Source organism: Dermacentor andersoni, unplaced genomic scaffold (genome assembly GCF_023375885.2).
Source record: "Dermacentor andersoni unplaced genomic scaffold, qqDerAnde1_hic_scaffold ctg00000039.1, whole genome shotgun sequence".
Taxonomy (NCBI): Eukaryota; Metazoa; Arthropoda; class Arachnida; order Ixodida; family Ixodidae; genus Dermacentor; species Dermacentor andersoni.
Genome location: NW_027314752.1, coordinates 6,274,143 through 6,346,231, shown reverse-complemented (window position 1 = coordinate 6,346,231; position 72,089 = coordinate 6,274,143).

Genomic DNA, 72,089 nt, shown 5'->3' with positions numbered 1-72,089 from the left:
GTACCCTTTCTGAGTGAGACAGCCCTGATGTGGTATGAAAACTACGAACGCTCCCTAACAACGTGGAAGCGTTTCGTTGAGGAAATTAAGAAGTGTTTTCGCGACTCCTACGCCAAACAAAAACACGCCGAGAGAACACTAGCTCAAAGAGCTCAAGGTCCCGGAGAAACATGCACTATATACATAGAGGAAATCTTTGGGCTGTGCAAAAGCGCAAATTCGCAGATGTCTGAGGAAGACCGAGTCGGATATCTCCTCAAAAGAGTTGCAGAAGATGTATACAATTTCCTCATAAGCCGAGAACACGTTGATTCCATCTCAGATGTCGTGCGTCATTGCCGTACGTTTGAGATGTTGAAAACACGTCGCATTGTGCCTGAATTTGGACGCCTGGCGAATGTGACAACCGTTGCCAGCGTCGATGAGAGCCCGTCCGCCTATCTTCCGTCTACTATACGGCAGATCGTGCGTGAAGAACTGCTGCGGCACCAGGAACTTGCGCGCGACGTCATACGACAACCTGATGCTTATTAGCCGCAACACATGGCAGCTGCCGCACGCTGCGCTTCCTGGCAACCGGCGGTATGTGTCACAGACGTCAACCACAGAGGAGCTCCATGGCCACGTGAGGACACATTTATGCCCGAACACCGACCTGCAGAACACCTTCGCCCCAGCAGGTTTGCACGCAGACCGACCATTCCTCATGTGCAGCAGGCTCAGCCGCTTCGCTCTGTTACACGACACCCCCCCGTCTGAGCGCTTCGATGTGCAGTTCATCGATCGTTGTTTACCTGTGCGTTGCAGCTGTGGTGACTTGGGTCACATTGCCAGGTACTGCAATCGCCGCCAACCACCGAGGTTCGACCAATCGACGATATCTAGGCGGTACCGCGCTCCTCTGGGCGAAACATATTGGTCATCGCACACATATTTAGGAAGCCTGCCTCACCAGCACCTGGAGCCGCTGCGGAATCGTTCTCCAGCATCCGATCGCAGCTTGACACCACCACCCGCTCCTCGCGTAAGCCGATCGCCCTCTCCGTGGCGTCGATACCCGTCGCCACCTACAGAAAACTAGCCAGTGCGGCCGTTGGAGGTGATGTCGCTGGACAATGTTCGATGTCGACAGAAATACCTCCAACCATTTGTATGTTTAAGAAGAAGGTGTCTGTATTAATTGACGGGGTTTCATCCATGGCCTTAGTAGACACGGGAGCAACCATATCAGTGATGAGTCTTGCGTTCAAAAGCCTCCTAGGACGAAAAGTGATGTTTCGCTGCGACCATGCCGATACGTTTCGTGGAGTGAGTGGGGAGTTGTTTTATACTGTGGGCGTGTGTAATGTAGACGTTACCTTGGGTGGTCAAATATTCAACGTGGAGTTCGTTGTTCTACCTAATTCTACGCACGACGTAATCCTGGACTTTGATTTTTTTGAAACTGTGTGGCGCCACCGTCGACTGCAAAACGGTTGAAATCAGTGTAGGTACGAGCTCCTCTGCTGCGTTTATGGAAGGCCCACCGTATCGTGAAAGTGTGCTTTGTGTATCCCGGGATACAGTTGTGCCTCCGTTATCCGCAACGCGTGTCTCAGTTGCCCGTTTCCCTACCACCGACGGAACGTTTGACGCTACTGTGGAGCCCGTTTATCTGAGTTGCATCAAGAAAACTGTACTGATACCGTATTTCACGCTGTCAGTTCAGGGATGTACTAACTTATGGGCCGTGAACTGTTCGAGTGAACCTACAATAATACTACAGGGTATGAAACTTGCTGCCTACCATGAAGATCAAGTGCTATCGCTCGCCATTCTTACAGAGGCCCTTGATTCTGCGGATGAGCGCCATTTCGTTAACGCCTGCCCTGCGGCGCACTCCTCATTTCTGACTATGGTAAACAAGTCACTCAGCACTAAGCAGCGTCACGAAGTGGCGAATATTCTACTAAAACATGCCCGACTGTTTGACTTTTTCCCGCAAGGGGAGCCACCATTGTTTCCTCTTTCTCGTATATACCATCGCATAGATACGGGATCTGCCCAACTGTTGCGAAAGAAGCCATACAGAGTCTCACCATCGGAATGCAAGGTGATCAATGACCAACTACACGAAATCTTAAATAAGAATTTCATCCAAGAATCCTGCAGTCCGTGGGCAGCGCCAGTGATTCTGGTTAGAAAGAAAGATGGTACATGGCGATTTTATGCTGGCTACCGCCGCCTCAACACCATCACCAAGAAGCTTCTTTTGCGTATTAATGATGCTATGGACTGCCTCTCATCAGCGTTTTACTATTCGTCTGTTGACTTGAGGTCGGGGTAGTGGCAGGTGCCTATGCACAAGGCAGACAAGGAGAAAACGGCATTTGTAGCACCAGATGGACATTTTTAATTTATTGTGATGCCGTTCGGGCTCTGTAATGCGCCTGCAGCTTTCGAGCGCTTCATGGACAACATCAGTGGGAGGTATGTAAGTGCTATCTAGACGAAGTAGTGATTTTTGGGGCGCACTTTCAGTGAACACAGCACACGTCTCGATCTTGTGCTAGACTGCTTGGACAAAGCGAGTTTGGTGCTCAACTCGAACACGTGTCATTTTGGAGAGCGCCAAACACTCGTTCTGGGACGCCTAGTGGATAAGGACGGTATACGACCTGATCCAGCGAAGGCCTGCTACGGTGGAAGCCTTCAAGCAACCTCGCCATGTAAAAGAGCTACGCAGTTTCCTAAGGCTTTGCTCGTACTTCCGCCGGTTTATTCGTGGATTGGCCAAGATCGCGTATCCACTGACATGCCTCCTCCAGAAGGGCGTTCTCTTTGAATGGACTCCTGAATGTGAAGATAGTTTTCGTGAGTTAAAGTCTCGCCTGACGTGCCATCCCATTCTCCGACACTTCGACCATGCGGCTCCCACAGAAGTTGATACTGACGCTAGCAATATTGGCATTGGCGATGTCCTTATTCAACACGTCGACACCAAAGAACATATCGTCGCCTATGCGAGTCGCTCCTTAAGTAAGTCCGAGCGTAACTACACCGTTACAGAGCAAGAATGTCTTGCAGTTATTTTCGCAGTACAGCGCTTTCAGTCGTACCTGTGTGGGCACCCCTTCAATGTGGTGACAGACCATCATTCTCTCTGCTGGCTGGTTAATCTCCGCGATCTGTCGGGCCGGCTTGCGCGTTGGACACTTCGTTTGCAGGAATATAACTTTACCATTTCTTATATAAGCTGCTGCCGACACGCCGACACTGATTGCCTCTCGCGCATGCCACTTCCAACGACGGACTGCGACGCGGACAACATCGAATGCTATATCGCATCACAGGAGCCGGGATTCCCTGATATAAATACCTTCAAGGTCGAGCAACAAAAAGACAGAGCTTTAGAACCACTGCTCATTACTCCAAGGCAATCAGCACCATCCACTCTTTTCTGCGTTCGTGATGGGATTCTTTACAAAAAGAACTATTATGCTACAGGCCCACTATATCTTCTGGTGGTCCCGGAGAGTCGCTGTGCCTCCGTCTTGCGCGCTATGCAAGACGATCTAACATCTGGTCATTTAGGTTCTGCACGAACTCTCTACCGCCTTCAAAAAAGGTTCTACAGGCCTAAAATGCACCAGACAACCGCCCAGTATGTGTCCAGCTGCAGCGAGTGTCAACGTTACAAGCGTCCGACGAGTGCTCCTCCTAGTCAACTCCACCCAGTGCCACACCCCCGCACTCCCTTTGAGCAAGTTGGCTTCGACCTCCTCGGTCCTTTGCCGCGTTCATCCGACGGGAATTGCTGGATTATCGTGTGTGCGGATCACTTGACACGCTACTGTGAGACAGCTGCAATACCATCGGCTACTGAAACCGAAGTGTGTATTTTTTTGCTGCGTTTTGTCATTCTTCGACATGGACCTCCCAGAGTCATCATCAGTGATTGTCGGCGGCAGTTCACTGCAGACGTGGTCAAAAAGGTGCCTCATCTATGTGCTTCAAGGTTTCGACATTCCACCCCGTATCATTCCCAAAGTGGTCTTACGGAACTCACGAACAGAACTCTTACAAACATGATGTCCATGTATATCACGTCAGATCATAAGAACTGGTATTTCATTACGTACGCATTTAACACCTCAAAGCATGAAGTTATGGGCGACAGTCCTTCATTTCTTCTTTACGCTCGTCCACGTCGTTGTACACTAGACACTATCTTCCCGTTTTTCAGCCACGATAATCTTTGTATATCACAGACAGTCTGTTTTCCTGAAGAAGCCCGACGACTTGCTTCTTTACGCACTCTTGTTTCACAAGACCGCTCGAAGGCACGCTGCAACCGCCCACGACGACACGTCATATATGACCCTGGTGATTTAGTGTTGCTCTGCAAACCAACCACGAAACGTGGATTACGTGAAAAAAAAATGCTGACCCTCTATGTTGGCCCCTATGTTATTACTGAGCGTATCAGCGAATTAACCTACCGCATAGCACGTCTCACACCAAATGGCCGACTGTCAGCAAGGACTAAACTTTCGCATGTCGCCCATTTAAAGCCTGTTATTTCTCGACAGCCTGTTTGACTTGCACGGTGGGCTTCGTCTGCGCGGAGGAAAATGTGATGAACCCAATGTGAAAGTGAATGTGAACCCACTATGCGCTTACGTGGATAGTGGGTTCACGCCTCAACAAACAGTATGCGGGGGCACCGAAGACTGGTGAACGAAGAAGATGACGGGTGGCTGGCTGGCTGAATCTCAACAGACGCTCAGCCGATCAAGGGCATCGCATCTAACGCTGCCCGGCTTCAAAGTAACGTCATCTGTCGGCGTACCAATATATATATATATATATATATATATATATATATATATATATATATATATACATATGGGGGTTTCCTGTGCAAGCAGGGCTACGGAACAACCTTGGTGCAAATGCTACGGTCGCCAGCTCGCACTCTCTGCGCTGTCAAATTCCGCTGTCTTCTCTCCATAGTTCCCGACTCTCTTCGCAGCTACATTGGCTCGGTGGCGAAGATGAGCTATCCTGGGGGATTAACGTAATGGAAGCACCAGAGATTCGTCGTAGGGCTTCGGGTGATTCACGTGAACTGCTTGACAACCGTGGCAGCGTCTGTCGGTGGGAGATATCAGTCTCGACGATGTAGTTCATTGGGGACGCGCAATAAAGGATCAGGTAGGGACTGTGATATTTCGAGCAAGTTTGCTGGAGAGACCAGGGGTCTGGAATGGAATTAAATGCCACACGATCAAGTCAAGAGGGAAGGTAAGGCAGGTTTAGCAAGGTCAATGCGTTTTTGTTAGGGGGGGGGAGGGTGCTTGCGTCATGGATCTAAGGGAGCGTTGGCAAAAGGGAACACCAAGCGCCAAGTAGAACAGTTGGATGCAACGCAAATGGAGGGCATATAACCGAGTGTTCAGTTAAAGCTCTCCGTCAAGCCATTATTCTGCGGATGATAACTTTAGTGGTACGATGGGGCATTGCGCTCACTGAGAAGCTCTTTGACGCCTTGCGGAAGGAACACATGGCTTCGCAAACTAAGCAGCTCACGTGGCGCTCCATGGCGAAGAATGAAGCTGGTCAAGATGAACAACGCAATATCACGAGCCGGAGCTGCTGGAAGAGTGGTGGTTTCGGCTCCTTGAGTGAGATGGTCGAAAGCCACAGTAATTCACCGATCGCCTGCAGTGGTGTAAGCAAGGGGCCCATACGGGTATATGCCGATTCAATGAAACGGGCGAGCTGGACAAGGCAAAGGATACAATGAGCCAGGCGTGTGACAAGTTATTTTCCGGCATGGCACTTATTGCAGGAACGAATATACTTGCGGATGTATGTATAAATTCCACGCCAAAAGAATCACTGCCGAAATCTAGGATCAGTTTTGAAATCGCCAGCGTGTGCATTTTGTGAGTCTACGTCAAAGTGCGTGCACAGATCAGAGTACTAAGTGAGAGGTATAAAAAGTTGTTTTCGACCATCCAGCTGAAAGTTGCGGCGGTACATGTGGTGCCGAAGCACCTAGTGAGGGACTTGCTGGCGAAGGGCAGGAGAGATCCGTGAAAATGGTGTCGCTGAAGGCGTAGAGAGAACGTTGATCAGTGATGCTATGCAAAGGTCTTTGCGCGGATCTAAAGGCATGTCAGTGATATTGATGTTAGCGAAGGAAGTTGCGCCGAGGAAATGAGGTGCAACATAAAAAGGCTCGGGTGAGTGGAAGGTGTGTCGGCACTGGCGAGCTTTCGTCCTGAGCGGTAAATAACGCGAATAACAAATTCTTATACACGTACCAGCCAGAGCCGTAGTCTACCCAACGGATAATTCAATGAAGCCAGCGAAGACAGCGAACGGTGATTGGAGAGCCTTCGGGCGAGAGCTAAAAGGAGAGCCTACGGGCGACCTCCTCACACATGAATTGCTTGATCATAATCAACCGCTCGTTCTGCTTGCCCACAGTCAAGGCCGCGGCCGAGTCATCCTGTTCCAAATGGGGTAGTGTTTGGGCACGTTGCTTGCGCAAATAGGTAGAAACACTGGCACTAGGTGACAACCTCTGTGACGGCTTGTGGATGTTTGGCCAATAACATCTGAAATGCATCATCGGCTACTCCTTTAAAGATTAGATTGCTCTTATCGAACTCCTGTACTGACGGTTTTATACGCTTACGCTAGTCGTTGACCTCTTCAGTATGACTGTTGAAGGTCTCATGTGGTTGTGAAGCGCATTCACGAAGTCGCTGTTCTTCGTGAAGTTTTCGCACCATAGGGCGGCTGAACATTTCCGAAACAGTTGTCTTGAACGATGCCCTGTTATTAATACCCACTTTGTGATTGCGGAATCAGACACTGCCAACGCTGGTGAAGTAAAATATTACATTGGCCACCATAGTAACATCGTCCCATTTGTTGACTTAGTTCACCCCCTCGTAAGTTTGCCAACCAGTCTTCAATGTCTTGGCAGTATGTCCCGTTAAATAATGGTGGGTGACGCTGAGGCAGCAAACCGAAACAGACGGTGGTTTGAGTGTAAGATGGGCATTGTGTGGTTGTTTCTTCTGGCGTCGTAGACACTGGATGCAACGAGTAGCTTTGTAGTTCTAAGTTGGGAGACAGGGAGACTGCCCGGAGACATTCTGCCATACGATGAGTGGGTTTATTAGCAAGCAGGGCTGCGCAACAACAGCCTTGGCTTCTTCGTCTTCCGCTGGCTCCCGTATTTGTTACCACAATCACTCCCCGGCGGAAAAGGAATCATCTTGGCGACCTATGGAAAAGGCAGCAGTGGTGGGTCGTTGTTCGGCTTCAGTCAGTCGTCAAGAGCAGTTTCGCGTCCGCGACGCCTTTGTTCCACAGGTGCTCAATGACGTAGTTGGCTGTCTGTCGTAGAACCCGGTACGGGCCATCATATCTTAAACTGAACTTTGTAGAAAGGCCGGGAGTAATGAGGGAACATGAGGCCACAGCAGCATTCCAAAAGAATATGATGCAAAAGATAAGCTTGCGTCACCACCATGTTTCTAGCAGGCCTGGTCTTGCATGAAAAGTTAGCCTGCTATCTGACGACATTATTCGACATAAGCGGCCACGTCAGAAAGAGTCTGAAATTCAGAAGGGTAGAGGTGATACAAAAGAATAGTATCCACAAACGATGATGCTTCGTGATTATAAAGAAGGGAGAGAGTTCCATGGTAGATTGAGTTGCGTTATTTTAGGCATACGTAACAAAGGGAAGGATGCTGTCCCAGTTAGTGCACTTGGTCAGTGGAAACGTACATGGCGAGCATGTCACCGAGAGTACAATTCAAACGTTAAGTCATACCACTGGTTAGCGGGTGATTAGCGCTTGTAGCTTTATGGGCACGGTTGCATTTGCGAAGGAGACCTTCTACAGCTTCGTAGGGGAATGACTGACCACGGTCATTCAGTAGCTCGCTAGGCGCTCCGTGTCGAAAAACAAGGGTTGCGAAAGATGGACACGCCGACTTTACGTGCTTTGGCCGCAGGGAGCGCAGAAGTTTCTGCGTAGCCTGTTAGGTGTACCACGGCGTCTGCTTGGTACACCTAACACCTGCGGGGGTTTATGTAGGAGAGTCCGGGTAGAGATGGTATAGAACATGTGGGGATATCGGAAGATTGCGTAATGTGGCAAACGCGTCTTCGCAACCGGCAGGCTATGCCTAGATGCCTTTGTTTTTGGCAAGCAGGTTCACTAGGGGACGAATATGGACGCAAAATTACGCAAGAATCGGCGAAAGTACGAACACAGACTTATAAAGCTAAGGAGTTCTTTCAGCGTAGACGGCATGAAGAATTCGGCGATGGCGCGAAGCTTTACGCGGTCGTGAAGGACATCATCCTTGCTAACAACATTGCCTAAGATGGTGAGCTGGCTGGCGGCTAAGTAGCACTTTATTCAAATTAAGCTGCAGTCCAGCGTATGAAAGGCAAGTCAGGACGCTTGCGGGGCGGGTGAGAGGGAAGCCAAAGTTTTTGAAAAGACTACGACGTCGTCCAGATAGCAAAAGCACGGGCGCCATTTCAGGCCTCTAAGATTGTTGTCCACGAGACTTTCGAAGGCGGCAGGCACATTAAAAAGGCAGAAAGGAATTACGTTAAACTGATCTACACAATCTGGGTTTACAAACCCAGTCATGGAACCTTCAGTTTCATTCATAGGGATTTTCCAGTACCGAGACTGAAGGCCCAAGGAGAAAAATAACTCTGCTCCTTGCGAGCAGTCGAGAGCATCGTCACTTCTGTTCAGCGGATAATCATATTTTCCCGTAATCTTGTTAAGGCGCCTATAATCAACGAAAAATATGATGCTACCGTCCTTTTCGCTTCACCAAAAAAACAGGAGAGGCCCGTGGACTAGGTGAGGGCTGAATGATGCCACAGTCAAGCAGGTCGTTGACTTGCTCTTCAATGACACGGCGTATTTTAGGCCCCTCGAATTGCAAAAATAACCTGAATATATATGAGGCAAACCCGCACCACCAAGGTATAGCAGGTTTAAGCCAATCAAAATTAAATGAAGATGGGTAGAAACCCAAAATGTAATTTGAGGAAAAGCCAATTGTTGAAAAAAAAACGAGGTAAGCCGCACAAAAAATGTATATAATTAAAAGGAATGCAGGAATGACCATCGGAATACCTGTCTGAATTGGCATGGGGCGTGTGAGGCCTCGGGATTCATCCAATTATTTAATAAATCACCGAGCAGAAGGAAAAAGGAACAGAAAGCACAAAGAATTAGAACGGCAGAAGAGGGCAGGGCCAGAGGAGGCCTGCAGGTGCAGCAGGATGCCGGACGTCTGGAGCAGATCTTTGGGTAGGCCAGACTGCAGAAGCCTGGAGACGTACTGGCGTTTAGTACGGGCCTCGAGACTAAACGCAGTGCTATACTCTTGAAGGCTCGTGGGATGGCATGCTTCTTGTACATGTGACCGGAGGTCTCCGGTAGGTGTGACTTTACGTCAGGTATCAGAAGCAGAGCGCAGTCCGCTTGACTCCAGTTCGACTGAAGGTCTGCAAGAGACCTGAAAGTGTTGGTAAGCAGGTTCAGTATGTGTATCTTGGGCATTTAGCAATGGTTACAGACAGGGAATGGAGGAAACACAAAAGGGCCGAGTCAAGAAAGCAGCCATTCCATATATAGTGTCCCCGGAGACGAGCTCCACCTTAGTTGGCATAACTAAGGGCACTATAAAGCGAATGGCGAAGGGCAAGGTGTGAGGGATGTGGAAGGGAAACCGGGAAAAGGAGAGAGAAAGGAAGCTGATGAAGAAATAAGGGATGGCTGAAGAAAAATATTAGGAGTCCGGGAAAGTGAACGTAGAAATGACGCTATATAGACGAATGAGAAGTGCCCGCTTGCTTTGATCAGTAATGATGGAGAGGTAAAGATCAGGTGTTACAGTAGTGGGGTGATTATCTTTAAGGAGATTAGCAATGTGAGAAGTAAGAGGACAATAGTCGAAATAATGGAGCAACTCTGTGCAAGAATTGCCACAGGCACATTTACTGTGAGATAAAAGATGAAAGAGGAAATAGAAAGGGAAACGGCCATGAACAGTGATGAGTTGAACAATGAGTTTTTTCGGCGCGAAGAAAGGTGGAAGGCGAGAGACGTTTCTTATTCACTTAAAAAGTCCAGTGTCGCTGTTCTCTCGCGTCCAGTGAGCATTCCACTGGGCGGAGGAACAGGCACGTATCTTTGATTTTATGGATGAGTGAGTGCAAGGAGGAACCGAGAAGCACCATGGGTGGTGGGGGTTTTAGCGAGGAAGTCCGCCATCTTCTTGCCTTCGACGCCCTGGTGTGCCGGCACATGGAAAAGAGACACCCGTTGCCGGGTAGAAATGGAAAGAAGGAGATTATTGATGTCCCTGAGAGAGGTATTGGTTGTTGTGAAGGTGTTCAATGCAGTGAGCATGGACAAGCAATCGGTGTAAATGTGTAGAGGGGTGAAATAGGGCAAAGTCCGTACATAGGCTAGTGCCTCCAGTAAAGCGACTGTTTCGGTGGCATAAGAGGAAGTGGCACCAATATGTTTAAATTTTCCAACTTTATTGATGTGGCCTGTTGGACTATAAAGAATGAAAGCGGCTCCAGCAGAGTGGGAAGTGTAGGAGCCGTCGGTATACAGGTGGTAGGCCGGCCTAGTGGTAACAAGGAGTACTTCTTGAATTCGAAGGCGGTGACGGGAAAAACGAGATTTAAGGCTGGTATGACAGCCTTAATGTAAGAGCATAGTCTAGTCTAGTCTAGTCTAGTCGAGCATAGTCAATGTAAGAGAGAATAGTCTAGAGGAATTCGAAATCCCACAGGTAACGCCGGAAGAAGTAAAGAACGCCTTGGGAGCTATGCAAAGGGGGAAGGCAGCTGGGGAGGATCAGGTAACAGCAGATTTGTTGAAGGATGGTGGACAGATTGTTCTAGAGAAACTGGCTACCCTGTATACGCAATGCCTCATGACTTCGAGCGTACCGGAATCTTGGAAAAACGCTAACATAATCCTAATCCATAAGAAAGGGGACGCCAAGGACTTGAAAAATTATAGACCGATCAGCTTACTGTCCGTTGCCTACAAAGTATTTACTAAGGTAATTGCAAATAGAATCAGGAACACCTTAGACTTCCGTCAACCAAAGGACCAGGCCGGATTCCGTAAAGGCTACTCAACAATAGACCATATTCACACTATCAATCAGGTGATAGAAAAATGTGCGGAATATAACCAACCTTTATATATAGCTTTCATTGATTACGAGAAAGCGTTTGATTCAGTCGAAACCTCAGCAGTCATGGAGGCATTGCGGAATCAGGGTGTAGACGAGCCGTATGTAAAAATACTGAAAGATATCTATAGCCGCTCCACAGCCACTGTAGTCCTCCATAAAGAAAGCAATAAAATCCCAATAAAGAAAGGCGTCAGGCAGGGAGATACGATCTCTCCGATGCTATTCACAGCTTGCTTACAGGAGGTATTCAGAGACCTGGATTGGGAAGAATTGGGGATAAGAGTTAATGGAGAATACCTTAGTAACTTGCGATTCGCTGATGATATTGCCTTGCTTAGTAACTCAGGGGACCAACTGCAATGCATGCTCACTGACCTGGAGAGGCAAAGCCGAAGGGTGGGTCTAAAAATTAATCTGCAGAAAACTAAAGTAATGTTTAACAGTCTCGGAAGGGAACAGCAGTTTACGATAGGTAGTGAGGCACTGGAAGTGGTAAGGGAATACATCTACTTAGCACAGGTAGTGACTGCGAATCCGGATCATGAGACTGAAATAGTCAGAAGAATAAGAATGGGGTGGGGTGCGTTTGGCAGGCATTCTCAGATCATGAACAGCAGGTTGCCATTATCCCTCAAGAGAAAAGTTTATAACAGCTGTGTCTTACCAGTACTCACGTACGGGGCAGAAACCTGGAGGCTTACGAAAAGGGTTCTACTTAAATTGAGGACGACGCAACGAGCTATGGAAAGAAGAATGATAGGTGTAACGTTAAGGGATAAGAAAAGAGCAGATTGGGTGAGGGAACAAACGCGAGTCAAAGATATCTTAGTTGAAATCAAGAAAAAGAAATGGGCATGGGCAGGCCACGTAATGAGGAGGGAAGATAACCGATGGTCATTAAGAGTTACGGAATGGATTCCAAGGGAAGGGAAGCGTAGCAGAGGGCGGCAGAAAGTTAGGTGGGCGGATGAGATTAAGAAGTTCGCAGGGACAACATGGCCACAATTAGCACATGACCGGGGTAGTTGGAGAAGTATGGGAGAGGCCTTTGCCCTGCAGTGGGCGTAACCAGGCTGATGATGATGATGATGATGATGATGAAGCGACGAGGTACGCGTCGTACGAAAAGCACCGATGATTGAAAGGAGACGAGTACGTTGGATAGAGGAAATTTTGAGTTTAGACTGCGAAGTAGGAAAGGTTGGCCACCCGACAGGAAAAGCATATGTGATGGAAGGAAGCAGAACCAGATTATAGAGGAGACGGAGAGCGGATGGGGGCATCGAATAGTGCATTCGAAGGAACAGAAGAAGACGGGAAAAGAGAAGGTCTGCTTTAGTACGGAGATATGTTAAATGCGCGTTAAAGGGTAGATGGGTGTCAAAGATGACGCGAATCTTCAGTGGTATGCACAGCCCGCCTTGTCATTCAGGAAATTTATTACGTAGTCAAATTTGTCGTTTTATCACCATGTTCACCCGACGTTAGTTTGGGTTGGGACTTTCTTCTTACTAACCATGTCGTTGTTCACTGTGCGCTTGCCACACTTGAGTTGCCGCCGGCCTGTGATGCCTCATGTGACAAGCCACCGTCTTCTCGCGTGGTCGTTGCCACAGACACTGACATACCTCCTGTGGTTTCTGTCATTATGCCACTTTCTTGCGCCTATGCTCCCTCTAGTAGCGTTCACCATGAGAAACTCGGTATGGACGCTGGCGTAGGGATCCGTGGGTGCCTGTGACAATGAGGTGAACGATGGTGAATGTGTGGCCAAGGAAGATAGTTTATGATTGAAGGACATATAAAAGCGGTCATAGGGGCTCCAAGGGTTGGGTACGCTGAACAGGTGGGAGTTTGGAGTCAATTGAACGAAGGAAGATCTCTAAAGCTGATGAATTGGCGGCGGTAACGGGAGTAATGTTGTTGACGAGACTTGACATGTCATCAGGCAGTTGAGTAGGGTAGACGGAATGAATATTGTGAAGCCGACCTATACATTCACCACGGTATGAGGTGGCTGAGGAAGCTGACTGAATCGTGACGTAAATGGCACTGCATGTGTTTTTGTCTGCGAGAATTGCACTAGGGAGGAGGAAGTTTTTCCGAGACGTGAAGCCTACTGGGGGCGCAAACAGGGCGCCACAAGAGGGAGCATAGACGCAAGAAAGTGGCATAACAGCAGAATACAAAAGAGGTATGTCAGTGTCTGTGGCGACGACCACACGAGAAGACGGTGGCTTGTCAGATGAGGCGCCACAGCCCGGCGGCAACTCAAGTGCGGCAAGCGCACTGTCAACAACGACATGGTTAGTAAGAAGAAATTTCCAACCCAAAGTAACTTCGGGCGAACATGGTGAAAAAACGACTAATTCGACTACGTACAAAATGTGCTGAATAACAAGGCGAGCTGTGCACGCCGCTGAAGATTGCATGTGATGCACGGTTGTGGTACGCAGGGAGACGTCGCAAAGCGAAATCGCTATTCTCTTGAACGTGCGGCACAGTTCTCCACTGGGAAACAGACGCCGTGGCTCCAGTATCGACGATTGCTTCCACAGAAATATCTTCGATATTCACGGTTATTTTGTTCGCAGGTAGAAATTGAGGCCTTGTATTTGTTGACACGAGCGCAGTTCTTGCATCCAGAACTGCAATGGCTCGTTTTGCGCTTGAATAGGGGAGGGGGGGGAGGCGAGGGATAGGGGAAAGTGAATTTGGACGTGGTGAGTCATACTAACGTGAGTATTCGCCAAGTGGATTCGGTTAGAAGGTGTACTACATTGAGTGGGATATCAAGTGCGGTGGCTCAGGATGTAAGTAGCTTTGAAGTTCTTCGCCCGCACTTGTTAGAAAGTCACGATGGCGGCAGAAATGTCCGACATGATCAGGTAGATAACAGGAGTAGCAGATAGGGCTGTTGTCCGGTGTGCGCCAAGGATTAGAGGACCATGGTACAGGACGGCGACAAGGTGGCGGGTTCGTGCTGACAGGCGCACTCGTAGCATAGACGGTATTTGCTGCTCCGCCAGGATCCCTGCCAAGTGGCATTGCTCGTCACTGCCTGCATGCGACTTCAGTAAAGGTCATATTAGCGAAAGAGACGGATGGTGGTAGGAATTTGGTAGCCCCCCCCCCCGAATTTCCTCCTCTGTGGCTTGCCATAGCAGCAGAGCAAGCGCCTGCGTGGATTGTGTGGTGTGCGGAACAAGGACTAGTTCGCGTGCTACTTCATAGACAAACTGCTGCATTTGCTGCCTCAACCTTGTAATGTCACTAGAAACGGCACCTACCGTTATTGCTGACAGGTCGCCCGTGTCAGAGCTGGCAAGCATGTAAAAATCCATTGTTTGCGCAACTTGTCATAGCTCTGGCAGTACTGAACGACGTCCGTGACAGTTCGGGATTTTTTGGCTCTGAGCACCTGGAAGGCGTCGTCCTCGATCGTCTTCATGATGTGTCTAATTTTATCACCTTAGGACGTAGCAGGGGTTGTTGTACGGCAGCGTGGCAGCGCGGACGGCAGCGTCAGTGTATGATGTCAAGTCCTCACTAGATTTCTACGCGCGCCCTCGTAAGCACTGTTCTGCGCGGCGCTTGCGAAAAGCGAATCGGCAGATGCCTTTCATGGAGCTTGCTTTAGAGGATGGCCAGTTGGGAGTATCAGCTTTGTGGATGTGGAACGACAGCTGAGCCACCCTCGCCAGGTAAAAGTTGACGTTGCTCAGTTTTTTGCCATCATCTCGCTTATTGTGGGTGTTTATCCGCTCATACGATGTGAGCAATATCTCGACCTCATGCTCGTCGGTACTGTCTTAGTGCGCCGGAGCAGGCAGCCACCGGTGGTACGGTAGCACCATGCTGGAGCACGTTAGCAGGCATTGACGAGGCTGGGGGTAGAGTCCGGGTACGGAGTTCCAGAATCAAAAATGGAACCAGCACGTTGCGACAATATACAGCACGCGTTTCATGTTAGGTGCGCTCAGAATTTTATACGAATGCACAGGTACAGGCAACGGTAGAGCGCAGCGAGCGCCTATTTTATGTCCATTACAGTACGAAGGCCTCTGCCTGCGTTTTCCAATTACCTCTGTCCTACGCCAACAGATTCCAACTAGCGCCCACGAATTTTCCGATTTCATCACCCCTACTAGTCTTCTACCATCCTCGACTGTGCTTTCCTTGTCTTGGCACCCTTTATGTAACAACAATGGTTCACTGGTTATATTACCTACGCATTAAAACACCTCCCTTGTTCCAGGTTTTCTCCTAATTACAGTTAGAATATCGGCTGTGCCCATTTGTACTCTGATCCAAAGCACTGCGTTTCTGTCTCTCAAAGTTATGCCTACTATTCTTTGTTCCATGGCACTTCGCGTGGTCTTTAACTTGTTCTCAGGCTTCTTTGTCAATCTCCAAGGTTCTGCCCCACACGTCAGCACCAGTAAAATACACTGATTGTGCACCCTCCTTTTTATTGATAATGGTAAACGGCCAGCCAGGAGCTGACAATGTGTGCAGTACGCGCTCCGGCCCCTTTTTATTATTCTTTGAATTTCCTTCTCATGATAAAGATTCCCTGTGAGTAATTGATATAGGTCAACCTATCGCTTTTCAGACTCTATAAGCAGGCTGGCGATCCTGAACTCTTGTTCTCTTGTCCGGCTAATTCTTGATATCTTAGTGTTTTGCATATTAATGTTCCAACCCACTGTTACACTCGCTGTGTTAAGGTCCTGAATTATATTTTGCAATGCTTCTCCAACGTAGCTTAACAGGACAATGTCATCTGCAAACCGAAGGTTGCTGATATTTTCGCCTTTAATTCACGCTGCTAGGCTTCCCAATTTAATACCTTGAGTACTTCTTCCACGCACGCAGTGAATAGCATTCGAGAGATAGTACCTCCTTGCGTGACCGCTATCTTTATAGGTATTTTACAACGTTTCATGTGGAGAATTAGGGTAGCTGTGTAATCTCTAGATATTTTCCAAGGTATTTACATACGCTGCCTGTACTCTTTATTACTCACTGTCTCTATGACTGCTCTTATCTCTAGCGAATCAAATGCATTTCTGTAATCTATGAAAGTCATGTGGAGTGGCTGATTGTACTATACGAATTTCTCGATTACCTTCCCTTCGTGACGCCAACCCGTTCGCTGGCTTGACTAATGTCCAGTCTTAACCTCATTTATTGGAAGCAATATTAGCCAATATTTTATATCATAATGGGAGTAAGCTAATGGGCGTCTTATTTTCAATTCTTTAACGTGTTCATTTTCCTGGATGTGTTTAATGTTGGCGTTCTTCCATTTCTCTGGGACCCTTCAAGTCAATAAACACTTCGCAGAGGAGGAGGTGGAGGAAAAACATTTATTGTGCCCTAAATTTATGTAATTAGCGCGGGCTTAAGAAGGCTTCTGCCATCTTCTGATGGCTTCTTTCATCTTCTTCCGACAAGGTCTATTCTCCTAGTCCAGGGCACCGCTTAGAACTGCTGTCCATTGAGCTCTCTCCAACCAATCCGTGCTGGATGCTCAGTTTGGAATGCCAGTTTAGCAAGCATAATGTCTGCTCCATCTTTGATCAATTTGACTGTTATTTTCACATTCTCCTGCCAATTTTCCTCGTTTCATGTTATAGAAGGAATATCGGCGACCTGTTCATTATTGCATCAAATCGAGGTACCGCGGCTACACTACGGACTCTACTGCTCACCATAAAATGTATCGGCTGCCTTTTCTATACCTCCAATTTTTATTACCCTGCTTAACTTTCAATCCATACATGTTAATTAATCCAATGCCAACTTTCCTTCCTTCTCACAGATTTGATGGAGTGTCAATTTTTACGGCTTTCTCAGTGTTTCTCACAATCTAATTTCTATACCCCTTATTTTCGCCTTGTTTGTATGTTTTCACAATGCCTGCAATTCTATTTTAGCTCTTCAGTTGAACACTTTCATTCTTCATCATCATCATCATCATCATCATCATCAGCCTGGTTACGCCCACTGCCGGGCAAAGGCCTCTCCCATACTTCTCCAACTACCCCGGTCATGTACTAATTGTGGCTATGTTGTCCCTGCAAACTTCTTAATCTCATCCGCCTCCCTAACTCTCTGCCGCCCTCTGCTATGGTTCTCTTCCCTTGGAATCCAGTCAGTAACCCTTGATGAAAATCGGTTAGCTTCCCTCCTCTTTAGATGTCTTGCCCATACCCAAATGTTTTTCTTGATTTCAACTAAGATGGAATTACCTCGCGTTTGTTCCCTCACCCAATTTGCTCTTTTCTTATTCCTTAACGGTACACCTATCATTCTTCTTTCCACAGCTCGTTCTGTCGTTCTCAATTTAAGTAGCACCCTTTCCGTAAGCCTCCAGGCTTCTGTCCCATACCTGAGTACTGGTAAGACACAGTCATTTCATTTCAGTCGTTTCCGTATTAGGTGCTTTGTTACTTGGGAAGAAGAGAGGCAACGGAGGGGCCAAAGTTTTATTACGCATATCATCACCACTCAACAAAGACACCAAGTGCACCCTAAGGGAACCTAGGCCTCGGACGTGGCAGATCCTTTCTTGCACAGGCGTCACGAGTACGTGATATATTTGGGCGAAAGCAACTGGTCAACAAAGCCACTCATGCTACTTGAAGTCACGAATGTCGCCGGATTCAAGACCCTCGTAATGTAATGTATGAGGAGAAATGGAACCGGGGGGCCAGTATTTTTATTAATCATCTGAAGGCAACAAACGATCACACCAAAGACAACAACCTAGAAATTACTTGTACTTACCTGAGGCACAGAAAGCCCTGTACGATGATGATGATAATTACAGGCGAGGAAGTTGTACAAATGATAATGATGTGTAGAGATGAAGAAGGGTCAGTCATTTGTGCCACTCACAACACCTATAGAAATATATATATATATTTATATTTATATGTGGGGGGGTGAGGGAGAGCAAGATGTAGTGGCGTGTTGTTACTCGTCGTTTCGGCTGCAGAGGCAGCCTGTTTTAAAAAGTGGGACGTATACGAACATTAACTTTGTTCTACATAGAAGGCAAGAATGTAAGCTTAGTGACGCATTCATCAAACTTAAGAATGGTTTTATAATAATAGGTAACATACGACTAATATAATTACAAAACATTGCGTGAAAAGAAGCCTGATTCTAATATTGCTCCTCATTTTTCGTTGAAAGGCTGACGAAGATAGATAATGTTACGCGCCATTCCCCCGCACTGAAGCACGCATCCTACTGAGCATGGAAGAATGCATCTGAAAGACGGTGAAGACGGCGATCAGCGTAGAGCTCGTGCTGTTGTTCTGCCATCTAGCCTTCAGAGGTCTCTCTCTGTATATATTTTGTACATGCAATATCCTGTCCCTTTTGGCTACTCGTAGCCCCGTGGCAGCTCATAATAATATGGTACAACAGGGTAAGTTTTGAATGAATTTATTTCTATGACCTGTGGTGACCTAATGTTTTGTAAAACGTTTGTCGGTTCGAACAATATACGGTTGATTACAAGTATTTGTGCAGAATATTTATGTAAGATTTTTTTAGTTGTGCCATATTCATAGCTTTTTTACCAAATCAGTGTGTAACAATTAGATTAGTGGGCTAGCCTGCTTCTATTCTGATTATAAGATTGGTATATGTCTAAAGCTACGACATTTCTCTCCTAGTTTCATGCTGGAACGTGCATTTATATCTGATTGTACACTGTTTTGAGCTACTATTATTATGTATGTATATTTTCAACAGAGTACAGCCGTTCCGGCGCAAATGGGTTCCGAGTGTGACACAGAAGACTGCAAACTCCTGGCTCAGTGGCTGAGAGTAAATGTGGATCCAAAGGTCAACCCCTGCTATAATTTTTACCATTTTGTGTGCTCCACCTTCAGAGGTCCATCCAGTAATGTCTTCAAAAAGGTCTGTAACATAGACGCTGTTCTACAACAGCCATGAGCGGTGCACCTATGTGATGTCACAGGACGTGCCTCGGAAACGGTAGACGAAAGGCCTAGGCCACATGGCGCTAGTGTAGGCTAAAGCAGAAGGGAAGTTTACGCACGCTTGAGGCCTGTTCTCCGAGTAATTTTATAAAAAAAGAACTTAGCACACTACGCATGCAAATTACTCGCTTCTGCCCGAGTCTCCCCGTACGTTCTGATGCTGGCCAAGCTTCAAAGACGAAATGAATTGATAAAATACCTTAATCACAAAAAACGTAGTGGTTTTTCTTCAAGCCAATCGTTCCTTCATTAACTTTCTACTCGGTAGCCTGCAAACGGTGACAGCTGTTTCGATTGAGTCTATCTTTTGAGTCAGTTCAATGTTTCACCAATTGTCTATGTAGACATGTCCTCAACATTTCATAATTCTACAGAATTCATCAATTGGATTTCTATATTTTCAAAGTTAGGAAACCAACCCGCCGGTTCCGAAAGCGATGATTTTTTTTCTCAAGAGCTCTCTTGATATGGTTGGTCGAATTACACAAATAGAAGCCCTAAATTGCCACAAATTGCTCCGTGACATGCATATATTTTGCCTCGATTTAGTGGTTCCAGCATAGAAGTACAAATATCAATAAAGATAATAAAACTTTCATTAACATCTCACTAAAACTCTTCTTTAGTGACATGCTAATCGCAGCATTTGGCAAAAGAACTCTTGAAGAAACGTGCTCCCTTTTAGGAATAAAATACCCACGTTAATAAACATGTACGTCCCAATATTTGATATAGTGACGATTAGAGCGAACGATTGTTTACAAGCTATCACTGTAAAGTGCGAAACAAAAAGAAATGGATGTATAATAATGCCCCCCCCCCCCCCCTCGATGATGTCGGCAAGCTTTCATGAGATGCTTACAAAACCTCCTCGAAAACAGGCAGCTGTGTTCTCGTGTTAGCGAAGCATATCTATTTTATTCATAACTTATCATCGCTACTAAAAAATGCAACAACGCGTTTGTGCACTATATGATGTCAGGGTAAATACATTACATTTGTATATCAAGACAGCAGTAAAGTTCAAATACCTCATAATTATTGAGCTTCAACATTTAAAGCTTTCTTGCAGATTAATTTAAGGTCACTTTACCCTAGGAATTGTTCATCAATTTCAGTAAAGGCTGAGGCCGCCTATAAAAATTACTATTGAAGGCCTCTGGCACCTGACCTAAAACACTGTTTCCAGTGCAGTAAAATGAGATCTATTAATTTCAGACAAGAAGTTAGACATGGCACACTTAGAATGGGAAAGCAGCTATTATAAAACTAATATTTTTTTCACGTAATATGCACTCACCCGAAGATATTGCCCTATTTTGCTAATGTGTCTATGTTGAAAAATTCCACATAACATCAGAACATCCAACGCATTCTGTATGTAAGATAAATGACAAATATACTGAATCTTCTTTCATTTCTAAAAACTCTTTATTCACGTATAGCACACAGCGGTATAAGTTTAAATGTGTCCGCTTTTAGCTTAGATTCTATGACATTATCGTGTATCCGTTGTTTCATGTCCAACCAACTACACTCAGCAGCAGCTTTTGAAATTCGCTCTCGCGTTCCGTTCCATAGCTCTGGCGTACATCAAGAGAGATTCTAGGACCATTCTCCATTTATTATTCATTATTGACTCGCCGAATACATAAAACCACACACACGAACAGTTGTATATCAGTGCATTCTTCACCGTTATAATAAATGTTATGATGAACAGGTTACCTTTCAGAAGGAACAACACGATGGGCGTTCATGGTGTAAGACTGTTGTTCATGCAAGCTAACGTTGTAAACTGCAAAGTATTCTTTCAATTTGAAACTTCGCCACTGTACATTTCTCTATCGGCTAAATGAGAATGTTATTTCTCATGCTTTCGAGTACAAGTATAGTTGCGTCAAATTCACCGCAGACCTTTCTTGGCCTTTATATACGAAATAAAATCTGCGCTAAGGTATCAATATTGTTACAGGGATGTTGGGAGTATAGAAGATTGTACTTACAATACACATACAAAATAAGCCTGAGTAGTTAAGATGGCTGACCACCAACCACCCGCAGAAGCCAGCTCCTCGCGATCTTCTTCCTCTCTTCGTTCATCCTTCCGTAACCGGACCCGCGAGTGGTGAAGTACCATCTCGGCGCATGCTAGGCGAAGAACTGCGAACGAAGTATGACTTCAGCCGCGAACGTGCACGACGTCAACAGGCACCGGACTTGATGATGGGTCAAACTGTATCGGTGTGATCTCATAATTGACGTCGTTAACTTTACGTAGGACTTGATAAGGCCCTATGTATCGAGAGTGAAGCTTCTGGGAGAAGCCGACCCGACGACATGGTGACAAAAGGTGCACCTAAGCACATCGGACAAACTCAACATGGCGATGGCACTGGTCGCAACGCTCTTTTTGGAGATGCTGCGAGGCTAATAAGCGAGATTGGGCGATTTGACATGACATCTCAGCGCGATCGATGACTTCGCGAGCGTACTCAGTGGCAAAGTGGCGCACAGAAGGTAGCATGGTGTCAAATGGCATTGTTGGGTCGCGACCATACAAAAGAAAAAAGGGTGAACATCCTGCGGTGCCATGTCGGGACGAGTTATACGCGAATGACACGTAGACCACCGTGGAATTCCAGCCGCGGTGACCATTGGAAGCGTACATTGACAGCATCTCTGTGAGTGGTCTGTTGAAACGTTCCGCAAGACCATTCTTTTGTGGATGCTAAGCGGGGGACAGCTTGCGTTCAGTGGTCCAAGAGCGGAGGAGGTCGTCCACAACGCCAGAAAAGAACGAGCGGCTGCGGTGTGTAAACAACTGTTGAAGTGCACCGTGCTAAAGAATGACGTCGTGAAGGAGAACATTGGCGACATCACTTGCTCAACTAGTCCGCAACGCCTTTGTTATCGCGTAGCATGTCGCGTAATCAGTAGCGACGGTGACCCACTTATTCCCTCTAGTCGTCGTCGTAAAAGGGCCAAGAAGGTCAAGGCCTACAGGAAAAAACGGTTCAGAGGGAACTTCAATTGGATGGAGTCGTCCGACAGGTGGCAAGAGAGGTTTCTTCCGGCACTGACACAATTCGCACGTTGCGACATAATGACGCACAGAGCGGTAGAGACCTAGCGAGAAGATCCGCCGTCGTACGCGGTCGTATGTATGCAAAACTCCAAGGGGTCCCGCCGTTGGTGCATCTTGAAGTTGTTCGAGAATGACGTATCGCAGATGACGAGGAAGGACAAGGGAAGGACAAGGGAAGGACAAGGACTCGTAGCCGTCAGGATTGATATTGCGGCGGTAGAGGATGCCATTGTGCGGCACGAACAGGCGGCACGAGCCATCGGCGCTGTCAGAGTGCACTCCTGCGATGATGGACTGTAAGGATGCGTCGCGTTGTTGTTCAGCGTGCATGGCAGTCATGTCAGTCAAAGCCATCACGCAGGTCATCGGATCGCGCGCAAAATCCACGGGGTGACGCTAGAGGAAGTCAGCGTCCATGTGCAGACGTCCAGACATACAGTTCACAACAAATGAAAATTCCTGGAGCCGCGAAGGCCAGTGACCAAGCCATCCCGTGGGGTCCCGGAGGGAAGATAGCGAGCAGAGGGCGTGGTGGTCTGTAGAAAACGAAAATGTGCGGCCGTAAAAATATGGCTGGAACTTGGCGACAGCCCAAACTAAAGCCAAGCACTCCCGCTCGGTGATGGAGTAATTTCTCTCGGCAAGTGACAACAGGCGGCTGGCGTAAGCTATCACGCACTCGGTACCATTCTGCTTTTGGGCGAGAACAGCGCCGATGCCGTGACTGCTTGCGCCAGTGTGGACTTCGGTCGGTGCAGATGGATCAATGTTGACAAGTATGGGAGGGATGGTTAGAAACTCGCTGAGAGCGGCGAACGCGTAAGCCTGCTTCGGGCCCCATGAAAATGACGTGTTCTCCTTTAGAAGATCTCTCAAAGGCCGAGCAACATCGGCGAAGTTTTTGACGAAGCGGCGAAAGAAATAACACAGGCCGACGAAGCAGCGCACGTCAGAAACACAACGTGGCTTAGGGAAACTGCGTGCGGCGCGAAATTTTTCCGGATCTGGTTGGGCACCGGATGCGACAACGAGGTGTCCAGACATGGTGATCTGACAGCTCCCGAACTGATACTTCGTAGAGTTCAGTTGAAGGCCGGCTTTTCGGAAGACCACAAGAATTGCTGCGAGTCGGGTGTGGTGGCTGCCGAACGTGGGAGAACAAACAATAACGTTGTCTAGGTAACAAATACAGGTGGCCCATTTGTAGCCTTGTAGAGGAGAGTCGATCATAGGTTCCAATGTCGCAGGAACATTGCATAGGCCAAAGGGCATGACTTTGAACTGATATAAGCCATCCGGCGTAATGAGGGCCGTCTTCTCGAGGTCCATTTCATCAACGGAAATCTGCCAGTAGCCGGGTCGAGGATCGGTGGAAGAGAGGTATTTAGCTCCCTGCAAGCAGTCCAAGGCCTCATCGATGCGCGGTAGTGGGCAGACGTCCTGGCGCGTGATCTTTTTAAGCAGAGATAATCAACTCAAAAACGCCAGGTACCACCTTTTTTTCACAAGGACTATAGGCGGAGCCCAAGGGCTGCCTGATGGCTCGATGACCCCTTTTCAGAGCATTTTGTCCAGTTCTGATTGTATGACTCGACGTTCAGCATGCGATACCCGATAGGAACGTCTTTCCCAGACAGCCACGTTCCGGTTCAACGCCACGTTGATGATGGGGCGAAGCACATATTCACCGCCAGGAACCTTTCGCTGGGCGGTCAAATGACGTAAACAACTGCCTAGGGTGACAGACGCACATCGTGAAGTGAGCACAAGTGCCGTGGGGCGGTGCTCGAAGCATCGGCGAGTTGAGGCTATTCCAACTGAAGAACGCCGGTCGCGCAGTCGATGAGAGCAAAATTAATGTATAAAAATTCCAATTCAAAGATATCGTGGTAAGGACAGTTGTCGATCACAGGAAAAAAACAGGAGTAGGGTGGCCGGTTATATTTAAACCCGCAGCGGTGGTCATGAGCGTCCCGACTCGGGCGCCTTACCCCGGCGTTTGATTCATCTCAAAGCGCCAGTTGTACTTACCAAAAGTGGCCTACTTGAAACACTCATCACAGCGGGAGGCCCTAAACAAGAAGGCCTCCCGTACATCCATTGAAAATTCGAGAATAGGTTGAGGACGTATCGACCCAAATGCATCTAATCATTCGGTTTACCAGGTGTGACTGCTCTCCCATCGAACGCCAGCTATACTGAGGGAAACTTCGGTTGGATCCAGCAACTAGATGGTTCGATTGGTCTTTCCCCCCTATAACCAGGTCGGACGATCGATTGGCACGTCAGAATCGCTTCGGACCTCCACCAGAGTTTCCTCTGGCCTCATCCTGCCCGGTGCCAACGTGTGCGCTCTCGCTCCGCCGCGGCGACAAGTGAGCGCCTGCGACGGGGCGTTGCTGCTCCCTTTTTGGGACCCCTGTGCGGTCCGAGATCACAACGCAGCCCGCAAGGGGCCTTGGCGTTTCATTGCACCGTTCATTTTCGACAGACCCATTGACTCGCGCACATGTCAGACTCCTTGATCGGTGTTCCAAGACCAGTCGGGTGTGTTACCGACCTACTCAGCGCAAACCACGATAGCGCCTCCGCGGGAAAATTGCTCCGCTCGCAGCGGCTTCCCGCCGGCCAACCCGCCGCCACGGGACCAACCCGGACGACAGAAGATGACAAGCCTGCCCAGCGGGTTCTCCGCTCCTTTTCCGGAGGGCGTCATCGTTCGGGCCTCCCGAAAGCCGGGAGAAGCCCATGGGGCCTGGACGGGGTGACGAACTTCTCGTGCACGGCGAGGTATAACTCCCGCGTGCCATCCCCGAAGGAACGGGCAGGTCACCTCCACGGCCGGACTCAAAGTCGTACTTTTGCCATTGACACGCGTCCGTCGCGGCATTCTACCGGCGGTTGTAAGTGCGCACCCTGGAGACCGCGTCTGCGTGCTAGCAACCGGAACAGCCCGCCAAAGGGGGCCGTTTACCCGACGCCGCCGGCTCCGCGGTCTTCCGGAGACAGAATGCCACCGCTTTCGAGCTTGGAGGGCCCGCACGTTTTACTCTAAGCGGTTTGACGTACTCTTGAACTCTCTCTTCAAAGTTCTTTTCAACTTTCCCTCACGGTACTTGTGAACTATCGTTCTCTCGGTCGTATTTAGCCTTAGATGGAGTTTACCACCCACTTAGGGCCCCACTCTCAAGCAACCCGACTCACACGAGGCTTCATCCCGTGCGCGTAACGGCGGAGATGGGCCTGGCACCCACTCTGGGACAAGCCCCTGTCAGGGGGACTTGCACCGTCGCAAACACCCGAGAACGTCGCCTCCCATACACCACATTTCCCGACAGCCTGCAACGACAGGGGATTAGGGGCTGGGCTCGACGTCAAGACCAACCAAGCACGTCGCCGTCGGCCACACGAAGCCCTGGAGCAGCTGCTGGGGTGAGGGCCTTCTTTAAACGTCTGCGCAGGCTAGCATTCATCACAGGTACGTGGGCTCCCGTGTCGAGGACTACTTGGACAGGTACGCCGTCTATTTGACCGTCTATTGCACCTCTCCTTGTGGGCACATATATAGGATTTGCTGCGGTAGTAGGCGATGCTGCCCCAGATCGCAGGGCTGTATTTCTTAGTTTTCCAAAAGGGTGCTGCCTAATGCCACAGGGGACGAAAAGCGACGTGGCTGCGGTGAACGGGAAGATGGGCGACGTATTTGCTGTGAACGAGACTGGTGTCCGCGTGGCAATAGCGGGCGGCTGTGTTCATAGCAGAGTTATCGGCGCTGTGAGACTAGGCGGTGGGCGAAACATTACGGGCATTTCCATCAAAATGGCTCAGGTTGGTCGGAGTGCGAGGTGTTGAGGGCTATGAGCGGCGACAGTATCGGGCGACATTACCAATGCGGCGACACGTGAAACATATCGGCTGGTCGTCCGCAGTTCTCCACACAGTCGGGTTTCAATAACGCGGATAGAAGCGTAGGGGTGGAGCCAAAATAGGAGAAGGACATTCGTTAGCTCTCCGATGGGTGACAGCACACGGGATGTAAACCAAGGTTTTTAATTTACTGGCGAACGATGGCTTGTACGAGAGGAACTGAAAATGTGGTAGCATCAGGGCAACGCGAGCAGAAACCTGCGGGTGCCATCACATCCAGTTCACGTCTAACGATTCGCATCACGTCCTCTGATGGCGACGCATGCTGCTTTGCAGGTTGATCTTCACATGTTGACGTTGCGGCTGTGTTGGGAAGTCTGGCGAATTGTTCGAAGGCGCGTCGGCATTTGGGCGGCTCGAACTTTCAGCACTCTTTAATGAGTGCATCAACTGTATATCAGCTTTTGCACATGAGCAGAATAAATGCGTCATCAGAAATGCCCTTAAGCACATGCCCGATATTCTCAACTTCTGTCATGTCGTCATCGGCCTTTGAACAAAGTGCCAGTGCGTCCTGAATGTACGAAACATAGGACTCCGTGGGGTACTGGGCACGGGAGGCCAGTTCCTGCTTTGCGGCAATTTGACGGCCGGCTCGTTTGCCAAAGAACTCTGTCAATTTGTCTTTGCACTGGTCCCAGATGGTTAGCTCCCCATCTTGGTTTCCGTACCACTCCTTTGCCATGCCTTTTAGCTAGAGCAACAGGTTAGCTAGCATTAGCGTAGGCTCCCATCTGTTGATTCCACTCACGTGGTCGTACATGGCCACCAACTCTCCATCGTTGGTGCCATCTGGCCCGCAGAAAGTTCCAGGATCCTTGGGTTGCACAACGACAAGCGAAGGTGACAGCGACGTAGCATGCGACGGTGACATGGGAGGCGGCAACGATGTTGATAACGAGTGCTCACCGTCATTCATGCTGTGGATGGTGATGCGACGTTCACTGCGGAGTTCCGTTTGCAGCCGTGGTACCCCGCACCTGTCAACAATATGTTACGGGTATGTTGGGAGTACAAAAGATTATTTTTACAATATATGTACCTTATGAGCCTTAATAATTGAGATAGGTGACAAATAACAACACGCAGCTGCCAGCGCCTCGCGATCTTCTTCATCTCTTAATTCATCCTCCCGTAACAATATTATTAGAACACTTGTCTAAAGCTCCATAACACCTCTACTGAACTAGGTTAGCGCATATGAGCTTTCTGCAACCTCAAATCAAACCAAAAAGACATTATGAATTTCTCGGCGACAATTCAAAGCGTGACCGCTCGGTATATTTCTCGATCATACTATTAAAACATAGCAAGCTTCAAACGTCATTTCAGCCATTATTGGAAAGTTAAACTAAAATAGAACTGGCATAACTTTCCAAGTTAATCGATAAGCGTAAGATAGCTGACCTAAAGAAGCATGGATGGAATTGACCATGCTCTCAGGAACGGCCGAAGACTAAAAGAAGTCAAGAAGAAACTAGGCATAGGCAAGAATCAAATGTATGCGTTAAGAGGCAAAGCCAGCAATATCATTACTAATATGGATAAAATAGTTCAAGTGGCTGAGAAGTTGTTGCTTAATCACGGGGAGACTTGGATTAATGTCGTAGTCTGGTTCGGCAACCATGGTCGTCGGGGGAGATGCGGCGGAATCCGAGAGGACAAACGCATTGCTGTTTTCCAGAATTTCCTCGATGTATGCGATCGTCGTGCCCTTGTTGATGTGCTTGAACTCCTGGCTGAAGTTTGTCAGCAACACTTTCGTGTTTCCTCCGTGCAGTCGAGCGATCCCTCTTGCGACGCGAATTTCACGGTCTAGCAGTAGACGTTGGTCGCCTTCGATGACACCTTCTACGTCAGCGGGTGTTTCGATGCCGACCGAAATAACAATGCTGGAGCGAGGCGGGATGCTCACTTGATCTTCGAGCACACTCAAGGCGTGGTGACTACGAGGGTTCTCCGACGGTATCGCATGGTCTTCCGACAGAGTTATTGACTTCGACTTCAGGTCGATGACTGTGCCGTGTTGGTTGAGGAAGTCCATGCCGAGAATGACGTCTGGTGAACACTGTTGGAGGATAACGAAGGTACAAATGCAAATGCCTTTATTTCAATAAACGACCGGAGGTCGTTTATGACCGAAGGTGAGGTGACAGGGTAAGTCCGGTCGTGAATGGTAATTCTTGCCGTGCACATTCCAGTCGGCGTTATGAGGTGTCCTCCGGCGGTACGAATTTGAGGGCCTTCCCACGTAGTCTTAACTTTCTTCAACTGGGCGGCGATGTGTCCACTCATGACGGAGTAATCAGCCCCTGTGTCCACTAAGGCGGTGACTGCGTGGCCGTCGAGAAGCACGTCGAAGTCGGTGGCTCTTTGTCTTCTTGCATTACAGTTCGGTCTTGGCGTCGGATCACGACTACGTCGCGTTGACCTGTGGCTGGTATGTGACGTGGTCAGGTCGTCTTTCGTCGTCGCATTCTTTCCTTCCAGACTTCGTCGGGACGGCGGCGTGTCGTTATGTCGTCGAGGTAGTTTCTTCGGCGTCTTCGTTGGCGGCGGAGGATCTTCGACAGTTCGACGGACAGCAACCGCACCTCCATCGGTTGCTGCTTTTAGTTTTCCGGATATGGGCTCGCTGACCGGCCCTGAGCTGGGCCTGTGTATGGTCGGCGCTGCGGCGACAGGTAGCAGCCTGGTGATGGTGAACGCGACGGTCGTCGAGAGCTCCACTGACTAGCCGCGAGGTAGTCAGCGATATCGCGAGGGCGTTCACCTTGCTGCGGGCGCGGAGCGTTGACGGCGAAACCTCGCAGTCCCATTTTCCGGTATGGACATCGTGGGTAGACGTGACCCGCTTCTCCGCAATAGTAGTAGCGCAGCTGGCGGTGGTCAGGAGCGCGCCAAACTTCGGTCTTCCTCGGGTAGCTCCGCTGGGCGACGGGTGGGCGCGCTGTCGGCGGCGGCGGCGGACGACGGAATTGCGTCGTTGCAGGGCCCTGGCGTGGTCGCGGAGGGGGACCTTGACGGCGTGCGACGGCGGCGTATGTCATCGCTTCTAGCTGGGGCTGCGGTAATTGTGGTTGCAGCTCGGGAACTCCAAGTGATCGGTGCACCTCTTCTTTCACGATGTCGGCGATCGAAGCCACTTGGGGCTGCGATGAAGGCAGGACCTTGCGCAGTTCTTCGCGCACAATGGCCCTGATGGTCTCCTGAAGGTTGTCGGAATCCAGTCCTTGGATGGCATACTGCGGCGTGAGCCCCTGGCGGTTATATTGCCGGGTGCGCATCTCCAGAGTTTTCTCGATGGTCGATGCCTCTGCAGAAAACTCAGCTACGGTCTTCGGTGGGTTACGGATAAGTCCTGCGAAAAGTTCTTGCTTGACACCCCGCATCAGGAAGCGGACTTTTTTCTCCTCTGGCATTTCTGGGTCGGCATGCCGGAAAAGACGGGCCATCTCCTCCGTGAAGATCGCGATCGTCTCGTTTGCAGCTGCACTCTGGTTTCTAGTAGTGCTTGGGCTCGCTCTTTTCGTACGACGCTTGTAAACGTTTGCAAGAAGCCGCTTCGGAACAGGTCCCACGTCGTTAAGGTGGCTTCCCGATTCTCGAACCAGGTCCTGGCGGCGTCTTGCAGTGAGAAATAGACATGCCGCAGCTTGTCGTCGCTGTCCCAACTGCTAAACGTAGCGACCCTCTCATACGTCTCAAGCCAGGTTTCCGGGTCCTCGATTGTTGATCCGCGGAACGTCGGAGGTTTCCTGGGCTGCTGCAGCACGATGGGGGACGCTGGGGCTGCCATTGGGGTTGCCTTGGCCACAATCTTCTTGGTCTTCACAGGTAGAAGTCCGTGCTCCGGGGGCAGCTGTTGAAGACGGCGGCTTGCTCGATGCTCCGGGATTACGTTGGTGTTCTCTATGCGGTCCGGGCTTGGATCACGGCTTGTCGGGGGAGTCCGGTACATGAACGAAAAGCACCTCCACCAGATGTCACGTGGTCGTGACGTCAAAGAACACAGTAGCAATACTGTGAAAGGCAAAAACTAGCTTTTATTGGGCGAACCTGTGCCCACAAAACACGCTACACTTAAAGCACAACGAGGGCGGCGAACACAGTCGGCGATCGTCGTAAATCTGATCAGGGGGTCAAGCGCGTCTGCTTTTATACAGCAGTCGTCGAATGTTCCAGACTAATCGTTCGGATCCGCATGCCTTCTACAAAGTTCTACATCATTCGCGTCAAGCGATGATATCAGATAACACAAGGTTCGGTGACAACAAACAGCGGATAGAAGCATCGACAACTTTCCAGAAACTTCGGATAAATGCAGGCGCGTCCCGCACTGTGCGATAACATTTGCTAGGCGGCAAAACTTGTCGTCCGATAAAGATAAGTACACGTGTCAAGAGATTTGAACAGCACCAGTGGCACCCACAACGATAATGGAAGAGAGAATAGTCTCGAGGATTCCTACATTCCACAAGTACCGCCGGAAGAAGTAAAGAAAGTCTTGGGAGCTATACAAAGGGAGAAGGCAGCTGCGGAGGATCAGGTAACAGTAGATTTGTTGAAGGATGGAGGGCAGATTGTTCTAGAAAAATGGGCCACCTTGTACACGCAATGCCTCATGACTTCGAGCGTACCGGAATCGTGGAAGAACGCTAACATAAATCTGATCCATTAGAAAGGGGACACCATAGATTTGGGAAATAATAGACCGATCAGCTTTCTGTCGGTTGCCTTCAAATTATTTACTAATATAATCGCAAATAGAATCAAGAACACCTTAGACATCGGCCAACCAAAGGAGCAGGCAGGATTCCGTAAAGGCTAGTCAAAAATAGACCACATTCACTCTATCAATCAGGTGATAGAGAAATGTGCGGAATATAAACGTCCCTTAGCAATAGCTTTCATTGATAACGTGAACGCGTTTGAGTCAGTCGAAACCTCAGCAGTCATTGAGGCATTGCTGAATCAGGGTGTAGACGAGCCGTATGTAAAAGTACTGAAAGATATCTATAGCGGCCCCACAGCAACAGTAGCCCTCCATAAAGAAAGCAACAAAATCCCAATAAAGAAAGGCGTCAGGCAGGGAGATACGATCTCTCCAATTTTATTCACAGCTTCTTTACAGGAGTTATTCAGAGACGTGGATAGGGAAGAATGGGGGATAACAGTTAAAGAAGAATACCTTAGTAACTTGCGATTCGCTGATGCTATTGCCTTGCTTAGTAACTCAGGGGATAAATTACAATGAATGCTCAATGAACTGGGCAGGCAAAGCGGAAGGGCCGGTGTAAAAATCATTCAGCAGAAAACTAAAATAACGTTTAACAGTCTCGGAAGAGAACAGCAGTTTATGATAGGTAGCGTGGCACTGGAAGTGGAAAGAAAATGCATCTACTGAGGACAGGTAGTGAGCGCGAAGCCAGATCATGAGACTGAAATAATCAGAAGAAGAAGAATGGGCTGGGTTGCGTTTGGCGCGCATTTTCAGATCATGAACAGCAAGTTGCCTTTATGCCTCGAGATAAAAGTGTATACAGCTGTGTCTTACCAGTACTCACGTATGGGGCAGAAACCTCGAGGCTTACGAAAAGGGTTCTACTTAAGCGGAAGCTTGGGCTCGGGCCCTACTCCGACGCAGCCCATTCAAATATTTGTAAAACGCAAAAACCTTTTCTGAGATAACTTTTTCACCGAATTTAATGAAAGTTGTTGCATTTCAGAGAGAAAGATAAATTCTAGTGACTGTTGGCAGCGGAATTTCTATTTAGGGCCGGAATTACGGTTAACGAATTTTCAAATGTTCCAAGGCTCGAAAAATATAGAAAGACGAAGTATACAAATGAAAAGCTTTGCATCGAAAACAGATATCGGTGTTCCGTAAACGGCATCAATTAGACCCATTATAGCGGACAAACTCTATTTGTCAATTTATATCTTGAGTGAAATTTTACGTTGTGTACAAGGGTTCTACAAAAGCTTGATTTCCGTATTACTGAACTTTCTTTAGATTCATGTGTAACATATCAATGTAGTCCGCTTAAGATGTACAATTAGATGCAATTAACATAATTTAGATATAATTTGTTATTGCTGAATACCAGAGTTGTCAACTTGATAGTTTCGTCTTCTAAAAATTTGCAATTTTTGAAAATTTTTACTAAGGAATTGTTGGTCTAAATAAAAAATTTAAAACCAGCAGTCACGAAGTTTTAGGTTTTTCTTTTAAGTGCGACAAACGTCGTCAAATTTGGTGCAGTCCTTTCCTTGAAAAACGAATTCTCCTTTTACATCTATTTGGATAGGGCACCCGACCTAAAGCTTCCTCTTAAATTGAGGACGACGGAACGAGGTAGTGAAAGAAGAATTGTGAGTGTAACGTCAAGGAATAAGAAGAGAGCAAATTCGGTGAGGGATGGAACGCCAGTTAATTCCATCTTAGTTGAAATCAACAAAAAGAAATGGGCATGGACAGGGCAACGTAATGAGGAGGGAACATAATCGATTATAAGTAAGGGTTACGGACTGGATTCCAAGACAAGGGAAGCGTAGCAGGGGGCGGTAGAATGTTAGGTGGGTGGATGAGATTAAGAAGTTTGCAGGGAGAACATGGTCACAATTAGCACATGATCGGAGTAGGTGGAGAAATATGGGAGATGCATTTTCCCTGCAGTGGGCGTAGCCAGGCGGATGATGATGATGATGATGATGATGACCATTAGTTACAAGTTGCGATAATACTCTCTTATGTCTTTAGCCTATTAATAAATATTTCAGTAATAGAAAGTTTTCACCTTTTGATCTTGATGTCCACGTTTCTACGTGCAGGAGGCTATACACATGGCTCAGTTTAACTAGTATCAATGGCGGCACACTTTCAGTGAATTTAACCACTGTGATTGCTGCTAAGTATGAGGACGCGGGATCGACTCCCGTAGATGGCGGCCATATTTCGATGGGGGATAAATGCAATACGCCTCTGTGCAGTGCAGTGAGTGCACGTAGATGATGCCCAGGTGTTCAAAATTTCTGGAGTACCCCAGTATGCTTTGCCTAATAAGGAGACACTAAAGCGGAGCAACAAATAAGTTTAGACTAATAATGTATTGCTTAACACTGTAGGCAGTCACTTAAAAGTAGTATATTGATTATTAGATGGAAAAATGAAGGACGAAGTATCAGTTTTCGAATTTCTCGCCGACACCCCGACGCTGGTAAGTCAGTGTGGCGTCACGGATTCCAAAAATGTTCTCGCATTTGGGCAGCATTGGCGGAGTAAAAGTTCCAGAAACTTGCCACGTTTAATATTTGGTTCCTTTTTAAATCAATGTAGTCAATCTGTACCGCTATATAATTAGGTAAGCCCTACAAGATGTCATCAAAATCCATGACGTCACAGCGAACAGGTGCGGGAACATCAAGGGGCGTCGATACCCTTCTTTCGTTCTTCCATTTTTTTTCTGGCTTACCAAGCGTCGTATCGTAGTAACAGGGGTGTTTTTGGTGTGCTAGAGAGGTAATGTACTGATACAAAAAAAATAATTTTTCTCTTTAGAGTCCCTTTAACAATCATATTGGGCTTTTGAAACGTGAAACCAGAGAATTCACATTTTTCACCAAACTTCGCTGCTTTTCTACGAGCTTTATGGATATGTTCTGATTTTCCTGACATGACTATTTGTGACAGAATAGGACACTTTCGTCGTTTTCAGGACATCCACTTTTCCTGACAACACCATGTTATGTCACCTAAGGTTTTCGCGTAGTGATTATGCGCAACAGTCGCGTAAAAACATCTGATGTCACTTTTTGTTGGGTGTTCATAAAACTGCAAAGAATATTGGTTATCGAAACTGTTTTCCGTGACTTTAGATAATTATTTTTCACCATATTCTTTGTTTGCAGTATGTGGCATGTGACAATAGCGATCGTGCGTGTCGTAACAGTTATTTTTCTTACAAAATTCTACACATTCACTCAGCGGCAATACTTCAGTGTAATGGTAGGGTAAGCTTGTCATTAGGTGAGACCGGTTTACTACTGATATTCTCCTTTACTTCCCCTCACTGACCTTAGTGCAGTATGATATAAACGTATAATTTGTTATATTGTTCTCATGTTCTACGAATAAAAATTTCATTACTCCCTTGCACAATGGGCTTTTGGGCTGCTAGAGTATTTCAGAAAAAAGAAGAACACCAATATGTTCACGCTCATATCGGTGTACATCGCAATAGACTTGGCTGCGAAAGTGCGTAATTATTTAGTAATAGGGAGAGGCTCTTTGAGTACGCAGCATCAATAATACTTTACACCTAAATATATTATACTTCACAAAAAATAATAAATTGGTGAAAAGCAGATAATATCGATGAGCTCCTTACAGTTCCTGTGACATCACGTGTGGCAAAATAGGAGTGAGCGCCAAGACAAATATTCTGTAGAAGTGCAATGAAAAATAGATGCTTTGCATCGGAAATACGTTTTCTCTCCTTTCTTTGACTTTATTATGAATAATAATCATGTAGTATTCAACCTAAATGTTTTGTTTGCCCAGTTTTCTTGTCGTAGCGCGTCAAAGGCAATTTGAGCGCCACCCGAAAGACTATGGCCAAAGGCGGAGGACCAATCGTGATAAATGTGCAGCATCCAAAATGTCCTATTGTTCCACCTAATCATTCATATTCAGCATGAACGTGCAAAATTGCAGTGGGATTTTCGCAGTCATCCTGCCATCACGTGATGTAGGTTATGTGAGCATCAGCCTAAGCCTGTTGAACCAACTGAAAGGGCTAATAGGGGAAAATCGTGTTCGCCAGACCGTATCTTATTCACTTTCTTCGGCCTGGCCATGCAGAATCAATATATATGTCTCAAGTCATGTAGGATGTTCTTGCGGTTTTCATGACGTCACATACGAAAACAAAGTGCGCGCCCTCCGAATCATGTTGAACAAGCGCATAGAGTTAACACGGAACCAGCTGTACGATCCGAAAAAGCTTTAGTTATTGTTTGCCCTGATTTGCCGAAGCACGATGTCACTAGATATGGGGTGCGGTTCAGGGGCCCGTTAATGAATCTTTATTACATTCAGAAAGATGCAGTTTTAGAACGACTGCGTCTCCCACGACAGTGCAAACCAGTGGCTAAACCAGAAATCGGCCCTTCCTTATCCCCAACCTCTACCCCTTTCCATCATGTGTTGTCTGTCGAGCGTGGCGGTCAACAACGCCTACAGTTGTCGGTGCAGAGGCTCTGCCATGCCTTTTCTCTGCAGGTGGTTAGTCGTGGTGTTACGAAGAAGCCTGCCGAGCAGTGAATACAGGGCAAGAAAAAGCAAACTTTGGAATTCTTGGCCTCAGTCAGTAGCTATGCGCAGCAGAAAAGCGTACTGAGACATCTACGCAGCAACGAATGCTTCCGCCACTGTTTCAGACATGATGTCTTGTAGAGGCGTTGCCTCAGGCCACCGTGAGTGCCGGCTGATACATGTGAGGAGATACCTGAAAGCTGGATAGAATGTATGAATATATGGATAGAATTGAACATGCTCTCAGGAACGGAGGAAGCCTAAAAGCAGTGAAGAAGAAATTAGGGATAGGCAATAATCAGATGTATGCGTTAAGGGACAAAGCCGGCAATATCAATATTAAAATGAATGAAATCGTTCAAGTGCCTGATGAACTCTATAGAGATTTATACAGTACCAGTGGCGACCACGACGGTAATGGAAAAGCGAATGGTCTAGAGGAATTTTAAATCCCACAAGTAACGCCGGAAGAAGTAAACAAAGCCTTGGGAGCTATGCAAAGGGAGAAGGCAGCTGCGGAGAATCAGGTAACAGCAGATTTCTTTAAGGATGGTGGACAGATTGTTCTAGAAAAATTGGCCACCTTGTACACGCAATGCCTCATGACTTCAAGCGTACCGGAATCGTGGAAGAACGCTAACATAATTCTGATCCATAAGAAAAGGGACGCCAAAGACTTGAAAAATTATAGACCAATCAGCTTACTGTCCGTTGCCTACAAAATATTTACTAAGGTAATTGCAAATAGAATCAGGAACACCTTAGATTTCCGTCAAGCAAAGGACCAGGCAGGATTCCGTAAAGGCTACTCAACAATAGACCGTATTCACACTATCAATCAAGTGATAGAGAAATGTGCGGAATATAACCAACCCTTATAGATAGCTTTCATTGATTTCGAGAAAACGTTTGATTCAGTCGAAGCCTCAGCAGTCATGGAGGCATTGCGGAATCAGGGTGTAGACTAGCCGTATGTAAAAATACCCGAAGATATCTACAGCGGCTCTACAGCCACGGAAGTCCTCCATAAAGAAAACAAAAAAAAATCCCAATAAAGAAAGGCGTCAGGCAGGGAGATACGATCTCTCAAATACTATTCACAGCGTGTTTACGGGAGGTATCCAGAGGCTTGGATTGGGAAGAATTGGTGATAAAAGTTAATGGAGAATACCTTAGCAACTTGCGATTCAATGATGATATTGCCTTGCTTTGTCTCTCAGGGGACCAACTTCAATGCTTGCTCACTGACCTGGAGAGGCAAAGCCAAAGGTTGGGTCTAATAATTAATTTGCAGAAATCTAAAGCACTTTTAACAGTCTCGGAAGAGAACAGCAGTTTACGATAGGTAGCGAGGCACTCGAAGTGGTAAGAGAATACATCTACTTAGGGAAGGTAGTGACTGCGGATCCGCATGAGGAGACTGAAATAATCAAAAGAATAAGAATTGGCTGGGGTGCGTTTGGTAAGCATTCTCAGATCATGAACAGCAGGTTGCCTTTATCCCTCAAGAGAAAAGTATATAACAGCTGTGTCTTACCAGTACTCACATAAGGGGCAGAAACCTGGAGGCTTACGAAACGTGTTCTACTTAAATTGAGGACGACGCAACGCGCTATGGAAATAAGAATGATAAGTGTAACGCTAAGGGATAAGAAAAGAGCACATTGGGTGAGGGAACACGCGCGAGTTAATGATATCTTAGTTGAAATCAAGAAAAAGAAATGGCCATGTACAGGACATGCAATGAGGAGGGAAGATAACCGATGGTCATTAGGCGTTACGGACTGGATTCCGAGGGAAGGGAAGTGTAGCAGGGGCGGCAGAAAGTTAGGTGGGCGGATGAGATTAAGAAGTTTGCAGTGACAACATTGCCACAATTAGTACATGACAGTGGTAGTTGGAGAAGTATTGGAGAGGCCTTTGCCCTGAGGTGGACGGAGCCAAGCTGATGATGATGATGACCTAAAAACTTCTCCGGGTGGTACAGACTCAACCAAGTCTAAATGCAAGAGATTGAAACGGCCATCTGCTGGTCAAAACGATTCACCGTCGAGCGCGTGGGCCTTGTCAATTTTACGGCTTCACAGGCCTGGTAGCTGCTGGCCCAGCTTCCAACAGTTTTGATAATCCCTGGCTGGCGAAGCGGTCTTTGATAAGCCTGCGGGTCACTCTGATGCCCGGCTGATTTGACCCATACAATAAATCGAATAATAGCCGCCAGAATTGTTGGGGCAACAATGGCTGAGAACCTACCTGGGATGTGTCACACGTGACCAATATTTTTGTACGGAAGCGGCCCCTGCGCGAGCTGGAGCGAAGAGTCTTTTTCGCGCAATTAACACAGCTCACGGTACTTTTGCGGGGCTGAAGCTAGAGCTCTCGGAATTCCACAGGGCCACCAGGCACAGCGCTGATCTGCGAGCGTGCGTCAGCTGCCGGTATTTTGACCCCGGAGATATGGTGGATGTCTGTAGAAAATTTGGAGATCAAGGAAAGTTGCAGAACCTCACGTTCTGAGTACGAGGAACTGTTGTTCTTGAAAACGAAGGTTAAAGGCTTGTGGTCAGTCCGAGTGTAAAAGCTGCAGCCTTCAAACGAAAAAAAAAACACAAATGCTTAACAGCGCAATAGATAGCCAACGTCTGTCTCCCTCACGAATGTGCTGTAGCCAGCTTCTGTAGGTTTGAGGCCCTTTGAGAAGACGCCCCGCTACCTCCAGTCTGCCATTGTGCTGCTGCAGTGCTGCACCCATTGCTGCAGTCGACCTGTCTACTATAAAAGGAGTTGGCGCGTCGGGCAATGGGTTAATCAGCGACACTGCAGTCGCCAACCACGTCTACCTGAAAGGAGTGTTCCTGCTCCAAAGACCGATGGAAGATAGGTGTTTCTTTTTTTTAGTCGTGACGCAGGTCGTCTTTAAGTAGCGAACCAACTTTGGCACAGGATGGCATAAGGAGCGTACAAAAGTTTGAGCCCAAGAAATTTGTGCAACTTTTGGATGGAGGTTGCAGAGGGGAATACTTTGTGCGCTCGCACCCGTGATTAAAGTGGTTTGTTGCCTTGGAGTGAAATGCGTTGGTGGTGAAATCCCGGGCTTCAACTCTGAAAATACATTATTGAGGATGTAGGACCAGGCCGTGTTCCCCCAAACGCCCAAACCGAATGCGATGGTGGCCTTTGAGCTTTTCGCCTGTGTGACTTGCAACCAGAATGTGGTAAGGGCAGACGTAAATGAACGCGAGTGTGCGCGTGACTTCATTCATGAAACCTTGAACATTTTTCACCACGTTCATCAAACGGAAAGGCATAAGGACAAACTTATATAAGCCAAATGAATTAGTGATTGCTGTCTTTGCATATGAGATAAAAAACACAAAGATCCTAAAAGGCGTCACTGTTGCATGGTGTGACCGTACTCTGGCTTACCAGCTGGGGGGATGTGGCTGTTGCTGTCACTCGACGTTTCCCAGCCAACGAGGCTACCAGTAATCTCCTCATAGACGCCGCTGTTGTGATTATTTCTGCACATAAAACAGCCGCCATCTGTTCTATCTGTATTCTTAAAAATACATAATTTACGGTAAGAGATTTAGGGCTCATTGTAGACGAGCTCGCGGAACCCTTTCTGATAGCGGGAGGTTTTATTGGACATAACACACTGTCTTGCAGCAAATTGGCCACAGTGGACAAATCATAGAACATTTTATCTTATGTACCAAACTGTGCCTTGTAAATACTGGTGCAGCTGCGTACTGCTTTCCAAGCAAAAAGCCATTATTTGCCTTATGTTTGCACTGTGTCCTCCAGTTCTATTCACGTATCTCCAATGGATTGTGATAGGGAACACACTATAGCAAAGGACAGTAGCATCCTCTATAATCCACTAGTAAAGGACACTATAGCCTTTCTTTCTCATGCATGCTGAGGCGCCTTCAACATGGACGTTAACTTTGCCTCGACGAGCACAACAGTACACTAAAACAGCCAGGTGCATAAATAAACGCTGCCGAAAAGAATATAATAATACACAACTCCAAGACCATCACAGGGAGCTCGCAACAGCAGCTGGAAACCAGACACGAGACTAACCAGTGACAGCGGCGACACCCGTCGACGAAATTTAAACTGCAATTGCAATTTCTCTTTCAAAGCCAAAAAAAAAAACGCTACATGTTTATATTCTTTGCAGAGCTATTTATTCTAGGCTATCTCTACGCCAATTTATGCGCTTATGGCTAGTTTCGCTTGAACATTATTCGAATAAACAAGTAGGTAATACGAAATGTAATTGTGCGTATCTAAATATAACGGACAAATTAATTGCTTTTTTATTTTCCTTGTACGTTTATTTGAAGAAAAAAACGGCCCTTTCTAATTTAACAAGAGCTGAGACACTTTCGAGTCTGCCTTTTCCTCTATGCACCGAGAAGATACTAAGGGGCACTTTCAATTCCACATTGTGCATGTCCAAGAAATGTCTTGGCACAACTACTTATATAGGATTACTTGCATATTAGCTTTCTAACCATGGAGACGTATATATAAAGCGGAGATTCAGAAAATAGGAAACAGAATTACAGAAAAATATTTACATGACAATTCTAACTTTTTAAGTATGCAAGGTCTTTGTACTTTGTTTGTGTGGTTTTATGAGGGCAGCCTGAGAGGATTTAGTTTCGTTTTTCCTTTAGAATGGACCAGCGACCGGGGTTTATGATCCCCGAAACGAAGAACAGATATAAAAACGACCTCCCATGGTGGGCAACCCGATGAGTTGTCGTTGTGGTAATATTATGTCGGTCCTTCTCTTATTATAGTTATTTATAATACCCCTATGACCCGTACTGAGGAACCTATATTCACAAGCAAAATTTTCGGTTCATAGCGTAGACCAGTATTCTCTAAAGAAACTACTCTCTTCCGCAAACTCTCGTTAGTAGAGCAATTAAGCATTCTTCTCATTCAAAAGCTTCATTTGCCCAATCACTAAACCACTCTTCTCTGCAAGGATTCGGCTGCGGTAAATGCTATTAAATGAACACAATAGAATAACTTCTTCTTGGCAATGTGTGAGAGCTGTGATGGCCGAAATAGTGATTGGAGAAAGGAAGATTCGTGCTACCTTTTTTGTCGCTGTATATGGACCAAGTGTAAATAGGGGCCATGCCCGCTTCCAACCAAAATCTCTCGTCCACAGACTATTCAGCTCTTACGTGCGTTCCTCCCAAGACACGTATGTTTCTTCTGAAATGCTCTCCATCCCGACAAGAAACGTGTTACTGCCAGTAAAAAATTCCAGCAGAACGCCCCCGTGTACAGTCGCATCCAAAGCTCTAGTGTTTCGACAAAGCTCATTCTATGAAGTTTTTCGTTTCCGTAATCAGCATGCGCACCTGACATAGGCATCGCGCGAGGAGATACGCATGCATCTCACGCAGTTCTGCATATTCCAGGCATTGCGAACGTGCATGCCCGGCTGACGCTTGCGTGCGCTCTAGGAAGGTGCCTCGATACTGGCCCGTAGTCTAATATCGGGCCAGCATATGCCCTAGAAATTGCTGGAATTTCGTTTCTTAAATCAACAATGACTGGCTCACTGTCCTATTCCTATTTGAAGGTATACTGTCTCCAAATCGGGAGCGGGAATATTTCAGTAAACTTCACTACGAGTCGGTATTCGAAATATTGTTTGCATTCAAAATTACACGCTGGTTCTTTGCACTTTTTCACATTTTTACTTTTAATTTTCCTCTCTTTGCACTGGTGGATGTTTACGTGCTTGCAACCCAGCAGAACATTTATTTTACACCTACTAACCCAATAGTTGCATTTTGTGTAGTCACATTCTTAACATGACGTTGACGCCAAGCCATGAGCGTTTTCAATGGCACTTCATGTTTATGCGTTATTAGCAAAGAATTGTGGTCAGTAGGAAAGTTCAAGTTTGCGAAGTTACCTTGTTTGTAAATTGGAGAGCAACAGAAATGATTCCGGTTGCTGCGACGAAAAAAAATTGTCGGATGGAGCCAGGACATACGGCCTCGGCGTATCTTTTGTTCTCGTTCGCGAATATCTCGTCACGTAATATTGACGGTAACGAACACAGTAGCAATATCTGAATGACGAAATTGACTTTTATTGGGTGAACGTGCGCCCACAAGAACACGCTACACTAAAAGCACTGCGACAGCGGCGAAGACAGTCGGCGATTGCCGAAACCTCACCAGAAGGTCAAGCGTGTCAGCTTTTATACATGAGCCATCGAACGTTCTCGTGTAATCGCTGGTGCCGGTGTGTCTTCGAGAAAGCTCTACACCATTCGCGTCACGCATACATGCAATCAGAATACGCAAGGTTCTGCGACAACAGACAGTGGATCGAACCATCGATAACATTCTAGAAACTTCCGAGACGTGCAGGCGCATCCTGCTCTCAGCGATAACGTTTGCTAGACGATGGAAAGCGCTCACCCGTAAAAGATAAAGAATTTCACGCCTCAATTATCAAGGACACCTGATAAGCAAAGTAGCAAAGCAAAGAAACAAAGTCCAAGGTAGCGCAGTCCAAGAATATGACTAAAATCTAGCTATGCAAAGTCCCAAAGTTCATTAGAGCCGGTAGAACGGCTTAAGACGCACAGCATGGACTACTTCAGGTGGTGGCACCACTGTGATAGCGAAATGCCATCTCGCACGACCTCACAGTCGAGTGCGCCAGTGTGCCTTATGATCTTGTACGGTCCGAAATAGCGGCGTAAAGCCTCTCGCTAGGTCCTCGTCGGCTTATGGGGTCCTAACCCAAGCATGGTCGCCGGGCTGGCATTGGAGAGAAAGAGAGAGAGACAACTTTATTTGCCACTGTAGTGGTGCAAACTAGGGCAGGTAATGCTGGGGTGGCTCCCAGGTGGGGACTACGGCTTGTCCCCACGAGACGACTACAAAATGTTTTCTTGCTAGCTCTTGTCAGCTGCCGGTTCCAAGCCTCGGGGGGAGCGGGCCGTAATTATTCTGGGGGAGGGTTACCCTCGCATCCCCAGAAAATGTGTACCCGAGTGGTGAACACTCCTGGTCGCACTTAGTACAGACGGGGTCGTAATCGCCGCCAGTGATTAAATAAAGCCTAGAATGACTGAGAACGGAATTAGCCTGCTGTCTGCAAAGTGTGGTGGCTTGCGCTTGGTCGAGGTCGGTATGGGGAGGCAGGTGCACGGGTCTCGTCTCCTTGTATATGTTACTAATTTCAGCATAGGATTTGGGGGCCTCTGAGAGAGCAACCGGGTTCCAGGGACTGGCCTCCCCATCAGTTGCGCCTCGGAGTTGACGGTCGACCCCTTCGTTCCCAGAGTTTCCTGCACGAGCAGGTACCCACACTAAGCTTACAATTCTGTTGAGAGCACAACCGTGGAGGATATGTGTGGCGTGGAGACAAAGTGAATTTTTCGAGAAATTTTGGATGGCTTGTAAGAGTCACTAGAGTTTGATTCATCGAGGGGATCCGTGCTAGCGCAATCGCGACATCTTCGGCAGTGGTGGAGGAGTGTGTGAGCACTGTAACGGCAGTCATGAGAATGGCGGGGGGAGTGGCAACGCAGGCCAGGTATGTGTTAGAATCGCATTTCACCACGTCCACGTGCATGGCATGTTCGCTGGCAGGGGAGGTGACGTCTAAAGCTTGTGACTTCAGTTGGCGGCGCCTATCGTGGCGGCCCAGTAGCATATTATTGGCCATGGGTTTGATGACCAGCTGACTGTCGAGTCCAGTCGGGAGGGGAACAGTGGGGCGGACGTGGCATTTAGGGTTCATGTTAAGACGGTAAAAAATGTAACGACCATGTTTGGTGCGAGAAAGATGGTGTATCTGTGCAAGCCTGTGTGCCTCAATCAGCTCTCTGAGGGTAATGTATATTCCAAGCTGGAGGAGACGCTGTGTACTGACGGACTGGGGCAGTCCCGTTGTCGCCATGTAGGCCGAGCGGATGATGCTATTTACCGCATCTTCATCTTTGCGGCGGAGGCGGTAATAAGGGTATGTGTAGGCAATCCTACTAAATCGGCAGACTTGTGTGAGGCGGCAGAGGTCGGTCTCACGCATTCATTTGCGGTGAGTGGCGATGAGGCGGAATACACCCTTGATTTGGTGGGCTGTGGATTGGAGGCGTTGGATGGCTCCCGAGTTCTGCGTGTTGTTCTACACCAGGATGCCTATCACGCGAATAGTCAGTAGGGGGGCATGGTGTGGTTGGCTATGTGGAGCGTGATCGGCTCTTGAGAGTCGGGGATGGGCGGGTGAATTGTCTGTCTGGTATAACTAACAGTTCAGATTTGGTGGGCGAACAAACGAGACCATTTGCCTACAAGTAAGTGTGAACGGCGTCGATTGCCTGTTAAAGTGAATTTTGTATCTCCGCATTCGAGCTAGAGTTTGTCCGGAGGGGGATGTCGTTGGCGTATATTGAGTGCTTGATGTTGGGGGTGTAGTGTGCAAAAATGTGGGAAGGCCTTGCATAGTAATGTTGAATAGGAATGGGGACAACACAGCTCCCTGTTGTATTCCCCGGGTGCCCATCGTGACTTTGTTGCTGCAGAGGTCTCCAATGCGGAGTTGAGCAGTGTGGTTGTGAAGAAAGTTGGCAGTAAAGTTAGACTTGCTAGTGCCTACATTCATCGGGGAGAGTTTGGTCAATATAGAAGCGTGCCACACGCTGCCGAATGATTTACTGACATCTAGGCCGAGAACGGTGCGTGTCACCCGGATGGAACCCGGGTTGAGTATATTGTGTTGTATCTGCCACATGATGTCCTGGGTAGAGAGTCTAGCCCGTAACCCAAACATGGTTGGGGGAGGAGATGCTCCTTGTCTGCGTGAGTGTGGAGTCTGTTTACAACTACGCGCTCATAAGCTTCTCCAGGCAACACATGAGCGAGATGCGCCGGAGGTTGCCCAGATCGAGTCGTTTGTCTGGTTTGGGTGTGAAGATCACCTTGGCATGCTTCCAGGAGTCTGGAAGGTGACCTTCAAGCCAATGATGGTTGAAAACGTCCGCAAGTGCTGCGACCGACTAGTCGTCAAGGTTGCGGAGCATTTTGTTGGTGAAACGGTCGTCGCCGGCGGCCGCGGTAGCCTTGATGCGGTTGAGAGCGGCGCAGACTTCCGACGCCATAATGTCTGTGTCCATGTCTGGGTTCTGGGAGCCTTTGTAACTAAAGGGGTGGGAATGCCGGTAGTGGTATTGATGTATGTGTCTTCAAAGTAACGAGGATTTCCTCGTTCGTTCCTGGAAACACGTGTAGGATTCGCGTAAGATTCTTGTATGATGCAGACTTGGTGTGGGTCGGTTCAAGCAAGTGCATGAGCAGAAAACACGTGTTCTTGCATTCGAAATGCCCATTGAGTCGGGTGAAATACTGTTGCCATTGTTCCTGACAAAGTCTGGTAGAGTAGGCTTTGGTCTCTCGTTCGAGTCCAGCTAAGCGAAGCTTGAGAGGGTGGTTGTGTTTGCGTCGGAGCAAACGAGGGTGAAGGCTGTGCTGGGCCTCCGACATAGGCATGAGTTTAGCATCTGCGGTGGCGCCAGCCTCCTCCTGGGCGACTGTAGATGTGGCGTTTTCCGCGTGGTGGAGCAGAGTATATGCCCATGTGTATCTGCGTAACTGTGTATCAACTTTACCCCGCACTTTTGCAAGAATGTGGAAGTCAGTGCGCTGATGAATACTGACCATTGATCTGCCTGAATTTCGGCTGGAAACCCAACTCGTGCAAATACTGTCAAAAGCGCGTCTACTACTTCGGGGGAGCTGAGCTCTTTCAGAGGGATTGCTTCTGGAAACTTTGTAGCCGGGCACAGCATGGTAAACAAGTACCTGTAACCCAATTTTGTTTTCGGTAGAGGCCCTACCGTGTCTATCACAAGTCGCCTGAAAGGTTCTGTTATTAAGGGCACTACCTTCAGTGGAGCTTTCCATGTCTCTCCTGGTTTACCCGGGCGCTGGGAGGCGTCGCATGATCTTACAAAGTTTTCTACGTCTTTGAAACAGCCAGGCCAGTAGTACTCAATAAGCAATCTTTCCTTTGATTTGTTTATGCCTAGGTGGCCGGACCACCAATTTCGATGACAGAGACTCAAAAGGTCCTCCCTGTACTTAGTAGGTACGACTAACTGACCTAAAATCCTATCCTTTCGATCTCTGTAGTGCCGATACAACAGTCCTCCTCTCTCATGTATCGTCACGTTGCGCCTAGCAATGCCTTCTTTAGCTGTATGATGTAATTTAGCTAAGCTCTCATCATTCTTTTGCTCGGCTGCCAGTGACTCGCTATCCACACGTAAGAGCTGATCAAAGTTCTTTGAGGCTGGTGATTGTAATGACCCTGTCACGCTTGCGAGTGCATCAGCGGGCTCTTCCCGCAGGGGTGAACATTGACACCCTGGCGATACGCTCTCATTGAGCTGGTCAGCTGGCATGCTTTCCTCAACAATTTTTTCATCCTGCGAGCTCAGATTCAGTTATTGAAGTTATCTCTTTTGCTGCTTTCACTGGAACAGCTTCTGCATTTTCAGCCGAAAGCGACGTGATTTTACTAGCTTCGCCTCGCGTCAATGCCTGTACTACGCCCTCTCCCAATTTAAGCCCTTTTTCACGCAGTAACCGATTCGAACGATAAGAAAAAAATGTAAGAGTACTGCAGTGACAAAAATTTTGAAACTGCAGCCTTGGTCACTAGCTCCTCGAATAGTCCACTGATTTTGACTTTGGCCATGGGCAGATACACGCTGTGTTCTTCTACAACCTGTTTGATCCATGCTACTTCTCCAGTGAAGTCCTCTACCATCACGTCAGACGGATGGACAATGTCCATCGTGGCGGCACTGTCTCTTAGTACTCGGCATGGTTTGCCAGTAACTTGCAGGTTGTGAGGATATGGGCTTAAATGTTCCATATGGTCGTCTTTTTCCTCTACGTAGGGAAAAACTACGCAAGGCTTTCCGCAGTTCACAGCTATATGTCCCAGTTTGTGGCATTTATAGCAGCGGATGGGTCTGAAAGATTCGAATTTTCTTTTCTGCTCATTTCGTATTCTTTCTCCGTTTGATTTCTCCTCGTTTTCTTCTGAGGCCTTTTCCTCCACGTCTACAAGCTCCGGTCGTCTAGTCTGCGAACCCTTTTTAAACGGAAATGGTTTCCGCGGTCCATTTCGACCGCCCCAGCTACCGTCCTCGGCGTTCAGCTTTCTGCGTGATGCGTACTCTTCGGCTAATTCTGCCGCCCTTTCCACAGTGTTTACATTTCCTGTCTTGCACCCACAGCTTCACAGATGGTGGGATGCTTTTGTAAAACTGCTCTTGACACATGCATTCAATGATCCTGTCTCTGCTCTCGTACGCTTCCGCGCTTTTGAGCCACTCGACTAGGTTGGCCTTCAAGCCGTATGCAAACTCCGGATACTTCTTGCTTTCATGCCTGTGCTCTTTAACCTTTGCCGAAAAGCTTCGACTGAAAGGCGGTATTTCTTCAGGAGACTAGCCTTAACTTTCGAATAATCATATGCATCCTGTGCCCTGAGTCTGGCGATTACTTCCGCCACCTCACATGACAACATAGACAGCAACCGCTGTGGCCATGTACTCGGACCGAAGTTCATCTTCTCGCAAGTCCTTTCAAAATTGCTTAGGAACAAGCCTATGTCAGTCCCTACCTCAAATGGCTTGAAGAGCCTGTCCATGCGCTATGATTCTGCCTCGCTTGATCATCCCAGAGCCCCTTCACTTCCATGAGACAACTCCAAATGTTTGCTTTCAAGTTCAAGTTGCATTTCTTTTAACTCGCGATCTTTATCGTGTTCCTCATTCTCTTGTTCTTCTCTCTCTCGTTCTTCTCTCTCTTTGATCCCTTCCTCTTTTTTTTCAGAAGTTCCAACTTCATTTCAATTTCTTCCTCACTGGCCTGTTAGGATATTAGCTGCAATAGTTCTGATTTTAGTATTTCCTTGCGTACATCTAGGCCAAGTTCCTCACCAACAATCAACAATTCGTCTCTCAACAGTGTCCTTAACTGCATGATTGCTGCTTTACTGCATTGGCCCTGCTCGGTAAATCTACCTAGGTAAACACAACCTGGCTAACATTCAACAATCTAGCTTCCCTGCAGTTCTAAACAGAACAACCACAAAATGAAGCCTAGAGAGTCAAAGCAAGAAACAAGCACTCACCGCAGACACAGCAGCACGTCGCAAAGTCCGTCTCACCGCTGTCAGCTGGTTGTTAGGATTGAGATGTCGATCCCATCGCTCGTAAAGAGCTGTCAAGAGTGGAATCGGGCATGAATTAGATGGTAGCTGGCCCAACTTATCCAACTCGTCGTCGTCCAACTTATCCACGCTGAGGACGTTCTTGAAGGGAAGGACTCCTTCTCATCGAGAACGAGGAATATGGGTTTATTTACAGTATCTACATTAGGACGTTGCTGTTCATCAGTAAAGCATGACTGTGACAGAAAGTACTCTAAGCAGCCGCACAACAGTGGTTTATAAACACTCGGTCCTCCCTCGATCCTAAGGTGAGGGAAACGTTCGTCCATTCATCGTAAACGAGCGGCCTCTCTGCGGGAGGGCTTACACAAACACACTTCCGCACAGGTTCACGGTCCGGAACACCGACGTCAGACGGTCTTCGCAGAAATCGGGCTTTACGTCAAGAAAGGCGCCTTTTATTTCCCGAGCTGACCCCCGCAGCGCAGCCACCGGTTGTCTAATGTGTTGCGTCTTGAAAGACGCGTGGGAAAGGGTCTCCGTAGACGTTCCCTCAGCAACTCCCCCGCTCATAGCAGATCAAGTAAGCGGTGGCGGGTTGAGACACAAAGCCTGCTTCATCGAATTCATCTTGGCTCCTGCGACGCAGAGTGGCGGACATGGCTCATTATCGTGCGGACACAGTGACGCTGTGACACAGTGATAGTTGGACACAGTGACGCCGTTTGGCTAGAGCGTAACAGTGACTTTCCAAGAAAAGTTGACGCTGCTGTTGCAACTGGTTGGCAAAACTTGCACCTTAGCGGGCCGTTCTCAACAGCAGTAACTGTTACGCGTTGGCCGACGTTGGCGGCTGCGTAAATGGTAACATCACATACTGTTGGGATGCCATTCATTGGTGAACAACCTCGATATTTCATGTTATGAAAAAAAAAAACCTTTTGAAGAGGACTGCAAAGCGAAGATTACGTATAGCAACATCGACAATATCACGTTACCCACGTGGCTTCATGTACACAGCTCAAGGTACTGTCGCAAATGCTCAAAATTTAAAAAGCGGCCATCATAGCCAAATGTTAACCTGTATAAGATCTCTTCATTGCTGAAAACACCAAAAGGATAAATTTCGTTTCAAGAGCGCTCCCCTTCTTGCCTCCCGTCCCTAAATATACGTGGTTGGTGCAGACCCTGGATAATAGAACGAATGGCAGGCATTGATAAGCTACAGCTAAAACAGAATATGCCGTCTAAACATTTCCCTGCGCAAATAACAAAAGGAAGGTTTAGTTTTGCCCCCATGCGAATAAGCTACCCAGCAGCACAAGGCCAGTTTGAATGCTCAATACAGCGCAGCGCCTGCTTATTCGCCTGAAGTACCCTTTTTTACCAATTGGTTATTTGCCTGCCCGTAAATCACTTCATACGAGTATCCCCTGGTGGAGCGGTCGCGACTGCTCTTTTCATGAAATCAGCAATGCTAAAGTGCTGCCCCGAGTTTTACATGTTTGTGAGCGTGCAAAATCAAATATATAGCCAACTGTCAACACGCAGGCTTCACTTCGTCTACGGCGGTATTGCTAGCCTTCCTTCGGAAGCTGAAATACAAAACTAAAACGAGCACTGAAAACCAAAATGTCAACCACACAAAGACAAGGGCAGCCAAAATGAGAAGGTTGGCAGTGAGTTTGTCAGCAAGTTGCCTGTTTCACTCATGCTATGCATGCAAAGTCGTGTCCTTATTTTTGATTGAACAAGACAAACAGGCAAGGACTTAAAAAAATAAGCAAAGCGTGATTTTCATTAGATTACAGCGTGGAGCATGAGATACTTTTGCTCTCTCAGGAGACGAATCTCCGTCGTATCCTCACTGTGAATGAAGTATCACGAAAGAGAGTAGGTGTAAATTTTATAAAACACTTAAGGGACTATACAGTGACTGACATTCGTGTAAATGGTTGGGAACAGAGATACAAATAGAACGGAAACTTCCTATCTTCATAGCAATACATATCTTGGGCAAAATGTATTCTGACAGCTTTCTTTAAATAAAACACCGAGGTTGCCCACTAAGAACTGAATCTGCGCTTAACACGTTGTGTTTTTGACGGCATTCCATGCGTTTTCCTACCTCTAAAGACAGGAGGAAAATTAATACGGGTGTAAACACGCAAGAACAGGTCGCAGAGATATGTAGTATGGGGATGTTAAATTAGGAGGGTTTTTTTGGTTTTAAGTCATCGACGGGCAATATCATAAGAGGCCTCACAGGTGGCATGTTCAAAAACGCGGTGGGCTGATAAGGTAAAACCTGCAAGATTAGAAATATTCTGACTCTCTGGCTGGCATGATCATCCTCATTAAGTTTGTATGCGTTAAATCAGGGGGACTTCACGTTTCCAATGAAATCGTGGGACAATATCAAAAGAAAGACCCCTGGTGACATGTTCAAAACATGGAGGGCTAATGCGGAAAAACCTGTAGGGTATGAAATAATCTGGCCCCTTCGCTCAGCCTCATTATCTTAAATAATCAGGTACGCGTTAAATTAGAAGGGTTCCACGGTTTTTATGACATCGTTGGACAGTATCACAGGAAGCACCAACCGAGGCATCTTGAACCATCGCGGAGCGGTAATGTGCAAAAATATGCAGGGTTGGAAATAATCTGGTGTTTTCGCTCCACATGATCATCCTCAATATGTTTTCTACGCCTATTATTAGATATGTTTCACGTTATTTACAATGTGGATGGGCAATATCAAAAGACCCGCCGCAGGTTACAATTTCAACAAACGCGTAGGGCTACCCCGGAGCAAAATTTTAAACAGAAAAGAAACAGCTTCTCTGGCATGATCATGGGAAACAAGAAAGCACACGTCTTATGAGGTGGAGGTTTTGATAGTGTTTATAGAATCGTTAGAAATATCAAAACAAGAGCCATGGGGGAAATTAATAACAAACCTGGAGTGCTAATGCGCAAAAGAAGTGCGGGACTAGAAATATTCTGTTTATTTTGCTCGGACCGGTCTTCCTCAGTAAGATTATATGCGTTAATTAGGGGGCATTCCTTTTTTGTGACATTGCGGCACAATATCACAACAAGCCCCTCCCGAGACATTTTAGACCAATGTGGAGTGCCTCTGCGGAACAACCTACATATGTGGATTTAATGTATTTGTTTTTTCGGCCTGATCATGCAAAATTAGATTGTACATGGAAAATCTGCTGCGGGTTTGTATACGTTTATTAAACCGTGGAAAAATACCGGAAGAAGCTCAACCGGTAAAATTTTCAACAAACGTAAAGCTGCAGGATCAGAAATATTCTCATTCTTTTGCTCTGCCTGATCATCCTCAATAAGTTTGTACGCATGAAATTAGGGGGTTTCACAGTTTTCATGACATCGTGGGACAATATCAAAACGAGCGCCAAACCAGACGTATTGAGCCACCGCGGAGGGCTAATGCGCGAACACCTGCAGGATTGCAAAGATTGTGGTCCTTTCGCTCAACCTCATCATCCTGATTAGTTAGGTGCGCACTAAATTAGGTGCTCTTGATGGTTTTTATGACACCGCGTGACAATATCAGAAGAAGCACCAACTGAGACATTGTGAACCATGGCGGAGTGCTAAAGCTTAAGAACTTGCCTTTTTGCAAATAATCTGGGCCTTAGCTCCACATAATCATCCTCAATAAGTTTCTACACTTTAAATTAGTGGACTTTGCGGTTTTTCGACACCGTGGGAGAATGTGGAAAGAAGCGCCTACCGACACTTTTAGAAGCATCGCGGAGGGCTTATGCGCAAACACTTGCATGATGGGAAATATTCTGGTACTGTCTCTCCGTGTGACCATCCTCGATATTATGTACGCGGTATAGTAGAGGGCTCTACGGTTTTTATGACGTCGTGGGAAAATATCAAAGGAATCATAAACTTCGACATTTTCGACCATCGCGGAGGGCTAGTGTGGAAAATCCTGCTGGACTGGAAATTTCTAATCCTTTTGCTCGGCCTGATGATCCTCATTTGGTTCGTATGCGTAAATTTGTGGGGCATCAGTTTTTCTTTGGGAAATGCTAAGAAAATATCGAAAGAATCGCCACCGGTGGCATGTTTAGCATACACGGAGCGCTAATGATCACAAAGCTGCATGATTAGAAATATTATCTCAATCTATTGCTTGGTATGACCGCCCTCAATTTGTTTCTACGAGTTAAATGAGGGGGGCTCTAGCATTTTCATGACATCGTGTAACAATATCGAAAGAAGCGTAAAATGAGACATTTTGAGCAATGGGAGAGTACCTAAACTCCACAATCTGCATGACTGGAAATAATCCGGGCCGTTCACACTGCCTGCTCATCCTCAATACATGGTAGTACGCGTTAAGTTAGGTGGCCTTGATGGTTTTTGTGACATCGTAAAACAATATAGAAAAAAGTGGCAACCGAGACATTGTGAACCATCGCGGAGCGCTCATGCGGGAACACCTGCATGATTGGCAATAATCTGGCCTTGCCCTCCACCTGATCATCATAAATATATACGTGCGCAATAAATTTGAAATTATGTACGGTTTTCCTTACATCGTGGGGCAATATAGAAAGAAGTGCGAAGCGAGACATGTTGAACAATCGTGGAGGGCTAAAGCGCGTACACCTTCATCATTGGAAATAATCTTATCCTTTCCCTCCGCCTGATCATACTAAATATATTTGTTCCGAGCGAGCCTAATTGAAGCGAGCGAGCCTAAAAAAGAAGTTCCGAGCGAGCTTAATTGCTACCTAGCCTGCATTCAAGTACCACTCCCACTGCTTTGGACACCGCAAGCGTTGCAACAAAGAGAAACGTCACCAGCGTTCAGCAAGACACGCGGAGTGAGCCAGCCTTCCAGCCTGCGTGCGCACGAGCTACCACCAAGGAGCTGCTTTACAAATGGGAAACGAGCGCGTGTAGTTTCACCACGAGAGGCTTTAAGAGGCATTCGATGAGAGTGGATCGCGGCTGAGAAGAGGTTTTTGGTCTGCCTTCGCTGCGCAGGTGACAGAGTGCTTTTCTTTCGCTCTGCTGCACAAGTTCGCCCCTTATTAAATAGTCTATTTTTCTAAATATGTATTGACTAATGTCGCTATATTTCTGGCGGAAGTGTGGGGTATAATTCCGAACCCCACGCACTAAAGAGAGCGTTGTCCTGATCCTGATCTACGACGATTGGAGCCCGTAGAATTGACCCCAATCAACTCTTCGCTTCGCGGAAAGGGAACCAACGCACACCGCCACCAAGACCAGCCAAGTTCCACCGGCACAACTCATCGTGAGCCAACTTGTTTCACCACCAGCCTTCCACGGCGACTCGTTCGAAGACGCCTAGGGCTGGTTGGGCCATTTAGATGGAGTGGCAAAGTCGAAAAAATGGAGTTAACAACGCAAGCTGCGAACTGTTTACTTTGCTTCAGAACGGGACAACGGAACAAGCAGAGGAGCTGCTTCTGGCAACCTGGAGTCACCGTGTGCGCGGACAAGGCCGCTGGACTAATAAACCCGCCTCCGTTCAGCTACCAGTCGGGGCACGCTACCCAGCAGGCATCTGTCATGACGATCCCTTTTTTTGACGCAAGTTTGTTACTTACACTATGCTGCTTCATTTCGCAGCAGCAACCCATTCTCGCTTGCGCGTGCCCTGCTGGAATGCGTGATTTTTGCGGACGTTTGCTGAAACTGGGTTATTTGAATGCAAGTGCTGTTGACGTGGCTTTTACGTTTATTTTGTCGGGGGACGTCGAACTTGATCCACGTCCTGATCATAACACCGCTCCGTACCTTGAATACATTTCTAATACCTTGTCATGATTTGAACCACCGCAAACTACCATGATACCTGAGTTAACAATGATCCGTGCAGGCCAAAGCAATATTGAGCACCTGGCCAACAGTCTTTCAACTCATGTTGATGCCTTAGAAAAACTTGCTGAAAACAACCGTTACGCCGTTTCAGAGTCAGTTTCCTCCACAAATGCTGAAATTGCCAAACTTACTGCTGAAGTAAGGGCCCTAGCCGAGAAGTGTGACGACTCGCAATACCGTCAGCGCAGGTGAAATCTGCTATTTTTTTGGAATTCTGGATGAGAATGGGGAGAGCTGGACGCGATCCATGTCGCATGTTGCCTCATTTTGCGCTGATAAGCTAGCCATTACGAATAACAGCAGTGATATTGAAAGGGCGCATTGACTAGGGCGTTACCAAGTTGGAAAGAACCGTCCGATAATTGCAAAGTTTTCGAGATTTAAGGATAAATGTTCAATTCTTTCTGCAACACCAAAGCTGAAGGATACACCCTCTGCAGTTCGCGAAAATTACTCGGCACGTGTCAAAATAGCCCCCCAAAAGCTTCTTGCGCATGCGCAAGAAGCTCGGTCCACTTTCTTTAACATTCGTTTTGACAAGCTAGGAATAAGAACAAATGATTCATTTACGTCTCCCTGACTGATACCGTTGCAGAACTAAAGTCCTAGCGTTCGCCGCAAACTCGCTCACTGTTATCCTGCCACTCTACATTGCCACATGCCCACCAGCCTAAAGTGCCAGTATACGACAGTATTCCATTCCTCTGGGAAACCTACTAAGCTGCCTTCTTAAAAAAGACCTAATAGAAGCCGTTGTTGATGGCAAATCCACCGACATTACAATATTTACAGAGTCATGGCGCACTAGATATAGACACGGGAGCACTTTTCTCCAGTGACGTGTTCAGTGCTTTCAGGAATGACAGGGTTGGTCGCCGGGGGTGGGGGGGGGGGGGGTTCTCTTATTGATTAAATCCGATCTGTCTTTCTCCGCTATACCAATCAACACCGAACAAACATTCTTTACGCTAAAGTATCTTTTCGTTTTTGCTGCAATATTATTATCGTGTGCTAACGTGCGCCCGACTGCGACGAATCTTCATTGAAAGACCTACATAACTTGCTTTTGTACTATTTGCTGCATTTCCCAAAGTAACTTAATCCTTTGCGGGGAAAAGACAGGGAATGCGGGTGATGGAAATTCAATACAATGAGCAAAACATGAACAAGGTGAACGCAGGAGCCAGCGTTTCGACAAGTGGACTTGTCTTCTTCAAGGCGAAGTACGCTTTCCTCGCCACCGTATATATAGGTGAGGTGCTTCTAAAGGGGAGAGGGTGTGAGGCGGGAGGGTGCGGAAACGAGGGAAGGTGTGTTAGCGTGTCAAATTGAGAGTAAAGGGACTCTGTGCACAAGCTCAAAGCCAGGGCACTTTCATTTGCTAATGGATCAGCTGTCCCTACCGATCATTGATCCGATGCCATGAATTCTTATTTCTCTTCGGTTTTCACTCAAGATCCCGCCCTAAGTATCATTGCCCTTCCTAAATGCAACTTTTCCCGCATGCCTTCAATTCACGTCACATCTGAGGGTATTTTGGCCCTGATCAATAATATCAAGGTCGCCAGTGCTCCCAGTCCGGACAACATTCCCGCTAATGTCGTCAAAAGCACTAAGATGCTTACTAGTACAATTCTACAAATCATCTTTTTGCACTCCATAGCTACTAGTGCCATTCCTAACGACTGGAAGTTACCCAATATTGCCCCGGTTTTCAAAAGCGGTGATAGACCTGATCCCTCGAATTATCGCCCGATATAACTCACCTGCATTGCCTGCAAACTTGTTGAACACACAGTCTATTCTCATGTCGCTTCTCATCTTGGAGCTAACTCTTTCCTTTTCTGTAACCAGCATGGCTTCCGGCCACGTCACTCATATGAAGCTCAACTCTTTGAATTCACTACTGACTCCGTTTAAACCTTGATTCTCTCTTCCAAACAGACGTAATTTACCTAGACTTTTCAAAAGCCTTTGAACGTGTACCTCACGAACGACTAATGATCAAAATAAACAGCTTATGTCTCTATCCTCTAATCATGTCCTGGATCACGTGCTTCCGTATTGGCCGATCACAGTTTACAGTGATTGGACACCGTCACTCTACACCAACCAGAAGTGTTATCTGGAGTGCAGCAAGGCTCAGCCCTTCGACCGCTTTCGTTTTTAATTTTCTATAATGACCTCCCTTGTGGTATTTCGTCATCCATCCGGCTCTTTGCCAATGACTGCGTGCTGTACCACCGTATAAACTTACACAATGATCAATTGCTTTTACAGCGTGTCCTCAGTACAATTGAAGTATGGTGCACAGAGTGGCTCATGCAGCTAAACGTAAAAAATGTATGTTCATGCGCATATCACGGAAACACTCTCTCAAGTCATATTCTTACACATTGCAATTCCTTCCAATTCAGCTGGTTCCATCTCACAGGTACCTTGGTATCATCTTTACTAGAAAGCTTACGTGGTTAGAACATATCCTAAATCTGGTTACTGCCACCTATCGGTCCCTGGGATTCATAAGACGGTTACTTTCATCATCACCCCCTGCGATGCGTCAATTAGCTAATGAGGCATTTATCCGTACTGAGCTTGAATTCGCGTCGGCAATATGGTATCCCCATCAAGCGTGCCTTGTAAAGCTACTGAAAGACCTCCAAAACCGTGCAGCCCGGTTAATTACATCCCAATACGAATATCTGCTTAGCTTTAGAAACATAAAAACATCCCTCCTTATCCAATCATTAGCAAATCGCCCAAAAATCTCACGCTTACTCCTCTTTTAAAAGCTTTATTACAATCTCCCAGGTTTATGCGACATACCTCTTTTGCCACCCAACCGTACTTCACGCCGTGTCTCAGACAATCTCAGTCTTCAACGTCTTCACGGCTCTACTAAATTCTTCAACAACTCTTTCTTGCCGGTAGTTATTGCAGAATGAAATAGTTTACCGGACCGTATAGTAATCCAACGTAACCCTACCAAGTTTCGAAACATACTAAGAAACTTTCTGAGTATTGATGCCTAAAGTATTTGATTTATTTTTACTGCATCGCAATTTTTTGAATGCATTGGTTATTGCTTTTTGTGTTTCACTGTTATTTCATTACAGCTTCTTTACCCTTCTGAAAGTTATTGTTACTGTTTTTTTCAGTTATGACTGGTTCAACGTTTCTTTTTCTTATGTATACTCCCCCCTTGTGTAATACCCACACAGGCCTTTAAGGGTCACTAAATGGTGATGGTGATGAAGACTCGGCACGAACGTTGTTCGAAAACCACGGGGCTTCTCTGTCGTCTTAGGAAGAATTTTGGCGGCAGCTGCTGGCTACGTATGGTAACAACCATCGCAGGGAGAAGGAAGAAACTTCGCTTCAGGCACGAAATCAGCGCATGAATGAAAGCGTGGCCATGTACAAAGAAGACATGTCCCGCGTTTTCAAGCACGCTGACCCCAACATGAGCGAAGAGAAAAAGGAGCGCCATCTCTTCCATGGAGTAAAGCAAGAGCTTTTCGCAAGTCTCGTTCGCAATTCGCGACGCACCGCTGCTGAGTTTCGATCACAAGCAACAACGATTTAAATGACGCTTCAGCAGCGAGCCTGGCAATACAACCCTGACCTAAGCTGCGCGTCCGCAAATGTTTTTTCTGGGTGCACTGAGAATAATCAGCACACACTGTGGGAACTCGTCAGGTTCAAGGAAGACCTATGCAAGATGCAGTCTCCCGAAGCTACTCCGGAACCGCCTGTCATCGATATCGTAAGAGGCAATGTGAGGCAAGCCCTACGGGAACCACAGTGTGAGTCACCGCCAGCACGACCGACGCCAACGCACTTCGACATGCTCAGGGGACCTGCCGTTCACTGTGCGCCCATAGCGAGGCCAAGTAACTACGTGCCGATAGCTCGTAATGCGGTCCGTATGGCTGACACAAAGCGCCAAAAGTGGCGGGCGGCGTGACGCTGACCATACGTTCCTGTGGTTTTACTGTGCGGAGATTAGTAATCTGTGCCGATTTTGCCTGTACCATCAAGCCGGTCTTAAAGGATTACCTATGAATGCACCATGCCCCCGAAATGGTGAGACCATCCGACATCGAATAGCGCTTATGTGCACGTCAGAATTTCAGCACACCTCACGATCACCAACCATGGTCCCATACCCAATGCGTCACCGATCGTCAAGCCCACGTCAATCTTCAAGCTTCTAGGCATCGGTCGCCTAGCCCAAAGCCGGGAAACTGAAGGGAGCAACCTGTGGAGGCGATCCTCAAGCGCGATACCAAGGTGACATCGACGATTGGTTCTAGGTAAAGAAGTGCAGCAATGAGAAAATAGCTTCAAACTTTCCTTGAGGCACGAGATCAGTGCGTTAATTGATACGGGAGTGGATTATTCGGCCATAAGCTGTGACCTGGCGAAGAAGATAAAAATGTTTTGGTGAAGAGAAATGCGCTGAAGATACGCACAGCAGGTGGTCACCTTAATATGCCTCTCGGCAGGTGCACCAGAAGAGTTCTCATATGAGGATTTATATACGTTGGAGACAATATAATAATTTAGAAATGCTCGAGGGATTGTATACTTGGAATAGATTTTCTGAATGCTAACGGCGCAGTTATCAACTTACAGAAGTCGAGCGAATCAATCTCAACTGAACAAGCCATACCTAGGAATAATCACAACCATTTATCACTACACAGCGAGTCGTCGATGACGATGCAACTGTACCACCACACAGCAGTGTAATAGTTCCCGTCAAAAATGACACATTCGATGACTACCATGGTAAAGCCGATAGCAACAAGAAACGTTTATTCAACAAGAGCGTGTGTGCGGCACGAAGGCTCGTTCACCTCTGTGACGGTTGTACAGAACAGATATACGCCTCACGAATTTTCAGAACGAGTTTCAGCACATTGCGAAGGGAACACCTATCGCCTCCTTTATTTAGTTTTCTTAAACGACAGAATTAGGCAACCCAGAGCTAGCATTAGCGTCGGTGTCTAAGACCTGTGACAACCTCGAAGTGATTACTGTCAATCCGAACCTTTCAGTGCTTCAAACGCACCAGTTGCAAATCCTGATACAGGATTTTGCTGAGTGTTTCTCTATTCCTACAAAACCATGGCGCACAACTATTGCAAAGCACAGGGTTATAACCATGCAGACAACCAGGCCAGTATGCCAGCAACCCTATCGAGCATCGCCGAAGGAAAGAGAGATTATCAAGGCCCAACTACGCGCAATACTCGAAGATAATGTCATCCAGCCTTCCAACAGACCGCGGGCATCTCCCGTAGTGCTTGTTCAGATAAAAGACAACACTCTGCGGTTCTGTGCAGACTATCGTAAATTGCACAGTGTGACTAAACGGGACGTAAAACCCCCGCCCCACATCGCTGGCATGCTAGATCGGCAAATGTGTGCAACGTTTTTCTCCTTCCTTGCTCTGAAAAGCGGATATTGGCAACTGGAAGTGGATGAGCAAGACCACGAGAAGACAGCATTTGTCATTCCGGATGAAATCTATGAATTTAAACCTCTGCCATTAGGTCTCTATTATGCGCCGGGAACCTTTCAGCGCATGATTAATACTGTGCTTCGGTTTGAAATGCCAATGTTGCCTGGTATATCTGGCTGATGTGGTCTTTTCCGCAACGTTCGAGCAACACATAGAGCAACTTCGGTTATTGTTAGAAACAATTTGTTCGGCGAGCCTAACAATTAAACCGGAGAAGTGTCAGTTCGCGCTTGCAGAACCTCGATTCCTTGCACATGTGATCAGCGCTTAAGGTGTTCGCCCAGCTCCCGAAAAGACAACGGCCGTCGCAAAGTTCTCGACGCCCACATGCAAAAAGTCAGTACGACGCTTTTTTGGTCTATGCGCTTACTATAGACGATTCGTAATTTTTTTTTTGAAAAATTGCAGATCCTCTAATAAAACCTACGAGAGAAGTTGTACCGAGCGCATTCAATGAGTTAAGAAAACGTTTGCAAGGGCCTCCAATCCTTGCTCAATTTGACGAGACAGCAGACACAGAAATACACATGGACGCCAGTAATTTGAGTCCAGGTGCCGTCATGGTGGAGTGGCGAAATGGCGAAGAAAAGGCTGTAGCCCACACTAGCCGGACCTTATCGAAAGCAGAGGCCAACTATTCTCCAACCGGAAAAGAATGGCTCGCGGTAATCTGGGCCATAAGTAAATTTTGCCCGTATTTATACGGCAGACCTTTCAAGGCAGTCAGCGATCACCATTCCCTTTGCTCGCAGGTGAACCTCAAAGACCCATCTGGAAGACTAGCAAGATGGAGCCTCTGAATTCAAGAGTACTACATTACGGTTGTATAAAGATCTGGAAGAAAGCACACCGATGCCGACTGCTTATGACGCGCAGCAGTAGACGCAGCACTAACAGAGGAGCACGAATTTCCGCACCTAGGCATTGACGAAGCAAGTGAAATCGCGGACCGTCAATGCGCCAACGAAGAATTACTACCGCTTATTAAACACCTCGAAGGATTCAACATCCAAGTCCCCCGGATTTTTTTCCAGAGGGCCATCAGCGTTCTGCTCCAGAGGAAATGTTCTCTACAAGTAAAACCTCAAGCCAATCCACGAAAAGTTTTTCCTTGTAGTGCCTACAACTATGGCGCCAAGAAATTTCAGAAGCATGTCACGATGAATCCACATCAGGATATTGAGGCGTGAGTTGAACATATGCCAGAATTATTTTAAATTATTATTCGCCCAATTTGACAGCTTCAGTGCAACATTATGTCAAGACTTGCCGCAAACATCAAAGGCGAAAATCGCGTCTTTGAAACCGGCAGGGCCTCTACAGCCTATAGATCCGCCTAAACACCACTTCAACAAGTTGTAATGGACCTTCTTGGACGGCTTCCTATAACTTCACTTGGAAAAAAAGCGGATCTTGGTGACTACCGATTACTTAACCATATAAGTGGAAACAGTCCCTGAACCAAGGAACGGTGGCTGTAGTTGCGAAGTTCTTCGTAAACATCATCACCCTCCGGTACGGCGCTCCAACCGTGCTCATTACTTATCACGAAATAGCCTTCGCAGCGCAACTTATGCAATGCTTGATGAAGATGACTCATACTAACCATAAAAAAACTACCGCCTATGCTGCACAAAGGAAGGGTCTAACTGAACGCCTGAATGACCCTCGCGGACATGATCTCTATGCGTAGATGTTTAGCATTAGATGTGGGACGAAATTTTACCCTACGTCCCGTTTTTCTATAGCACGGGCTTACATGTGCCAACCAGAGTCACAACATTCCAGCTAGTATACTGTCGTGCAGTTACCACAGCACAGCATGCTACGCTGCCGATAGATGGTGAAGATTTTCCTCTGTATTGAGATGAGTTCCCACAAAGAGCTGAGGGAGCCCGCCAGTTGGCAAAATACCCAATACGTCACCGACAAAACATAAACGTAAGCCACTAACACCAGCGACATCGCGAAACGCTATATAAACCGAGTGAAAACGTGTGGGTGTGGACCCCTGTACGATATCGTAGGCTGCCCGAGAAACTCTGTTGATATTTTGGTCCCTATGAAGTAGTTAACAGACTTAGTTACCTTACATATGAAGTTAATTCTGCTGGACACAAGGGTACAAGGCAACGCAACCCCATGGAGTGCGTACATGTTGTGCGCATGAAACCTTATTATGGGAGATAAAGAGAAGAACCCATAAAGACGTCCGTGATATTGTTACGGTGAAGGGAACGAATAAGTTGGATTGGACTAGACGAAGACGAAGTCTGGCAGTTGCCTGAACGCCTTATACGCCAGTTGTAAATATACGTTACTTTACACTGGTGGGCCTGCTTTCTTCCTGCAACATTTTGGTGGAAGGTGCGGGGTACAATCACGGAACTTCACAGCGGACGTCATCTACCTGCTGCCACAATGGCAAATAAACCGACACAAGCGACAACGCCTCAGCAGCCCGTGCCAAGGGTCATCCTCACTCATCCGCGGGACCCAGGGACATTTTGTGGCACGGACAACACCGACGTCGAGGACTGGCTTCCGATGTACGAACGAGTGTGCGACAACAGGTGGGATCCAGCAATGATGCTAGCAAACGTGATATTTTACCTAAGAGGAACTCTGAGGCAATGGTACGACACACACGAAGCTGACTTAACGAGCTGGGATGTGCGCAAAGAAAAAATGCGAGACCTGTTTGGCAGACCTGTCGGTCATCAGCTGGCGGCAAAAAAAAAGAACTTGCGTGTCACGCTCAAACGCCTGCAGTATCCTATGTCGTCTACATACAGCATGTGCTGGCCCTCTGTCGCAAGGCGGATAACAACACGGCCGAGGCAGACAAGATTGGTCACATATTGAAAGGTATTGCAGATGATGCCTTCAATCTCCTGATGTGCAAGGATTGTGCCACTGTGGATGCAATTATAAAGGAGTGCCGGCGCTTCGAACAAGCGAAGGGCCGCCGCGTCGCTCAAACTTTCGACTGGCTTCCCAATACCGCCGCGACATCTTCTTGCGAAGACCCGCGGCGGTTCTTTCAGCCCGCAGGACCGGAAGATATCACGCGCATCGTGCGCCGTGAGCTTGAGGCCATGGCTCCGGCTCCAGTTCGTCCCGACTGTCGGGAAAGCGTGCCCGCTATCTCCCTAATACAAGCGGTCGTTCTGGAGGAAATAGCAAGTTTGGGCATTCCATCTCTCTGCTAGGTCCGCCATACAAACACCTACCAGATTTCTCCGGCCGCTCGCTCCCAGACGCAAAGCTTTCCGCCACGCCGTCTCAACCCAGCTGATTGGCGCACAGCGGATGATAAACCCATCTGTTTTAATTGTTCCGGTATTGGACACTTCGCCCGTCATTGCCGCAACCACTGGTCGTCGCCTCCTCGGTGGTCGTCTCCGAGTCGCTACCGCCAAATACCAGACAATCGTACTTTCTCGCCCTATACGCCGACTAGGAACATCAATGCCGACAGTGTTCCACCAAGATCCAGCCGCTCCCCGTCTCCGCAAGGTCGTAGGTCTCGTTCGCCTCTCGTTCACCGCTCTTCGTCCCCTTCTGCAACCGGACGCTTCGCTTCGGGAAACTAGGGGGTGCAGCTCCCGGAAGTCAAGCTGCAACTCCGACCCGGCCCGCAAATCCTCTGTTGACCCTGCCTACATGCGGAAACCTACTGGACATTGAAGTTGATGGCGTTCCTGTTCGATCTCTCGTGGACACAGGAGTGCAGCTTTCAGTTATGAGCGCTGCTCTCCGCCGAAGGCTCAAAAAGGTTCTGACACCCGCCGTACCGAGCACTGTGCGAGTCACCGATGGGAGTACTTCACCTGTCCTTGGAATATGCACAGGACGTGTGACCATTGCGGGCCATTATGCCGTTGTTCTATTATGATCCTTGAACACTGTCCACACGACCTAATTCTCGGCCTCGACTTCCTTTCGAAACACTCTGCCGAAATTGACTGCTCCGCAGGTGTTATACACTTGGATCTGCCGCTTCCTGCGGACGCAAGAACTTGTGTTTCACACCGCCTATGTTCTGCTGAGTTTGCAAGGCTGTCTTCACAAGCGGCTACAAATGCCCTCCTGACACCCTGTCCTCCTGTACCTCATGGCGAGTACGTCGCGTCACCGCTTACTGACGAGGTTTTGTGCAATATTGCCCTACCGAGCACGTTAATCCGGATCCGCGAGAACTGTGCTCGCGTGCCCATCCTCAATTTTGGATTTTCGTCGCATGTGCTGCCGCACGGTATCGCCATAGCGCATATCACTCCTTTGGAAGAATTTGAGATTTCTTCTTTGACCTGTGAATCCTTCGTCAGTACCAAGGGACCTTTGTCACCCACTCCTCCGTATTCGACGCCTGCGGACGATGTTTCTAAGATTATCGCCCCTGACCTTCCATCCGAGCAAACAACAGCTCTTCGTCACCTCCTGTCGTCTTTTCGGGATATCTTTCATCTGGAGGGCCGTCCACTTGGCCAGACATCTGTCGTCACGCATCGCATCACCACCGGTGACGCCAGCCCCATTCATAGGCGGCCATATCGTGTCTCCGCAAAAGAAAGGGCCATCATACAGAAGGAAGTAGACAGGATGATGGACAAGGACATCATTGAACCTTCCAGTAGCCCGTGGGCATCACCGGTTGTCTTAGTAAAGAAAAAATACAATGCGTGTCACTTCTGCGTTGACTACCGCCACCTCAACAGGATAACAAAGAAGGATGTTTATCCCCTGCCGCGCATTCACGATACTGTTGACTGCCTTCACGGATCCCAATACTTTTCATCAATTGACCTCCACTCCGGCTATTGGCAGATTAGCGTCGATGAGATGGACCGCGAGAAAACAGCCTTCATCGCACTGGACGGTCTGTACCAATTTAAAGTCATGCCGTTTGGATTATGCAATGCGCCTGCTACATTCGAGGACTCTCTTTTGTGTGGCTTGAAGTGGTCTAAATGCCTCTGTTACTTGGACGATGTGATTGTGTTTTCGCCGAACTTTGAGAGCCACCTGCGGTGCCTCACAACCCTACTCTCCGTGTTTCGCAGGGCTGGCCTTCAGCTAAACTCCTCTATGGGCCATTTCGGTGGCCGTGCCATTAACATGCTCGGCTATCTCGTAAACGCCGCCGGAATTCAACCTGATCCACAGAAAGTTCACGCCGTGCGAAATTTTCCTGTACCTTGTTCAACAAACGATGTCCGTAGTTTTCTGGGCTTATGCTCTTATTTCCGGTGATTTGTGAAAAATTTTACCGACATCGCTCACCATCTCACTGACCTTCTTAAGAAAGACGTCTCTTTCTCTTGGGGACCTCTGCAGGAGAAAGCCTTTTCTACCCTGACTGAGCGGCTTACAACTTCCCCAATTATGTCACACTTTGACCCTTCTGCGCCCACTGAAGTACGAACTGACGCGAGTGGTCACGGCATCGTTGCTGTCCTCGCTCAGCGTCAACAGGGCCAAGACCGTGTTATCGCTAACGCTAGCCGCCTTCTTTCCACGCCCGAGCGAAATTACTCCATTACCGCGAGAGAATGTCTCATGCTTGTATGGGCGGTCGCAAAATTCCGGCCGTACCTTTTCGGTCGGAGCTTCTGCGTCGTAACCGATCATCACGCCCTCTGCTGGCTCTCCTCTTTGAAGGGCCCAACTAAAGGACTTGCACGTTGGGCATTGCGTCTACAGGAATATACATTTTCTATTGTGTAAAATCAGGGCGCCTGCATAAAGACGCTGACTGCCTGTCCCGCAATCCCGAGGATCAACCGGACAATACCGATGCAGACTCGGACATCAGTGTTCTATCCATCTCCGACTTTCTCCATATTGGCGACGAACAGCGCAAAGATCCTGTTATTCGAACACTTATAGAACGCCTAAGCTCCTCGCCCAATGACCCGTCCTTCCGCATGTTCACCTTGCGCGATGAAACTTTATACCGTCGTAGCGTTCGTCCTGACGGCCCGGAGCTCCTCCTAGTCGTTCCCAAGCACCTTCGACGAGCCGTGCTCCAGCAACTTCACGACGCTCCTACTGCTGGACATCTGGGCATCACTCGTAGATACGACCACCTGCGGCACCGCTTCTTCTGGTCCGGCATTTATCGCTCGGTACGCCGTTATCTCACTTCTTGCGACCTGTGTCACTGCCGGAAGACTCCTGCTACGCCTCCCGCTGGTTTGCTTCAACCAATCGATATTCCCACAGAGCCTTTCTTTCGTGTGGGCCTAGACCTCCTGGGCCCGTTTCCAATGTCTATCAAACGCAACAAATGGATTGCTGTACCAACCGATTATGCCACGAGATATGCCATCGCGCGAGCGCTACCAACCAGCTGCGCTACAGGTGTCAGACTTCTTACTATACAACGTCATCCTGCACCACGGCGCCCCTCGCCAGTTGCTGACGGATCGCGGCCGCTACTTTTTATCGAAGGTCGTCGATGACCTGCTCCGCTCCTGCGCAACAGAACACCAGATTGCTACCGCGTACCACCCTCAAACGAATGGCCTCACCGAACGACTCAACCGCAAGCTAACTGAAATGCTGGCCATGTATGTTTCCGACGATCACGGTGACTGGGACGTCGCTTTACCATACATCACTTTCGCCTACAACTCGTCCCGTCACGACACTGCCGGATTTTCACTATTTTACCTTTTGTAAGGCCGCGACCCCACCTTGCCCTATGACACGTTGCTACCTTCCGCAGTACAATCACTCAGCACTGGTTGCGCTCGCGATGCTATTGACTTAGCCGCCCAGACCCGAGATGTCGCCCGTCATCGCCTCACAGTCTCGCAAGCTTCTCAAAAGCGACGCTACGACCTTCGGCAATAAGACCATCATTTTTCACTTGGTTCCCTTGTCCTTCTCTTTCCCGTTATTCTGGTCCGTACCAGATCTTACGCCTACTGTGCGACGTGACATACGAGATCACCCTAGTCGGTCAGCCTTCAGTGCATCGCAACGTCACCAGCGATGTTGTTCACGTCGCCAGGCTTAAGCCCTATGGCCCCCATTAAGTGAGGCTCTATAATTTGCACCGGGACGGAGCTACTCTACCGGGACGGTGAAGTTACGGTGAAGGGAATGAAGAAGTTGGATTGGACTAGACGAAGACGAAGTCTGGCAGTTGCCTGAATGCCTTATATGCCAGTTGTATATATGCGTTATTTTACACTGGTGGACCTTCTTTCTTCCTGCAACAATATAAATTATCACATCTGCTACATGTACACTTCCCATTCTTTTCTTACGCCTCAGGGCGATGCGCATGAGTAGGCGGGATAGTGCCAAGTAGCCTGCATCCAAGTACTATGCACATCGCTTTGGAGACCGCAAGCCTTCAAACAAAGCGAAGTACCACCAGCGACCATCAAGACACACGAAGTGTGCCTGCCTTCCAGGCTACATGCGCACGAGCTCCCGCCGAGGAGCTTCTCCATGAATAGGAAACGACCGCGTGTGGTTTCACCAAGAGAGGCCAGAAGAGGCATTCGAGGACAGTGGCTCGTGGCAGAGAAAATGTTTATGGTCGTCTTACGCTGCGCATGCGACAGAGTGATTGTTTATCGCTGCGCATGCGATAGAAGGCACATGTTCTCCCTTTAATAAATAATTTATTTTTATAAATCTGTGTGGAGTGAAGTCGCTACATTATTGAACCCTCGTGGTGGATTAAAGAGCATACACCTTCATGAATGAAAAAATTCTGATCCTTACCCTCCGGCTGATCATCCTAAATATATTTATCCGCAGTAAATTAGGAATGCTGTACGGTTTTCATAATATAGTGGGGCAATATTGAAAGAAGGGCCAAGTGAGACATCTTCAACCATCGCGGTGGGTTAAAGCGCCAACACCTGCATGATTAAAAACATTGTTATGCTTTCCCTGCGCTTTACCATCCTAAATTTAGCTGAATGCATTAAATCAAGAATGTGATACAGTTTTCATGACATCATGATACAACATAGAAAGAAGTGCCCTGCGATACATTTCAAACTATCGCGGTGGGTTAGAGTACGAACACCTTCATGATAAATATAATATGTTTCTTTCCCTCCACCTGATCACCCTACACATATTTGTACGCCTTAAATCAGGAATTCTCTGCGGTTTTCATGACACCATGTGACACTATCGAAGGAAGCGCCAAGCGAAAAATATAAAGCCATCACAGAGGGCTAAAGCAACACAACTTCATATTTGGAAATAATCTCATCCTTCCCCTCCGCCTGCTCATTCTAAATACCTTGTACGCAATAAATCAGGAGTGTTCCACGTTTTTCATGAAATATCGGGCCCACATCGAACGAAGCACACCGCAAGACATATTGAAAAATCGTGGAGGGCTAAAGTACATGCACCTTCATGAATGTTAATAATATCATACTTTTTCTCCGCCAGATAATCCTAAACATTTTTGTGCGCAACAAATCAGGAATGCTGTGCACTTTTCTTGGCATCGTGGAAGAATATCAAAAGGTCCCAACCGAGAAATGTTTAACCATGGCGATGGGTGAATAGGCAAACACCTGCATGATTGGAAATAATTTTAGCTATTTCCTCCACCTTATTATTAAAAATTTCTATGTACACGGTAAATCAGCAGAGATTCACGGATTTCATTACATCTTCGGATAATATGAAAACAAGTGCTAACAGAGACATGTTGAACCATGACGGGGTGCTATTGTTCAAAGACCTGCATGATTAAAAATAATCGTACCGTTTTCTTTCGTCTGATTATCCTCAATATATATGTACACGGTAAATCAGCGGAGATTCACGGCTTTCATTGCATCTTTGGACAATATCAAAACAAGCGCGAACCGAGACATTTGAAACCATGGGGGAAGGCTAATGCACAAAGAACTGCAGGATTAAAAATATTCTTATCCTTATCCTTTGCCTGGTCATGCTCAATTTCTATGTACACGGTAAATCAGCGGAGCTTCACGCTTTTCGTTTCATCTTCGGAAAATATCAAAACAAGCAAAAACGGATACATTTTGACACATGATGGGGTGCTATTGTGCAAAGACCTGCATGATTTGAAATAATCTAAACCCTTTTCTTTCACCCGATCATCCTCAATTTGCATGTACACGGTAAGTAGGCAGAGATTCACAGCTTTATTTACATCTTTGGAGAATATCAAAACAAGCGCAAACCGAGACATTTGGAACAATGACGGAGGCCCAATGCGCAAGGACCTGCATGATTGCAAATAATATTGTTCTTTTCCTATGCCTGATCATCTTCAATTTATATGTACACGGTAATACAGCGGAGCTTCAAGATTTTCATTTCAACTTCAGGTAATATCAATACTAGCGAAAGCGGATATATATTGAACCATGCGGGGTGCTATTGTGCAAGGACCTGCATGATTGGAAATAATATTATCCTTTTCTTTCGCCTCATCATCATCATCAGCCTGGTTACGCCCACTGCAGGGCAAAGGCTTCTCCTATACTTCTCCAACTACTGCGGTCATGTACTAATTGTGGCCATGTTGTCCTTGCAAACTTCTTACTCTCATTCGCCCACCTAACTTTCTGCCGCCCCCTGCTACGCTTCCCTTCCCTTGGAATCTAGTCCGTAACCCTTAATAACAATCGGTTATCTTCCCTCCTCATTACATGTCCTGCCCATGCCCATTTCTTTTTCTTGATTTGAACTAAGATTTCATTAACTCGCGTTTGTTCCCTCACCAAACCTGCTCTATTCTTATCCCTTGACGTTACACCTATCATTGTTCTTTCCATAGCTCGTTGCGTCGTCCTCAATTTAGGTAGAACCCTTTTCTTAAGCCTCCAGGTTTCTGCCCCGTACACGAGTACTGGCAAGACACAACTGTTATAAACTTTCATCTTGAGGGATAAAGGCAATTTGCAGTTCATGATCTGAGAATGCCTGCCAAACGCACCCCAGCCCATTCTTATTCTTCTGATTATTTCGGTCTCATGATCCGGATCCGCGGTCACTACCTGTCCTAAGTAGATGTATTCCCCTACCACTTCCAGTGCCTCGCTACCTATCGTAAACTGCTGTTTTCTTCCCAGACTGTTTAACATTACTTTTGTTTTCTGCAGAATAATTTTTAGACCCACCCTTCTGCTTTGCCTCTCCAGGTAAGTGAGCATGCATTGCAGTTGGTCCCCCGAGTTACTAAGCAAGGCAATATCATCTTCGAATCGCAAGTTACTAATGTATTCTCCATTAACACTTATCCCCAATTCTTCCCAATCCAGGTCTCTGAATAACTCCTGTACACACGCTTTGAATAGCATTGGGGAGATCGTATCACCCTGCCTGACGCCTTTCGTTATTGCGATTTTGTAGCTTTCATTAAGGAGGACTACGGTTGCTGTGGAGCCGCGATAGATATATTTCAGCATCATTACACTCGGCTCATCTACACCCTGATTCCGTAATGCCTCCATGACTGCTGATGTTTCGACTGAATCACACGCTTTCTCGTAATCAATGAAAGCTATAGATAAGGGTTGGCTTACTTCCGCAAATTTCTATATCACCTGATTGATAGTGTGAATGTGATCTATTGTTGAGTAGGCGTTAGGGAATCCAGCTTGGTCCTTTGGTTGACGGAAGTCTAAGATGTTACTCATTCTATTTGCAATCACCTTATTAAATACTTTGTAGGCAACTGAGAGTAAGCTGATCAGTCTATAATTTTTCAAGTCTTTCGCGTCCGCTTTCTTATGGATTATGATTATTCAAGATTCAAGATGCATTTATTTCTCCAAGGGAAGAAGGCCGGGGACAAAACGCTGCCTAGGAGCAGCTTGGGGGGGGGGAGTCCGGAGCCCATTCACGAAATGGCAACGGTGCAGGGAAAAAAAGTACAATTTCACATACATCATGACTGACGGAACCATACTCAATGCGTCAATTTGTGTCACTGATGAGAGTTGGATTATGAACTTAGCACAAGGTAAGCTGAAGTTATTCAAGGCGCTACGAATGGTAAATGACACTAGATAATGATTGGGAGATATTTCACGTTTATTAAACAGTGCTTTGGTATGAGCTAGGTAATCTGAGCCAGAAACTATGCGGATAGCTTTTTTTTGCAGAAGTAGTAGTTGGTTTAGACGCAGGCGAGCCACAGTTCTCCACGCAACATGGCAGTGGCTTATTTGAGAATGCAATAATGAATGACATATTTTTCTTACTTTCACGGGTAACAACTCGCGACCTCGTGACAGAGCTCCTAGAGATTTCGAAAAGCTTAAAGAAAGATGACGGAAGTGATCAGCCCATTTAAGATGTTCGTCAGAGATTACGCCAAGAGATTTATATTCACTCACGATTTCGATAGCGTAGTCTCTAATAAGCAGTGGGATTGATATGGCTACTTTCCGATTTCTCGTAAGAAAAATAACCACCTTTGTTTTATTATAGTTAATCTTTAAGCTGTTAACATGAGACCAGATATGGAGGCTTTCCAATATGGTGTTCGCTTCAAATAGGAATCCATCCGATGAGATTCCAGATATATATAAACTAGTGTCGTCGGCATATATTATAAATTTAAACTTCTTTGAATTACGGACGAGATCGTTCATATATTCGTTAAAGAGGAACAAACCTAAGATGCTGCCCTGTGGTACTCCGCATCTTTAATATTCAAAAGTGGAACTACAACCATCAACACGTACCGATTGCTGCCGTTTTTCAAGGTATGACCTTATCAACTTAAGCGAATTGCCTCTTGTGCAGCATGCATAAGGTTAGCGTTCTTCCAAGATTCCGGTATGCTCGAAGTCATGTGCCCTAGAGTTTTTCTAGACCAATCTGCCAACCATCCGTCAACAAACCTGCTGTTACCTGATCCTCCCCAGCTGCCTTCCCCCTTTACATAGCTCCCACGAATTTCGTTACTTCTTCAGGCGTTACTTGTGGGATTTCAAATTCCTCTAGACTATTCTCTCTTCCATTATCATCGTGGGTGCCACTGGTACTGTATAAATCTCTATAGAACTCCTCAGCCACATTAACGCTCTCATCCATATCAGTAATGATACTGCCGGCTTTTTCTCCTACCGCATGCATCTGATTCTTGCCTATGGCTACCTTTTTCTTCACTGCTTTTAGGCTTGCTGAGTTCCTGAGAACATGTTCAATTCTATCCATATTATACTTCCTTGTGTCAGCTGTCTTATGCTTGTTGATTAACTTTATTTATTTATTTATTTAATATTTATTTTTTATTGATTTATTCAGCATTGATTTAGACACAGTGAAGGTCTTGGTGGCAAGGCTAAAGGCAGTACATTGTCTGCCTGACTAAGGCCCTGTTTCCCATACATTGCTCAACAGTGAGGTAGCATATAACATACAGATAGTATATACACATATTAATAGCATCGATTAGACATACATAGCATACATTATAAACATACGTGCATTAAATACAACAATCACTGTACAACTTTCTAAGCAGAAACAGTTTAGGATTAACAGAGTAATATGAACACGAAAAAAACTTTATATATATACAATCACAATATGAAACCCACTTAAAATAATTGTACATAAAACACACAAGAAACCAATTAGCACAATGTAAATCAGAAAGGAAAAGCAAATATTTTTTCATGGCACTTTTAAAGCAGTTTAATGATCTGAAGTTTTTAGCGATAGTGATCGTGTTAGGATGTGCATTTATGAAGGAGGGGGTTAAGTATGCTAGTTGTTTTCTACCGTAGTTGGTCCTGCAAAATGGAACTCT